This window comes from Moschus berezovskii, chromosome 21 (assembly GCF_049115385.1).
Source record: "Moschus berezovskii isolate FMDL1 chromosome 21, NW_MosBer_1.0, whole genome shotgun sequence".
NCBI lineage: Eukaryota > Metazoa > Chordata > Mammalia > Artiodactyla > Moschidae > Moschus > Moschus berezovskii.
The window spans coordinates 49,540,855-49,611,046 of record NC_142480.1 but is presented as its reverse complement, the minus strand read 5'-3'; the positions used below and the strand labels follow the sequence as shown (position 1 = coordinate 49,611,046).

Sequence of the window (70,192 nt, the reverse complement as noted above, 5' to 3'; positions counted from 1 at the left end):
TAAAGACTTAGCGACTACCTTCTGGGAACCAGGTCCACAACTCCCAGTGGCTTTCAAAGAGAAGCCTGACCCAAAAGGAGCTAAGTGAATGTTCTCTATGACGTCTTCCCAGTCCTAGAATTAGGTCATGCAAACTACAGTTAAGAGAATAAGGCTTGATTCCAGTGACCCATCCTCTTTCTTCCTCTTGACTAGACCCCAAGTCTAGACTAAACTCCAAGAACCTGGGTATCTGCCCCCGGAGTTTAAGGGGTTGGGCTAGTTGCCCCTTGTTTCCTTTCAGCTGCATCCTAGGCACCTGACCCTCTGCTTTGCTCAGGAATTCATCTGTAACCCCAAACGCCTGTGTCATTGCTGGCTAGGACCTTCAGCTGCCAGAAACCTTTACCAAACATCGTTTTGAAAACCTGGGCTCAGTTCCCACCAAGGGAGGCCCCTGAGGAGTCCTGCTGGGTACCCTAGCCCCTTCCCAAACTCCTACAGGAAGGAGCACTCTGTCCTGCCAGGTTGGTGGTCAGCGCCAACTGGAGGGAACTCAGTTCTTGGCCCCAGATTCCTGCCCCAGGAAAGGTTCTTGTGCCTGATGGAAAGTTTGGGCTGAAGGATACTTACTCTTTTCCAAACTCCCAGGTCTGATATTTACACAACGTCTGAAATTAATGCAGAGAAAACCTCCAAGAGCCCGGGTTGGAATGGAAGGCTAAGAACAGGAAGGGGCAGGTCCCAAGTACCAGGTTTTTTCCACACAGAGAACAGGGCAAAGCTCAGTGTCCCTGGGCGAGTGAATCAGGAGCCGTTAATGTACCATGTACCACTCTCCATTTTAAACTGGTTATACTGGGAATTTGCAGTCGAGGGTAAGGAGAGGTGGGAGTAATGCGGAAAGGCTTGTGATGTTGAGCTGAATTCATCCCTCTGGTGCCCACCCTGGTCTGGTCTTATGCTTTGGGGCCAGGTTTGGGTGCAGCCTCCCATCCTAAGAAGCACCATCATGGCTGGCCTTCCTTCCCAGTTCTGGACTTGACTCACTCCCAGCCCCTTAAATACACAGCCTTCATCAGGCTGCTAGATGACTCTGAGTTCTGTTCTGTCCCTGGGTGCTATCTCCTGGGTCATCCACCACTCCCTGCTTGGTGGTCCCCAGATTCGTGCTGACCAATCTTGGTCCTCTCCTAGCAGGAGAGGAGGGTGAATGGATGTTTCCAGGGGCCATGATATGCTCCAGGCTACCTCTGACCCACATTCAGAGTTAACACTTCTCCGAGGGCTTTTAATGTGTTCCAGGGTTGCGGAGGCAATAATGCTTTGAAATGGGTTGATTTGCAACAGTTATTATCAGTCTTAAGCTTAATGCTCCTTCCATTCCCAAACAATCCAGAAGGGACATTGCCCATTCATGAAGCACCATTCATTCATTCAGCAAATATGTGCTGAACACCTGCTATGTGCCAAGCCCTGTTGCAGACACCTGAAGTATGTATGAGTGTGTGCATGCTCAGTTGTGTCCGACTCTTTGTGACCCCATGAACTGTGGCCCGCCAGGCTCCTCTGTCCATGGAATATTCCAGGTAAGAATACTGAAGTGGGTTACCATTTCCAACTCCAGGGGATCTTCCTGACCCAGGGAGAGAACCCACATCTCCTCTGTCTCTTTTATTGGCAGGTGACTTCTTTACCACTGCACCACCTAGGAAGCCTAAGTAGGTATAGTGTTAGTCACACGGTTGTCTCCAACTCTTTGCAAACCCGTGTACTGTATGTAGCCTGCCAGGCTCCTCTATCCATGGAATCCTCCAGGCCAGAATATTGGAGTGGGTAGCCAGTCCCTTCTCCAGGGGATCTTCCCAACCCAGGGATCGAACCTGGGTCTCCCCTATTGTGGGCAGATTCTTTACCATCTGAGCCACCAGGGATAGTAGTGAGCAAAACAGACAAAAGTTCCTGCCCTCATGGAATGTATATTCTAGTAGAGGAAACAAACAATAAACAAGCAAATGGAAAAGTGCAGTAAGTTCTAGTAACAATAATGCTATAAATAAACAATAATAGGGTGATGTGATAGGGAGGCACTGGGTAGGGGTGAGGGAAGGGTGGTCAGGGAAGGGACATTTGAACCGAGGCTAGAATGATGAAAGTGGCCAGTGAGGGAAAGATCCAGAAATATGTACCAGGAAGAAGGAAGAGAAGGAACTAAAGCCATTGCAAGGAAACACATTTTTATGTTCAAGAAATAGCTAGAATGTGGCTGGGAATAGAAGTATGATGTGGTGTGAGCAGGAGTGAGGGCATAGAACGTAGGGACTTAAATAGAACATGAGAAGGGGCTGGACTTTACTCCAAGAGCGTTCCTCCTGTTCTGCCGTGAAATATGGGCCAAGATTCGTTTTAACGGTCCTTTCTGATCTGAGCTCTACATCCCTGGCTCACTTAAGATTCCAATGTGATATAAGCTTCCTTCCTCCCAACGCCTTTTACCACCCCACCCAACAGGATCAGACTGCCCAGGAACAAAAGAACTTCTGTTTGATGGTTTAGAGGAAATAAGACGTTTAGAGCAATTTGTCATCGGAGTCATCACTCCCTGTTCTCCTCCTAACTGGAAATTAGCAATTTCCAGAGTCATAATTCATGGATATTCTGGCCAGAGTTGTCAAGAACCTTTCTCAAGCTCATCTAAAATATAGCAAGTGATGAGTCAAAAGTATGAATTCAGGTTGTAGTTTTAACTTACCCACCTTCTCCCATACCATATGGTCTCCTAGGAAACTGAGGCTAGGCTATTTCAGGAAACTGCATGGTTCCTGGGTTCAAAGTGGACCCCAGAGAGAAGAATAGCATATCTCTCATCACAGTAGATCCAGGTCAAGCAGTTATTACTAGCAAGGACCTTTTTCAGGGAGTGAAGGAAATCAAGACAGAAAGGCCAGAGAGAGTAGAAATTGATGTTTTTTAAAAACATCTGTGGGCTTCCCTGGTGGCTCAGATGGTAAAGAATCTGCTTGCAATGCAGGCGACCCGGGTTCAATCCCTGAATCCGCTGAGAAGGAAATGGCAACCCACTCCAGTATTCTTACCTGGAAAACCCATGGACAGATGAGCCTGGCGGGCTACAGTCCATAGGATCACGAAAAGTCGGGCACCACTGAGCAACTAACACTTTCACTGTGCCCCGAACCAGAATCTACTCCTTTCAGGTTCCCACACTGCCTATCACCCACCTCCACAGGGAGGGCCTTTACCTGCAAACCCACTTACACCTTCAGCCAACCAAAGTCAGTGCTGTTGTTTATTTCTTTATTTGGCTGTGCTGGCAGCAAGTGAAAGCTACTCTTTGTGGCCGTGCACAGGCTTCTCACTGTGGCAGCTTCTCTTGCTGTGGAACTCGGGCTCTACAGCACGTGGGCTCAGTAGTTGCCGCTCCCGGGCTCTAGGGCACAGGCTCAGTAGTTGTGGGGCATGGGCTTAGTTGCACCTCGGTATGTGGGATCTTCCCTGACCAGGGATCGGACCCATGTCCCCTGCCTTGGCAGGAGGATTCCCATCCACTGTGCCACCAAGGAAGTCCAGTAAAGGCAGTCTTTAGATTGTCTGTGAAACCACTGTATAAGCCGATTTTGGCTGTAAGGTGCTCACTGTTGCCTAAGGGTGGAACAGGAATGGCTGCCCTCATTCAGTGAACATGGGGCAGCTCTGAGAGTGACAAGTCTTGGGTCACTGGAGAGGACACCAGCAGCATCAGGATCTCACTTAAACAATCCAGAATTTTATTTGAACTCTCATCCTATACCCAGGCTTGGGGTGAATATAATCATGAGCCCTAAGTTAACCAAATTGTAGGGGATCCCACTGTTTGCTGTCACTGCAAATCAAATGACCATCCACACATGGAACATCATCTCGTTAGATCTAGGCATGAACTGTATTGGGTATAACTTCTATCAAGTCAGTTCATGTTGGTTGAGGGACTACGATGTGCAGAGCCCTGTGCCTGGTGCCCACAGGAGGTGCTCAGCGCATCCACAATGGATTGAAGACCATGATGTGTGTACACAGTGCAGTTGCTCTCCCTCCTCAATCAGGGAGGATCCGGTTGGATAAGACTTAGGAAAGGAGACAGAATTTGCTGAAAGCCACACAGTGCGTGCATGCTAAGTCACTTCAGTCATGTCCAACTCTTTTGTGACCCCATGGACTGTAGCCCGCCAGGCTCCTCTGTTTAGGAAGAATATTGGAGTGGGTTGCCATGCCCTTCTCCAGGGAATTACAAAAATCCTATATGATAGATTCTATTTGATCAGCACTTTAGAAGTAAAGAAATCGATCCTTCAGGAGGTTAAATAATTGGGCCAAGGTTTTATGTTCATCTGTAAGTATCACAGCTGCAATTCAACAGAATCTATGTGACTCCAAGGGCTTCCCAGGTGGCTCAGTGGTAAAAGAATTCACCTGCCAATACAGAAGACACAGAAGACACGGGTTCAATCCCTAGGTCAGGAAGATCCCCTGGAGGAGGAAATGGCAATCCACTCCAGTATTTCTTGCCTGGAGAATCCCGTGGACAGAGGAGCCAGTCCATGGGGTCACAAAGAGTCAGACATGACTCAGCACACATGAGCACATGCATGTGACTCCAAAGCCATCTTCTTCTCACTGCACAGCCCCCTCCCCACGCATACACTGCCCCCCCATAAGTGCTTAGCCTGGTAGTTTAAAACAACGATGGGAAAGAAATCACAAGCTGGCATGTGTTTGTTAATTAGTTGGTGGTAACCACAAGGAACGGAGAAGGCAATGGCAAGCCACTCCAGTACTCTTGCCTAGAAAATCCCATGGATGGAGGAGCCTGGTAGGCTGCAGTCCGTGGGGTCGCTATGGGTCAGACATGACTGAGCGACTTCACTTTCACTTTTCACTTTCACACATTGGAGAAGGAAATGGCAACCCACTCCAGTGTTCTTGCCTGGAGAATCCCAGGGACGGGGGAACCTGGTGGGCTGCTGTCTATGGGTCATACAGAGTCGGACACGACTGAAGCGACTTAGCAGCAGCAGAGCTATTCTACAGATATAAAGTCTTATGGAAGGAACAAACTGTGTGAGCAAAAGGAAGGAAGGGAAAGAGGAGGGCCAGACCCAAGCCACAGGCACTACTCGAAGGCAAGCCCACGTTAGTGGAGAGTGCCTGGTGGGCTGCGGTCCGTGGGGTCACAGGGAGTTGCACACAACTAACTGAGAGCACACACACGTGCACCAGACGTGAGCCTTCTGGACACATGTCTTTCTGTTTTACTTTTCATTAACTAATTTATTGTTTTATTTATTTATTTAGCTGCTCTGGCTCTTAACTGTAACACACAGGATCTTTCATCTTCATTGCAGCATGGGGGATCTAGTTCCCCGACCAGGGATCAAACCCAGGTCCCCTGCTTTGGAAATGTGGATTTTAGCCCCTGGACCACCAGGGAAGTCCCTGGACCTGTGTCATTTCTTGATTTCTTTTCTTTTTTCTTCTAATTCCTCCACTTGAACCTTGCTTCTCCCTTGTGAGCCTGAGGCTCCCCTGAAAGCTGAATTCCTCTGAACTTGGGCATGACACTGATAACCTCACAGCTCCCCTCTTTGCATCCTTCTGCCGCTCCCCCCACACATCTTCCCCAGCATGTGGAGGGCACGGGGGGCATCTTTCCAAGTGGTTTTGAACCTTCCCAGGGAATGCTGATCTGGGTGCAGGATCAGAACAAGAAGTGAGCTCATTTCTAACCCGGGGGCAGGCAGTGACAGGTGAGATGTGACCGACTCTGATCCTGTGTCAAATGTCTCTTTTCCGCACTGTGTGGAGCTGGCATTTAGAGTCTCAGAGAACTCCAGGGCCAATTCTCGCACTCTGCCCTGTGTCAAAGATGCAAAAACTACACTTGGGGTCATACAGCAATTCTAGACAGCATCAAGGACCTGGCGCCCATTCACACGCCTGCTATTTTCTAGGTACAGATGTCTCCATCTGCAAGAATATAAGCAACTCAGAGGAAAACCCTCCCTACCCACCTCACCGTGCCCTTTGTCTTAGCACAGGGCTGCTTGAGGCCAATCCTAGACAAAACTATGGGTTTGAAAGGTCGATCTGCAGCACCCCCAACCTGCTGCCACAGCTTTTTCCAATGGACCCACTTCATTGCCCAGAAAGCAGGCAAACATTTGCAGAATTTAGTTTGCAGTGATAACCAAGAAATTAATACAATGCACTGTCTTAATCACTCAGTCGTGTCCAACTCTTTGTAACCCCAAGGACTGTACCCACAAGGCTTCTCTGTCCATGGGGATTTTCCAGGCAAGAATATTGGAGTGAGTTGCCATGCCCTCCTCCAGGGGATCTTCCCAACCCAGGGATCGAACCCAGGTCTCCTGCATTGCAGGCAGAATCTTTACCATCTGAGCCATGAAGGAAGCCCAAGTAATACAATAGGAATAAGGAGAGTCGGACACGACTGAGCGACTGAACTGAACTGAATTGAACTGAAATCAACTCTATTTTTTTAGAAAAAGATACAGGTAGAGAGAGAATAAGCAAAAGAGAGAGAAGAGAAAGAGGAGAAAATATAAAATGAGCATTAGCATCCATGAAAATGATCTTCACCATGTCCCATTCTGATTCCAGTGTGCGGATGAGAAAACTGAGGGCTTGTGTGAGTTCACCTGGAGTCAGCTTCCCAACTCCCCTTTTCCATGCCTTCCCACCATGTCTATTTATAATATGTGGGAAATTAGCAGCTGCAGTTGGAGTCAGTCTGGCCAGATGTGTCCTTGATGTGGGATCCCTGCCACTTTCCCTATTCTGGGTTTGAAATCTCTCTTTCCGGTATTCTTGCCTGGAGAATTCCACGGACAGAGGAGCCTGGGAGGCTACAGTCCACGTGGTCGCAAAGAGTCAGAAACAACTGTGTGACTAACACACTAACCATGGCATGGGTCACCCCGTGAAGAATGAATGAGCACTTCCTGTTCAATTAGAGACTGAAGACCACCTGCCTCGGCCATGTAGACAGGATTCCCAGCAGCGAGGTCGTGATTGTACAGCCCCAAAGCCACCCATCAGTTCTGAAGGAACCAAAAACAAGTCATTTGATCCACCATGCTGTGTGGAAAAAGCAAACAGGATGCAAAAAGATTACAACTCCACGAAATGCAAGTGGATGCCTAAGGAAAAAAACCAGAAGGAAAACTATCAAAACATGAACAATGGTTGGATTAGGATGGAGGATGATGGTGACTTATTTTCTCTAGTTCCTTATTTTCCAAATGTGTGGTAGGGTGATGATGTTGGGAAAGGCAGTTTTATCCTTTATGGAAAGTCATCTCATCCAACCCTCATCCCAGGGCAAGAAGCCTCCCTGTAACCACTAGGCGCTCTTCCAGTCCCCACATTCTGAGAGGCTCACCCAGGCCTGACACTAGGGAGGAGGGAGGAGAGTGCTGCTGACGGACGCCTGCTGAATGCCAGACCCTGGGCTGGCCGCCGAGCCAGAGACACAGCCCCCGCCCTCCAGAAGCCAGGTCTGCCTGGCACATTCTCTCGTTCAGTCTCTGAAATAGCCATGGAGATGGATCTTGGGTTATTGAAGCAGGAGGTGCCAAGGAGGACTGGGACCCAGGGCTAGGGGTCTCCACTGCATGTTGCTAGAATAAGAATTCAGGGCAAGCAGGTGAGCCCCTCCCATTCGGCCCCATAATCTGATGGAATAAAGGTCAAAGCCCTGATGGGGTTGGCAGCTATGGGATGGGGTCTAGCTGATCAGGCAGTGGAGGGTTTCCATACGTTCAGCTATGGGTCTGTGTGTGTGTCTGTCTGTGTCTCTCTCACACATACACACACATGGCCTGAGCTCAGGTTCAAAGCACTAGCATGCTTTCTTTCCCCCATCAAACTTCCTAATAATTCTGTCCTGAAAAAGCCAGTTCCTTGGTAATGAGCCCAACCTCACTCACATGGATCCCACAGAAGCTCTGCACAGACCCTCCAGCTTTTACCCACTCCTCAAGCCCCTCTTTCCCTCCATTTTAGACAGCCCCTCCCACTGTCCTCAGCCCCAGCCTCCCAATCCCTTCACCACCACCCAGCTCCTCTTCCCCTGCAGAAAGGCCGTCCTGTTGTGGGGACAGGCAGAGTCCATCTCACATAAAGGCTCAGTGAGGCCCGGACACACTGGAATCCAGACAGAATGGAATTTCTCCCTATTTTCTTTACAGCTGAGAAAACACACACAAACACAAGAGCATATTTATTACGATATTTCTATCCCAAAGTTTGTCTTGAAAAAAAAAAAGAAGAAGAAGAAATAAAATTAATTTCTCTGCCCACAACCCGTCCACCCCCGCCCACCACCACCACCACCAATGCCCACTCCCTGCCCTTTTCATTCCTGGCTGAAACCAGGGAGAAAAACAGAGCAGACCCAAGCCCCACAGAGAATCACTGCTTCCCGGACAATGTCAGGCTTGTTCAGAGAGCGAGGGAAGAAACACAACTCTGAAAACATACAGAGAACTTCCCAGTGAAGGGTGTTCTGAGGGAAGAAGAACAGGTGGCCTAGTGTCTGCACACAGTTTCCCTGAGGCTCTAGGAAGAAAGGATCCTGCAAGTCTAGCCCCCTCCTCAGAGAGGAGGAGACACCTGACCCTTTTAGCCTCTGGAGGAATAGTTCTTGGCCATGACAGATCACACTGGGCCTGAGGAAATAGTCCTCATGAGCCAGAACCTGGAGTCCCAGAGATTTCTTTTTTTTTTTTTAAGGCAGCTTCTAAGGAGAAAAATCCCTCAGGAGAAGCTAGGGGCTGCTTCTTATGTCTTTGGAATTTTCCAGACTTCCTACTCATCCTATGTCTCACACCTTCATCTCTGAGCCCCCGGCAGCACCCACATAGACAACCCTTTCATCCCTCAGGTGCCCACTGTATGTGGAATGAATGAAGGATAGCTGTGGAAAGATCACTCAAACGACACACTAAGGGACTTCCCTGGTGGTCCATTGGCTAAGACTCCACACTCCCAATGCAGAGGGTCTGGGTTCAATCCCTGGTTGGGAAACTAGATTGCACATGCCACAAATAAAGATCCTGTATGCTGCAACTGAGACCCAGTACAGCCAAATTAAATATATATATATACATCTAAAAAGAAAAAAAAAACTTTTTTAAAAGAATGACAGACTGGGGTCACCCACGAGGGTCCCCAGAGTCCTGGCCCTACCCACTCCCTTCCCCACATTCTATGGGTGGGAACCTCAGAGCCTCTCATCCTCAAATCCATCCAGCCACAGCTGATGATGTCTGAGCCAATAGAGACTCCTACTGGGTCATCAGACGCTGACAGAGTCCAGGTCAGGGACATTGGCTGCAGCCTCATTTGGGCATTGCGCTCAGCCTGTGAAAGCTCCCTTCCTGTCTTTAGGGCACGTGTCATGGGGTGCAAGTCACAAGTGTCCGCAGTGTGACTGCATACCCTCTAGCCAGCGGTGCCCTGGCTACATGTTAGAACCTTCTAGGGAGCTTTTAAAATGAATGAGGACCAGGCTGAAGCCCAGGTGGTTTCAGTGTGTAGCCCAAGTTGAGAACCATCCTTCTGGTTGATCTCTTGTAAGTTCAGATGGGTCTTCTTGAGGTCTGAGTACTCTGGCCCACTCAGAGTCAGGGTTCCAGTTATGCAGGGGGTTCCCTTTACATTTTGTCATCACAGATTAGTAAACTTTGTGGGACAGTTTTCCAACAGATGACAGTAAGGAAAGTTTGTTTCTCGTCACTGTTTGGGCCAACAGGGGTTGCTTCAGGGGTCCTGGGCTGTCATTTCTCTAATGGTGCTAATGATAAAGAACTCGCCTGCTAATACAGAAGATGTAAGAGAGGCAGGTTCAAGCCCTTGGTTAAGAAGACCCCCTGGGGGAGAGAATGGCAACACACAGTATTCTTGCCTGGAGAATCCATAGGGTCACAGAGTCAGACATGACAAAGCGACTTAGCACATATCCCACAGAGCAATCTGGGTGAGCATCCTTCCCCTGACTTGAATGAGGCCCCTGAATTGTGCCCCAAATCTTGGTACATTCTCCATCCTAAAACACACAGATTCCTGAATTTGGAGTGGATGGCAGGTTCAGATTTCATCGGGGAGATGGAGTAACTCGTGTCACTTTTCTGGGTCTGGGGAACTGCATTAGTCAGGGTTCTCCAGAGAAACAGAACTATTTGATTGCGCATATGCATATAGCAAGAGATTTATTCTAAGCAATTGGCTCACATGATTATGAAGGTTCTTGGCAAGCTAACAAATTGGCTCAGATGGTAAAGAATCTGCCTGCAATGTAGGAAACCCAGGTTCAGTCCCTGGGGCAGGAAGATCCCCTAGAGAAGGAAATGGCAACCCATTCCAGTATCCTCACCTGGAGAATTCCATGGACAGAGGAGCCTGGTGAGCTACAGAGCATAAGGTTGCAAAGAGTTGGATACAACTCAGTGACTAACACTTTCACTTGGCAAACTAGGGAGCCAAGAGAGCCAGGGTATGAAGCCTTGAAACCAAGAAGAAGCAATGTTTCAGTTTAAGTCTGAAGGCAGTTTGGTAAGCATCAGGCAAGAAATATTATCTCTTATTTAGGGGACGTTCAGCCATTTGGTGGAGAAGGCAATGGCAAGCCACTCCAGTACTCTTGCCTAGAAACTCCCATGAATGGAGGAGCCTGGTAGGCTGCAGTCCATGGGGTTGCTAAGGGTCGGACACGAATGAGCGACTTCACTTTCACTTTTCACTTTCACACATTGGAGAAGGAAATGGCAACCCACTCCAGTGTTCTTGCCTGGAGAATCCCAGGGACGGGGGAGCCTGGTGGGCTGCCGTCTATGGGGTCACACAGAGTCAGACACGACTGAGGTGACTTAGCAGCAGCAGCAGCCATTTGGGACAATGCAGGCCTTCAACTGATTAGGTGAGGTCCACCCACATTGGCAGGGCAATCTGCTCCACTCAATCTGCTAATTTAAATGTTCATCTCCTCCCAAGACACCCTCACAAACACACCCAGAATAATAGTTGACCAAATATTTGAGCACCTCATGGACCAGTCAAGTTGACACATAAAATCAACCATCACAGGGATCCTTTAGGATGAAACTTAGAAAATGAGAGGTTCCCTAGAAAAAGCAGGAGGAGATAAATTTAATTACAGCCTCACACCAGTAATTAAACTAAGGAATCCATGAAGGTTTTGTGAGGACAGGATTCTTGGAGAAGATATCTCTCAGATCACAATGCAGCCTCCTTATTGTTTTTATTCCAATAAAAGCTCTTTATTTTTCTTTGCAGTCACATAGGTGAAATAAACAGTAGATCAGTTGAGGATATTTTATAATCCTTAATGTGTGTGTGTGTATATACACTAAGTCACTCATTCATGTCCAACTCTTTATAGCCTTTTAGATAAATATCCGTTTTTATTTAATCACAAAATGTGTGCTTATCATAGACACTTTATAAAACATGAAAAAAAATCCCAAGTGCAAAATAAAATTATCCATAAAGCCATTGTTCAAGTATAATCATTATCACTTTTTTAAAGTTAGCCTCCTCATTTGATGTTATCTCAGACCCATGGATGAGGGGTGTGCCACACTTGTCGTGTGACACACGACCCTCAGCCTCACTGTATCGGAAGCTCCGAGTAACATCTCTGTCCCCTCTCTTCCAGGTGAACTATGACCACTTTACTGGTGGTGTTTGTGACTCTGAGGGTCATCGCAGCAGCCACCTCAGTAGAAGTTTCAGGTGAGGACATCCCCATGCGCGTCTCGCTCACCCAGCAGGCACTGAGGACTGTACTCGGGGGGTGGAGACCGAGCCTGGCACTGAGAGTCCTGGTGCTTGATCTGGGCCATCACTTTAGAGGCCCCCCTCTCTGACTCTCCTGCAGCCCCAACATTCCCTAAAAATGAGGAATTGGAGGGCCAGTGATATGTGTCCACCCCTATGCTCCCTCTGGGTACCCAGGGTGCCCAGAATTCCCTTTCCAGCTGGACCCAAGTCATTTTCAGGACTGCATAGTTTGCTCTTCTGGGTCCATCCTTCCATGAAAGGACCACCCACCACCACCAGTCTGAGCCACCAGAAGGCCAGAGGGAGAGGTGAAGGGGAGGCTGTTCGGGTGTGGACAGAGCTGGCTTGTGAGGGCCTGGATAAATACAGACCCTTCACAGTGCAGAGCCGTGGAGGGAAGAAAAGGGGGCCTGATTCCCTCTCCTCCAGCATGGTCACCACATCCCAGTGCAAAACTCTAAGGGATCCAAGAATTCTAAATTTGAATCTGGTTTTTCATTTTGAAAGGTATCATTGTCAAATAAGAAGGTAGAACATTTTTTAAACAATTTATTGGTCTATTGGCTTGATTTATAGCTGTTAAATATTTAGACATATGATCCACAAGTCTCCACTTGTACTCTTGCCCTGAGACCCTTGAATACCCAACTGCCTATACCCTGGGGTGATTTGCCCACACAGGCCAACCATTTCATGAGGGTTGGTTGAGAGCTTTACAAACTGCAGAGCTGGGTGCTTCTGTCACTTCCAGTTGTCCCTGGAGAACTGTGCGTGCGTAATCAGTCACTGCAGTATTGTCTGACTCTTTGTGACCCCATGGACTGTAGCCCACCAGGTTCCTCTGTCCATAGGATTCTCTAGACAAGAATACTGGAGTGGATTGCCACACCCGCCTTCAGAGGATCTTCCTGACCCAGGGATTGAACCTGAGTCTCTTATGTCTCCTGCATCGGCAGGTGGGTTCTTTACCACTAGTGCCACCTGGGAAGAACCTGCCCCGGAGAGCTACCACCACTAAAACCATGCTGTGTCCTGTGCTAGGGCGGCACCTCAGAGGGATATTTCTGTGAAGGACCTGCTAGTGACCCCCCAGGATATCAAAAGGTTAGGGCTTGACCCCAGACATTCCTGGCTCCCTCTTTCCTGCCTTGCTATGTATCTGCCACCCACAAATATCTGAAATATTTTTATGATCAACCTGCAGGCTCTACTGGAAGAAAAGTTCGGCAAGTATATGACAGTTCATAAAAGTGATGTTTTTTCAAAGACTCTTTCTTTTCAATACCAGGAAGATTTTTTTACTTCTAACAGAATTTGCGAACTCTCTGCATCTTCCCTATCAATTCTATCTAGGTTTGTGTGTTTTTTTTTTTTTATGCAGTCTAATCATGTCCCAACCCCACCCCAGGCTGACTCTTTGCAGACCTAAACGTCTGATCTTCTCTGATGCCTCTCCAACTAGGCCCCTGATCCCCCAACAACAGAAGAGAATGACTAGTCCTTCTGCAAGGTCAGGATGGAGCCCAAGACAGACCTCCTTAAGTGTTTGATATTTTTATATCTTAACTTTACAAGCTGAATCAATTTTTTCTTCCCCATAGTAATTTTTTCTTGATGTTGTTCAATCACTAAGTCATGTCCGACTCTTCGCGACCCCATGGACTGCAGCATGCCAGGCTTCTCTGTTCTTCACCATCTCCTGGAGTTTGCTCAGACTCATGTCCATTGAGTCAGTGATGCCATCCAACCATCTCATCCTCTGTCATCTCCTTCTCCTCCTGCCTTCAGTCTTTCCCAGCATCAGGGTCTTTTCCAATGAGTCAGCTCTTCACATCAGGTGGCCAAAGTATTGGAGCTTTTCCCCCAAAGTAACTTTTTACCAATTTTTGAGTCAAGCTGTCGCTCCAGAAAGATGGGTTCTGTTTATCCCATGGCTTGGCATTACCTAGGGTACCCCAGTTTGAGAAACAAAGAGGTACACCTCTGAATTTCCCAACAGCCCCCTCTGCAACCCTTTCTGGCTCCATAATTCCCGTCTTGAGACACAGAGACCAGGAGGTCTTGAGGAAACTGCTCTAGAAAGGGAATTCCGTATGACACAGGAGCCTTCCCCAGCACCAGCACAGACATTGTCATTTCCAGAAGGACTGACAGAGAGGTTGGGTGGTCCTCTCTGGGCACTAACAGGTCTGTCTCCCGCCCCCATGTCTCCCTGCACAGAACCTGACAACTCGCTGAGTGTCAGCATCCCTGAGCCGTCCCCGCTGCGGGTCCTCCTGGGGAGCTCCCTCACCATCCCCTGCTACTTCATCGACCCCACGCACCCCGTGACCACCGCCCCCTCCACTGCCCCCCTCGCCCCGAGAATCAAGTGGAGCCGAATTTCCAAGGAGAAGGAGGTGGTGCTGCTGGTGGCCACTGAAGGGCGGGTGCGGGCCAACAGTGCCTACCAAGACAGGGTCACGCTGCCCAACTATCCCGCCATCCCCAGCGACGCCACCCTGGAGATCCAGAGCCTGCGCTCCAATGACTCCGGGATCTATCGCTGCGAGGTGATGCACGGCATCGAGGACAGCCAGGCCACCCTGGAGGTCGTGGTGAAAGGTGAGAGCCTGCCCGAGGGGACCCTGCTTCACCTACAGAAAGAACCAGAATGCCATCCTCACTGGTGGGCACCCAGGCTGGCTGGCTTGCAAACCCCAGCTCCTCCTCCTGCCAGTTTGCACCTCGGTTGAGTTACTTAACTTCAGTTGCTTCCTCTGTAACACGAAGCTAGGAACATCACTCTCGCTGGACTTTGAGTGAATTAAATACTCCGTGGTCACAGTCACGTGTAATGAATGACAATCGGGGCTTCCCAACAATCCTGTGATTCGACTGCTTTGTGATCATCCCCATTTTACAGACAAGCAAACTGAGGTTAAGTGACTTGCCTGAAGTTTCCCAGGAAGGGAGCCAGAGCATCTCCTGACTCTCCACCCAGGTGTCTTTTCCTTCCTCCACCTCCAGTTCCAGAAGCCAAAGAAAAGGATGAGGACTTTCTGGTCCCCTGCCCTCGATGGACTAAGGAATATGGTTGTGTTCTTGGTAGGCTTCAGGACTTCGGTCAGCACCAAGTTTTTCCTGTTGGGTTGTTGTAGTTCATTTGCTCAGTTCTGTCCAACTCTTCCCAACCCCATGGACTGCAGCATGCCAGGCTTCCCTGTCCTTCACTATCTCCTGGAGTTTGCTCAAACTCATGTCCATTGAGTTGATGATGCCACCCTGTTTCCCCCTTCTCCTGTCTTCAATCTTTCCCAGCATCAGTGTCTTTTCCAGTGAGTTGACTTTTCACATCAGGTGGCCAGAGTACTGGAGCTTCAGCTCCAGCATCAGCCCTTCCAATGAATATTCAGGGTTGATTTCCTTTAGGATTGACTGGTTTAATCTCCTTTCTGTCTAAGGGATTCTCAAGAGTCTTCTCCAGCACCACAATTCGAAAGCATTAATTCTTTGGTGCTCAGCACTCTCTGGAAGGTGGTCTGCTCCTACCTGTGCCTTAAACAAGACTCTCACTGGGATGGCCCTGGGCTGAAGGAGCATCTTTCTGCAAAGCAAATATGGGGTCCTGGAATGACATGAAAAATTATGAGGAAGGCATATTTTGATCCAAGTCAAATAACCTGATTATCAGAATTATCACAGGTTTCCAAAAAGATGCCTTGTAAGGTAATGAGCTCCCTGTTAATAGAAATGTTCTAGCAAAGGCAGAAGGACCCCATGCAGATATGGAGCAGGGATCCACCCATCAGCTGAAGGCCCAGCCCAGATGTCTCTATGCCCCCTTGATCTCCCTGATTCTATGAGGGCCTGGATAAGGGGAGGCTGTGCTGACCTGCCCTCTCGCTCTCTTGTGTCTTGCAGGCATCGTGTTCCATTACAGAGCCATCTCCACACGCTACACCCTGGACTTTGACAGGGCGCAGCGGGCCTGCCTGCAGAACAGCGCCATCATCGCCACACCTGAGCAGCTGCAGGCCGCCTATGAGGATGGCTTCCACCAGTGCGATGCTGGCTGGCTGGCAGATCAGACTGTCAGGTGAGTCCCGGGGCCACCATCGGAGTGGAGTGGAAGATGGACTGGAACACTGACCAGCACTGAGCTGGTGCCAGCCTGCCACCAAGGCCAACCTGGGCTGGGGCAAGACAGATGCCTTGGCCAGTTCAAGGTCAGGTCCCAAATCTTTGGTGCTCTGTCCTGTGGTGGATGAGTGATCACTAGCAGCATAGCTCTACGTGAGCATTTTCTCCATGCAAATTATACATCATTATTCTTCCTACTCTTTTTTCCCTTTACATCTTTTTTAAATTTTGGTGTTCATATATTTTTGTGAACCACTTTCTATTCTGTTTTTAATAGGGCAAGACACATGTAAATTAAGCTTTTTGGCTCATTTTTCCCTGAGCACAGCTGCTAAGGGGTGGGTTGCCCAGCAAGACAGACAGAGCCTTACCTTCAAGGGAGGGCAATCATGTAAGTAAGCCTGTAAAAGCAAGATGGGACAATTCATTCAAGGTGGATCAAAGCTCCAAATGCAAAAGCCAGAACCACAAAGCCACAAGAAGAAAACAAAGGGAAATAGCTCTGTAATCTTGGGATAGGCAAAAGATCTCAGGATAAAAAAAGCCATTAACCATTAAAAAAAAAAAAGGCAAGGTGATTCAACAGCCTAGCATAGTGCAAGAGACCACACCTCAGATACAGGAGGTATTTATATACCTGATACCCCAGTTTTGATACTTAGAGGTTGTGTGACCTTGAACAAGTTGCTTAACATCTCTGGGCCCCACTTTCTTATGGTTTAGAGTGGTTATAGCACCTTCCTTCTTAGGTTGATGTGAGACTCCAATGATACAGAGCAGTGTTCAGCAAACTATGGCTCACGGGTCAAGTCCAACCCACTCCTTGATTCTGTAAACAAAGTTTTATGGGAACACAGCCACGCTTGTTCTTTTGTCTGTGGTTGCTTCGTTTGCATTAGGATGGCAAGGTTGAGTGGTTGGTCACAGTGGAGACCCTCTGGCCTGCAAGACCTGAAATATTTACTATCCATCCTTTTACGAAAAAGGTTTGCAAGCCCCTGATAGAACATGTTTGGTACCAATAAATATTTAGTAAAAGGCGCCGCCTTCTGTCACCAATAGCCATAAAAACATCTATCTCAATAAAGCTGGGCAAAAACTGTAGAAACAAGTAGCCCACAAGTCTCAGCAGATCCCGGCAAACACATCAGTAAGTCACCGCTTCCTCCCCCAAGGGAGGAGGGTACAAGGGCATGGGTCATGGGCCCCCTCCGACCCCCGAGTGTCACATCCCCGCTTTGGGCTCCCGGCAGGTACCCCATCCACACGCCGAGGGAAGGTTGCTATGGAGACAAGGACGAGTTTCCGGGTGTGCGAACCTACGGCATCCGGGACACCAACGAAACCTATGACGTGTACTGCTTCGCGGAGGAGATGGAGGGTGAGGCAGCCCCGCCCTCCCGAGCCCCGGCCCATCCCCTTCCTCCTGCTGGAGGGCCTCCTCCTGGGCAGGGCGCTGATCCAGGATACCATACCCTACCTCGACACCCCTCCTCACCCCCCCCAGCCTACCCCTGAAATACAGACATGTGGGACCAGGGCTTTGGCCAGTTAAAGACCAAACCCAGAGGAACCTGGGGATCTCCCTGGGGACTTAGGGCAGAAGTGGGAAGGAGATCCTTACCCTGCCGGCTGTGTCTTTTGCAGGCGAGGTCTTCTATGCAACATCCCCGGAGAAGTTCACCTTCCAGGAGGCGGCCAACGAGTGCCGGCGGCTGGGCGCCCGGCTGGCCACCACGGGCCAACTCTACCTGGCCTGGCAGAGCGGCATGGACATGTGCAGCGCCGGCTGGCTGGCTGACCGCAGCGTGCGCTACCCCATCTCCAAGGCCCGGCCAAACTGCGGGGGCAACCTCCTGGGTGTGAGGACCGTCTACCTGCACGCCAACCAGACAGGCTACCCTGACCCTTCATCCCGCTATGACGCCATCTGCTACACAGGTGGGTTTGGGCTGGAGGCATTTCGGTGGGGGAGCACGCTACCGAAATGGGATGAAATCTTAGAATGGGGAGTTGGGTTTTACCTCCTTCAAGGGTCCACTGGGTACCTGAACCCCATGTCTTGCTGCTGCTGCTGCTAAGTCACTGCAGTCGTGTCCGACTCTGTGTGACCCCACAGACGGCAGCCCACCAGGCTCCCCCGTCCCTGGGATTCTCCAGGCAAGAACACTGGAGTGGGTTGCCATTTCCTTCCCCGAACCCCATGTCTTAGCACCCCCTATTTTCATGGGTTCCTGAGGAAGCTAGAATCACTGCAGCCTGCACTGTACCCAGTCCTATCTCATCAGCCCAGAATTGGGGGGAAACGTGAGATTCAGAGACTGTTTCTAAAGTTTGAATCACGTCTCTGCCACTCACTCCTAGGCAGCCCTGGCAAAGTCAAGGCCCTGAGCCTCACTTTCCTCATCTGTCTAATGGGAAGATGTGGGGCCTGACTTGAAACCATGCACCACGGGAGAGCGCTGTGATCTGCCCTTTTTAAAATTTTAAATGTATTTTTTTAATTGAAGGATAATTGCTCTACAGAATTGTGTTGCTTTCTGTCAAACAATCAGCCATAGGTATATGTATGTCCCCTCCCTCTTGAGCCTCCCTCCCACCTTCTGCCCCGCAGTTGCCCTTTTTGATTGAATTCACTTCAAAAGGAGGGCCATAGTGTTACTTAAGAGTGGAAAAAAGCTTTTGACAAGGACTTTATTTTGAAAATTTAGACTAAAACTTTTTAAAATGTTTTTATCCTGTATTTTACACTGTCTAGGTTTATTTGTGTAAAAGTAATTAAAATTACCCCAAAAAACTTCTCTTCACTTTTCAATATTCCCACCACCCTGTTTGCAGTTGTACCATCCTCATGGATGCTCTCTTTATTAATTATGAGGTGGCTCATTTGTTCATGACTGAGGCAGGCAGTTCTCTCACAGCACTTTCATCAATTTCATGAGCTCCTGCATCTTTGGGAAGATTTTTTCATTTCTCTTTCTAATTGATTTACATTGTCCCATTGGCTAGTTCTAACATCAGAGGCTCAGCAGGTGCTCACAAGATAGGTAAGGAAGCAACTGGCTGGCATTACCCAGGAAGGGATGTTGGAACAAGATGGTTTTAATAAACAGTGAGCTGATTGGTCAGGGTCTTGTGCTATGGTGACTGCAGATTCTTGCAATCTAGGGCACCCGTATAATAAATACTCAAGCTATTAACGTCTCCAGCAATGGGCCCGGCCAGGTGCCTGGCACACAGTAGGTACTTTCTTTTCTTAGCAGAGGAGGGGAGTATCTGATATTCATCTCCATCAAGTCAACCCCAGGCCAAGCACTAATGCCTGTCTCTGCCCCCTGCCCCAGGTGAAGACTTTGTGGACATCCCAGAAAACTTTTTCGGGGTGGGTGGCGAGGAGGACATCACCATCCAGACGGTGACCTGGCCTGACGTGGAGCTGCCCCTGCCCCGAAACATCACCGAGGGTGAAGCCCGAGGCAACGTGATCCTCACGGCGAAGCCCGACTTTGAAGTCTCCCCCACCGCCCCGGAACCTGAGGAGCCTTTCACATTTGTCCCGGAAGTAAGGGCCACTGCATTCCCCACAGTGGAGAACAGGACTGGAGAGGCAACCCGGCCCTGGGCCTTTCCCAGAGAGTCCACACCCGGCCTGGGTGCCCCCACGGCCTTCACCAGCGAGGACCTCGTCGTGCAGGTGACCTTAGCCCCAGGTGCAGCTGAGGTCCCTGGGCAGCCACGACTGCCAGGGGGTAAGTGTCCGCCCCTCAAGGGGCTGCATCCAGGGCTGGGGGAAAGGGCTTGGTCTGGGGTCTTCTATGTGCAGTGCAGGAAGTGCTCAGTCAGTCATGTCCGACTCTTTGCGACCCCACGGACTGTGCCCGCCAGGCTCCTCTGTCCGTGGAATTCTCCAGGCAAGGATCCTGGAGTGGGTTGCCATTTCCCTTTGCTGGGGGGGTCTTCCCGACCCAGGGAATCGAACCTGCGTCTCCTGCACTGACAGGCAGATTCTTTACCACTGAGCCACCTGGGTGGAGGTTCTTCTGTACTTTCAACTTCACCTGGGACGTGAGACAAGCCTCCCTCCTCTCAGACTCAGCTCTCCTCACTTGTGAATCAAAGAACAAGGGGGATGGGCCACACCAGTGGTGCTCACGCTCTTTTATGTGTGTGTGGCTCTCTGTCACAAAGCATTTCCTTCAAATGAAGTCAGAGGTAAAAACCAGTGAATGTATCAACAGGTAGAAGTGAAGGGCAAAGAAAAACCCGGGGCCCTTCTGTCCATGGGCCCTCCTCGCCCCAGCAGGCACTTCCGCAGAACAGAGCCACTGAACTCGGCTGCACTGGGTACCCTCAGGGCTTCTCACAGCACTGGCCCTCCAGAACAGGGGTCTGCAAACTGGTCCTTGGACCAAACCTAGCCCTAGCCCATGTTCAGTTCTTCTGTGGCCCATGAACTAAGAAATAAGCTTTTTAAGTAGTTGAGGGGAAAAGTCTAAAGAAGAATAACATTTTGTGACATATTGTGAAAATTACATAAAATTCAAATTTTAATGTCCACAAATAAAGTTTGACTCTAACAAAGTCACACCCATTTGGTAACATGTTGTCTGTGGCCATATAGGGCCGTTTAGGGCTATCAGGGTAGGATCAAGGAGATGTACAAAACCCGTTTAGCCCACAAAGTCTGAAATGTGTTCTATCAGGCTTTTTCCACCTCGGTTCTGGGATGGTTTTGTTTCAGGTGCTTAATAAATGTCTGGATGGGGACTTCCCTGGAATTCCAATGGTTAAGACTCGGCACTTCCAATGCATGAAGCGTGGCTTCAATCCTTGGTCAGGGAACTAAAATCCCACATGCCAGCCGACCAAAAAATAAATAAATATTTGAATAATTGGGATGTCACATCACATGGAACTTGGCTGGTTCCAAAACCCAAGTCCATGAATAGGAAAGACGTACTGATGTGGCCTCCATCAGGACCTTGGTGGTGTCTCCACCTGGGGGTGGGGCAGATGGCCACCGCCATCCGCCTTCACTCCCATGATGCCACCAAGTGAAATGTCAGCCTGAATCAACGCAGTACATTGAGAAGGAAGAATTGCTTAGAAGTTTGGGGGTAAGGCTAACAATAACTGTGTCCCAGGGTAGGCTCAGGGCTGGAGAGACCCTCACTCCCACCACGTGGCCGCCACCCATAAAGGTGCCAATGGATAGGTGAGCATCTGACACAGGACAGGACAAGAATGTGGGGAGACTCAGATTAGGGATCCCTCCGCAACTGGACATAAACTGGCCAGTCATCCAGGGAAGTGTCAAAAACCAATGTGTGTCCAGTTAAATGCAACGGGGGAGGCAGAGTGAGTGGGGGTTCATGGACAGGCTGTGCCCTGTGCTCATCCCCAGACGTATACCCAGTGCACCCGCACAAACTCTTGCAGCTAATTTCAGGAGGACCACCTACCCCCTGAACCCGGGAATTTGGGCCAAGTGGAAGAAAGGCAGTGGTTTGATTGATTTGTTTGATTTTTTCTTTGTCCTTCTCTGTATTTTCCAAATGCTCTGCAGTGATCACTTATTCTTTTTATACTAAGAGCAAACGCCTTTGTTTTCAAGAGTCCGGGGACAAATGAGCAGCCTTGGAGTGAGGAGGCCAGAATGAAGGGTTGGGGACACCCATGGCAGAAGGTTCCTAGAAGGCTTTCTCAGGAAGGTGAATTTCAGGAGCAGTTTGAACAAGCAGAGATTACCAGCTTGACAAGGAGTCCGATGGGGAGTAGGAAAGGAAGGAGGGGATGAAAAGAGGTCATTCCTCAAGGAGCCAGGGCTCCTTCCACACCTGCAAAGCCTTGAGAACCAGGTACCACGGACACTGGCATTGTGGCCCTTGGCCCGTGCCCTGATCCTGACCTGTCTCACCGTCTCTCCCTCTCCTCCCCACCCAGGAGTCGTGTTCCACTACCGCCCGGGCTCCTCCCGCTACTCGCTGACCTTTGAGGAGGCCAAGCAGGCCTGCCTGCGCACCGGGGCCATCATTGCCTCGCCCGAGCAGCTCCAGGCCGCCTATGAAGCAGGCTACGAGCAGTGTGACGCCGGCTGGCTGCAGGACCAGACAGTCAGGTGACAGACGAGCTGGGCTCCCCTACCCGTCCAAACCCAACAGTGCGTGGTCAGGCCTGGGGAGCCTGAGTCTGCAGCACCCACCACCAAGAGGGCACCCACCACACCGTTAATTAGAGGCTCCTGGCTGACCCCTTAATTTTTCCCCCAAAACCAAGACATATTCCAAGAGAGTGGGAATGGGCCCCAGGAGACATTAGCTCCTTGATCATTTCTGCTCAAAAACCATATGAGAGCTCCTTGTCAAGGCCCCCAGTCCTCCCCAGGCTGACCCTTCCTTGCCGTGGGCTTTCTTCTGAAGCCAGGAATCCCTCAATGGCCCCCAGGCAGCCCCGTCCCCAGCTACACAGGGAACATGTTGCATGAGAGAGTCCTTCCTGTTTTATTTTTATTTTTTTGGCTGCACTGGGTCTTCACTGCTGCTTGTGGACTTCCTCTAGTTGTGGCAAGTGGGGTCTACTCTCTAGTTACTGTGTGCAGTCTTCTCATTGTGGTGGCTTCTCTTGTTGCATAGCATGGGCTTTAGGGTATGTGGCTTCAGTAGTTGCAGTGCATGGGCTCAGTAGTTGTGGCACATGGGCTTAGTTGCCCCACAGCATGTGGGAATCTTCCCAGACCAGGGATTGAACCCGTGTCCCCTGCACTGGCAGGTAGATTCTTAACCACTGGCGCACCAGGGAAGTCCGCCTTCCTGGTTTGAATCCTTCAGGAGACCTGCCGGCCTCACCCTGGGGCCCTGCATCCCCAGCTTTCCAGAGCAAGCTCTCATCCGCCCCTCCCACCCTCGCCTGCAGATACCCCATTGTGAGCCCGCGGACCCCCTGTGTGGGTGACAAGGACAGCAGCCCAGGGGTCCGGACCTACGGCGTGCGGCCACCATCGGAAACCTACGACGTCTACTGCTATGTGGACAGACTCGAGGGTACAGGCCCTGTTCTCACGTTTCGGGCTGTGGAAGGGTGAGGGGACTGATGCGGAGATACAGAGGAGGGGGAATCACCATCCACCTAGTCCCGTTCTCACCTGAGCAGGCAGCCAGGAAAGGATCCTACTTAAGAAAGAAGGCCTTCCCAGTCCCTCTCTCAGGCCAGGCCCCTTGTCTGCCTCCCAGATGGTTCATGTGGATTCCCCAGCATTGCAGGGGAGCACTGGTTTCTTGAAAAGGCAATAAGTTCTATGGATAAATGAATTAATTTACTTGTACCAGAAAATGTTATATGAACCTTCTGCCTCATTGAGAATCTCAATTCCCATGAACAAATCAAAGACTCTGAGAAGTCCTGCATTAAAAAAAAAAAAACACCTCTTCAACTCTGCTTAACCAGGCATCACCCAAGCTTAACGAAACACAGACCCTTTCTTTGGTCTTATTATCATTTCAATTAAAATCACCAAATTACTGTCCCACTGAATGCAATCTTGGAAATGCTGATATTCTGGAGAGATTTCAACACTGCCACTCACTTGTTTGGGGACCTGGGCAAGTTACTTAACCTCTCTAGGCCTCAGTTTCCTCATCTATAAAATGGAGCTGATTTATGCTTATATCAGAGACTTCACTGAATATTAAATGAGATGTGCATGAAAAGTGCCTGGTATAAGCAGGTATTCAATAAATGTGAACTTCCTCCCCCCAGATCAGACACAGACCCCAGTATTGTTCTGGATGTTGGGACTCCAACCCCTCAGAGTGGCCACAGGCCCCACTCCCTGAGTTCACAGGATGCGGGTAGGGCCACAGGTCCATAGCATTCAGTGCTCCGTGATTAAGTGCTGAGGTTTAAGGGAGCACGGGGTGCCCAGGAGTGCCTCTCTTAGACAGAAGAGGGGGTGCCTACATGTGACTGGAGAATCCAGAGAGAAGGAGGGGAGGTTGTTCGCATGGAGAGTGACTAACTCGTCTTAGTGCAGCTGCCCTGCCCTGGATGAGCAGCGGCTGCTCTGGCCGTGGGCATGGAGGCTCACACCTGCCACCTGCCTCTACTCCCAGGGGAGGTGTTCTTCGCCACACGCCTGGAGCAGTTCACCTTCCGGGAAGCCCAGGAGTTCTGTGAATCTCAAAACGCCACGCTGGCCACCACGGGCCAGCTCTACGCTGCCTGGAGCCGCGGTCTGGACAAGTGCTACGCTGGTTGGCTGTCTGACGGCAGCCTCCGCTACCCCATCGTCACCCCGAGGCCCGCGTGTGGCGGGGACAAACCAGGCGTGAGAACCGTCTACCTCTACCCCAACCAGACGGGCCTCTTGGATCCGCTGTCTCGGCACCACGCCTTCTGCTTCCGAGGTTTGTGTCCTCACCTCCCCTCCAACTCCCCTCTGCCTTGGGGGTGACCCCCCCAACCAGGCTCATCCCTCCTGATCTCTGCCCATCCATCACAGCAAAGAGGAAAAAGTCAATCCCTCTGGACGGGATGACCTTAGGCTTTGACTCTGTGGCAAGTACATCCTTCTAATGTGCCCCCAGAGACTCATAAAGAGAAACAAGTAAGAACTTGGGTTCTAAAATCAGGCAGATCTGAATTTTAATTATGACTCTGCTGCTTTGTAGCTGTGCGACCTTGGGTGAGTCTCTTAGTTTCTCTCTCTTCTGCTGCTGCTGCTGCTAAGTCACTTCAGTCATGTCCGACTCTATGCAACCCCATAAACGGCAGCCCAGCAGGCTCCGCTGTCCCTGGGATTCTCCAGGCAAGAACACTGCTTTCTCTATAAAATAATGATATAATATTTCCTACCTCGAATTGTTGCTAGAAGGATTAACTGGGGTAGTGCATACAGAATACTTAGCATAGTACCTGGGAAATAGTAAATGCTCAATAAATGTTAGCTTTGCAAAGAAATAACACACGTATATGTTGTGTGTATGTGTGTATATATACAGTATATATATATAAGTGTATATACAGTTTTGATTTGTACAGCCTAGTCAAACTTCCATCTGCTTCTAAATATTTCTGTGATGAGTTTAGTCAAATTATTATTCACTAAGCACCAAAAATTCACTTTTCTAACTGACCCATGCTGAGGACCCTAGGCCATGTTATCAGAGTTCTGAGAGGGACTAAGTGGGCATGGCCAGGGCATGGCCAAGGCCTGGCTGGGCTCTGATTGGATAAGTTCTTACAGGGTCCATGGGTCCAGATACACTGCCCAGAATGTAGATTGTAGTACTGGCTTGTGCCATATTTTACATATGATACATCAAAACTCAGTATATTTATAACTTCCTGTGAATATGTAATTATTTCAAAATAAAGTTAATTTTTTAGAAAAGCCCAAGGGGCAGTCCAGTAGATAAGACTTAGCCTTCCAATGCAGGGAGTGTGAGTTCAATCCCTGGTCAAGGAGCTAGGATCCCATATGCCTTGTGGCCAAAAAAACAAAACATAAAACAGAAACAGTATTGTAATAGATTCAATAGAGACTTTAAAAATAGTCTAAATTTTAAAAAAGGGGGGGATCTTTAAAAAAAAAACCTTGAACATCCCAAAGTTTCCAAGACTTTCAGTGCTAAGTCGCTTCAGCCATGTCTGACTCTTTGCGACCCTATGGACCATAGCCAACCAAGATCCTGTGTATGGGATTCTCCAGACAAGAGTACTGGAGTGGTGCCATGCCCTCCTCCAGGGGATCTTCCTGACCCAGGAATCAAACCCATATCTCTTATGTCTCCTGCATTAGCAGACCGGGTTCTTTACCATTAGCCCCACCTGGGAAGCCCCAGGGTCACCTTTAAAACCTAATTCAAAGACAGTTCAGTCTCACTCTGCCAGTCAAGAAAGCCAATCCCTTCCCAGAGGATTTGATGAGGCCCTTGCCCCAGCACCCCTTTCCTTGCTCTGGACATCAGAAGTCAAGCCAATTAGCCCCCAAGTAAATTCTCAGCCAAGTATCTCTACCATCCATCCCTGACCCTCTGTAGACTCAGCCTTTTATACACCTGCTGAGAAACCTGGCTTCCTTCCTGATCAAGCGCACAAAACCAGAACAGTTACTCCCCGTCAATGAATCGTGCCTTCACCATCCAGTGCTAGGGTAGCTTCATGCATGATAAATAGCACTCTTCTGATTTTGATCCAGACACACTTGGAGCATAATTTCTGTCCCCAGAAAAGCAGCATCACTGCAGTACTTAAGAGCAGAGAGTCTGACATCAGATCGTGCTGTGTGCTCAGTCACTCAGTCGTCTCCGACTCTTCTGCAACCCCATGGACTGTAGCCTGTCTATGGAATTCTGCAGGCAAGAATACTGGAACAGGTTGCCATTTCCTCCTCCAGGGAATCTTCCTGACCCAGGGATCAAGCCCACATCTCTTGCATCTCCTGCATTCGCAGGTGGATTCTTTACCACTGCACCACCTGGGAAGCCCCCGGCACCAGATACTTGGGCCCATGGACTAGATCTGTCACTTAGAAGCCACTGACACTGGAAAAGTCACTTAACCTTAGTTTCCCTGTCTGTAAGTGAGATAATGTATCTCTCTCACGTGGCTGTTGTGGAATAAAATGATTTTCTCTTATTTTTAAATATTTGTTTATTTGGCTGTGACAGGAGGGATCTTTAGTTGCTCCACACGAACTCTTAGTTGCAGTGTATGGGATCTGGTTTCCTGACCTGGAATTGAACCCAGGCTCCTGCACTGGGAGCACTGAGTCTCAGCCACTGGATCACCAGAGAAGTCCCCTAAGATGATCTTATACATTGATGCATCACACCTTTAAACAATGCCTGGCATGTACAATAGATTCTGCAAAAGAGTTGCCCCAGACCACCCTGAAATAAAGTGCTGATGGTATGTGCATATTGATATAGTTGAACCGAACAGCTCTTATTAATTAAGGACAAACGTCATCTCACTGAACTGGGTGGGGATTGGAAGGCCAAGGACCAGTAAGATTTGTGCACAAGCCTGGCCCACCTCATGGTCCCCTGGGTCCCCTGAAGAAGGGCCAGCCTGGGGTGGGTCACTGGTAAGAAGGAGCCCCCAGCCCTCACCACCCATATCCCCTTTAGGTGTTTCAGCAGCGCCCTCTCCAGGAGAAGAGGAGGGTAGCACACCCACAGCAGGCCCTGATGTGGAGGAGTGGATCATGACCCAAGTGGGGCCTGGCGTGGCTGCTGTCCCCATCGGGAAAGAAACGACTGCAATCCCAGGCTTCACCGTTGAGCCAGAAAACAAGACGGAATGGGAACTTGCCTACACCCCAGTGGGCACTTTCCCACTCCCAGGTCCGTCCAGGCTCTCCTGCATGTCCTGCTGCCCTCCTGGGCTAGGGTGTGGCCTGGATGGGGGGAGGAGAGGGTGTTCTCTCCCTGGGACCCGTGCTCTGTTTCTGCAGCCCTGACCCCCAACCCTGATGTTATCTAAGTGGGCTGCCATGGGCAACTTCAGCCACCTCACCAGGCATCTAGGACCAACTCCTAAGGGAGAAAAAGAGCAGCTTTGTCCATGCAACACACCTCCTCTCTCTCTCTTTCACTGTCTGCACTCAATTATCTTCCAGCTACATGCCCCAGATGCCCAGCGCTGTATCAACTGGAGGACCCTCACTTATTCTGTGCTCCTGCACTCACACCTCTGCTCCCTAACCTCTTAAAACTCTTGTGGGAGGAACTCCAACAGAGGGGAAAGGACCTGGGAGGGGGCGGCTGTTGGCAATCCCATTGTGACCTGTCTTATTCTCTTGTTTCTCCTTCTGGGTCCTTTGTTTGGGCCAGGTGTCCCCAGTCAGAACTTCCTGAGCAACAGCTGACATGATTAAATCACATGGGACTTGCTGGGATGAAATCCACAGACTCCAAACCCTATTGGAAAAAAGCATTTAGTAGGCATCAGGTTTAGGAAATCCTGGCTTACAGAAACATTAATAGCACCCACCCCACAACCCCTGCCTTTGCAGACCTTCTCAGAGCCTTGGATGTGCTAATATGCTCTGTAAAGCAGAGAGGACGGTGTATTCAGTGGGTCCCAAATGAATGTGACCACAGGGTCTTTGTTTTTTTCATGGAACATTTTTAACATGGCCCACTTTGGGTAAGGCTGATTTATAGTGAGGCTCAGTAACCTGTGTGTACCTGGCAGAGTCAGTTTGCCCAGGGTCACATGCATTTGAAGATAAGAATATATCAAAGCTTCCCACTAATTCATCCAGTCTTTCACTCAGTGCACAGTTCCCAAGCAATCTGGCCACATCAAGTGCTCCTCTGGGCCTGGAAATGCAAACCCAGAAGGTAAAGTTGCATCAGTGGAGTAAGTAGAATTTTCACTCAGAGGCCTCACCCAGTAGTCACACCTGCTCCAGGCCCTTTCCGCACCCTTCACCAGGACAGGAGGAACTGAGACCTCTTAGGCTTGAGTGTGTGGCTTGGCACAGGACTCGGGCAGCCAGTAACAGAAGTTATTCATGGGAGGGGACTCCAGTGGCCCCACAGAAATATTTCCCAATATTTTGTCAGTTCCCTACCACCTCACTGATTTGAGCTGTATGAGAACCATCTCTACTGCTGTTAACTCTGGACCTTTTCTTTTTTTTTTTTTTTCTGGACCTTTTCTTTAAATTGACTTACTTTTGACAAGAAACCAAAAATGTAATGTCCATAAGTGGCTATTTTCTGATATGTGGTGTGTGTATATATTTACGTATATGTGTATGCGTGTGGGGGACTTCCCTGGTGGCTCAGTGGTAAAGAAACTGCCTGCAGTATGGGAGACCTGGGTTTGAGTCCTAGGTTGGGAAGATTCCCTGGAGGAGGGCATGGCAGCCCACTCCAGTATCCATGCCTGGAGAATCCCATGGACAGGGGAGTCTGGCGGGTTACAGTCTATGGGGTCACAAAGAGTCAGATACGACTGAAGTGACAGAGCATGCACACGTACATGTGTATGTGTGCTTAAATAGATAGATAAATATCCACCTAAAATCCTCTTGCATGCATGCCACCACAGTTCCTGAGCTCCCCACTCTTATCCAGGATTCTCCTTTAAGTGAGAGTAGGCTGTGAACCTGACCACTGGGACCCAGCACCCTCTGTGCTCAGGTTCTCTGCCTGGGAAATTAGCCCAAAAATACATGTAAGGTACAATCCCAGCTAGTTATTTTTCAATGCCAAAGGACAGAAAGGAAATAATGTAACCATAATTATTTAGAGTTATGGGGTTTCTTTCTTTTTTTCTCTCTCTCTCTCTTTTCTAAGTCCTCTCTATTAGCCCTATTAGGGTTCTCGGAATGGAAAAAGTTGATGTAATTTTGCCAACATCCCTCTTGGCCTCAGAGGGATAAGTTCTGGTGCACAATTCTCACTTACAAGGATTATCAGCGTGGTCAGGATATTAAAATCATTATGCCATGTCTGCCCCAAACATAAGGGCATAAATGTTAAAACACATTGTGCCATGTCCTGCCCCAGAATTCCTAATTCAGTGGAGCTGGGGAGGGACCTGAGAATCTTCTTTTCTGTCCTTCTCCCAGCTGATGCAATGCTGATGGTCCAAAGACCACACTTTAAAAATCATAGTTCTGATAAATGAGGTGACAGTGTAAAAGCACTTGAAAGAAGGTGACCTTCAGCGGCAGCCAGGCTCTCACATACCGTGACTTGTGTGGGTGGTGCCCCCTAGAGTCTCACAAAGCAGAGCCTGAGGGTGGTAGGGAGTTTCCTGGTCCCCATTCTCCCAAATGTCTGTGTGAGGGTCCATTAGAAAATGGCTAGACACATCTCTGAGCACTTGAGGAAAAAGTCTTACTGTGGAAGGAATGGGATTCAGCTTCTCTGCATGAGCTTAAAATGGGGCAGAATTACTAAATTCACACCTCGTCTTTCTTCTTCCTTTCTTCCAGGGATCCCTCCTACATGGCCTCCCACTGGCGCAGCAACAGAGGAGCACACAGAAGGCCCTTCTGCAACAGAAGTTCCCTCAGCCTCAGAGAAGCCGTTCCCCTCAGAGGAACCATTCCGCCCAGAAGAACCATTCCCCTCAGAGAAACCATTCCCCCCAGAGGAACTGTTCCCCTCAGAGAAGCCGTTCCCCTCAGAGAAGCCATTCCCCTCAGAGAAGCCGTTCCCCTCAGAGGAACCGTTCCCCTCAGAAAAACCATTCACCCCAGAGGAACTGTTCCCCTCAGAAAAACCATTCACTCCAGAGGAACTGTTCCCCTCAGAGAAGCCAGTCCCCTCAGAGGAGCCATTCCCCTCAGAGAAGCCATTCCCCCCAGAGGAACTGTTCCCCTCAGAGAAGCCAGTCCCCTCAGAGGAGCCATTCCCCTCAGAGAAGCCATTTCCCCCAGAGGAACCATTCCCCTCAGAGAAACCAATCCCCTCAGAGGAGCCTTTCCCCTCAGAGAAACCATTCCCCTCAGAGGAGCCATTCCCCTCAGAGAAGCCATTCCCTTCCGAGGAGCCATCCACACTTTCAGCCCCAGTACCCAGCAGGACTGAGCTGCCAAGCTCTGGGGAGGTATCTGGGGTGCCCGAAGTCAGTGGTGACTTCACAGGCAGTGGGGAAATTTCAGGACACCTAGACTTAAGTGGGCAGCCCTCAGGGGAAAGTGCAAGTGGACTGCCCTCGGAAGACCTTGACTCCAGTGGGCTCACCTCTACAGTGAGCTCAGGCCTGCCTGTGGAAAGTGGACTACCTTCAGGGGAAGAAGAGAGAATTACATGGACCAGTGCTCCTAAAGTTGACAGGTTGCCCTCTGGGGGTGAGGGCCCAGAAGTTTCTGCTTCTGGAGTAGAGGACACAAGTGGACTTCCTTCTGGAGGAGAGGGTCATCTAGAGATCTCTGCCTCTGGAGTAGAAGACATCAGTGGACTTCCTTCTGGAGGAGAGGGTCATCTAGAGATCTCTGCCTCTGGAGTAGAAGACATCAGTGGACTTCCTTCTGGAGGAGAGGGTCATCTAGAGATCTCTGCCTCTGGAGTAGAGGACCTAAGTAGACTTCCTTCTGGAGAAGGTCCAGAAATCTCTGCCTCTGGAGTAGAGGACCTCAGTGGACTTCCTTCTGGAGAAGAAGGTCATCTAGAGATCTCTGCCTCTGGAGTAGAAGACCTCAGTGGAATTCCTTCTGGAGAAGGTCCAGAAATCTCTGCCTCTGGAGTAGAGGACCTTAGTAGACTTCCTTCTGGAGAAGGTCCAGAAGTCTCTGCTTCTGGAGTAGAGGACCTTAGTGGACTTCCTTCTGGAGAAGGTCCAGAAGTCTCTGCTTCTGGAGTAGAGGATCTCAGCAGACTTCCTTCTGGAGAAGGTCCAGAAGTCTCTGCTTCTGGAGTAGAGGACCTTAGTGGACTTCCTTCTGGAGAAGGTCCAGAAGTCTCTGCTTCTGGAGTAGAGGATCTCAGCAGACTTCCTTCTGGAGAAGGTCCAGAAATCTCTGCCTCTGGAGTAGAGGACCTCAGTGTTCTTCCTTCTGGAGAAGGTCATGTAGAGATCTCTGCCTCTGGAGTAGAGGACCTCGGTGTTCTTCCTTCTGGAGAAGGTCATCTAGAGATCTCTGCCTCTGGAGTAGAGGACCTCAGTAGACTTCCTTCTGGAGAAGTTTCAGAAGTCTCTGCCTCTGGAGTAGAGGACCTTGGTGTTCTTCCTTCTGGAGAAGGTCATCTAGAGATCTCTGCCTCTGGAGTAGAGGACCTCAGTAGACTTCCTTCTGGAGAAGGTCCAGAAGTTTCTGCCTCTGGAGTAGAGGACCTCAGTGTTCTTCCTTCTGGAGAAGGTCATCTAGAGATCTCTGCCTCTGGAGTAGAGGACCTTAGTAGACTTCCTTCTGGAGGAGAGGATCATCTAGAGACTTCTGCTTCTGGAATAGGGGACCTTGGTGGACTTCCTTCTGGAAGGGAAGGTCTGGAGATTTCTGCTTCTGGAGCTGGGGATCTTAGTGGGTTGACTTCTGGAAAAGAAGACTTGACTGGGTCAGCTTCTGGAGCCTTGGACCTTGGCAGAATACCTTCTGTAACTCTAAGAAGTGGGCAAGCTCCAGAAGCAAGTGGTCTTCCTTCTGGATTTAGTGGTGAGTATTCTGGGGTGGACCTTGGAAGTGGCCCATCCTCTGGCCTTCCTGACTTCAGTGGACTTCCATCTGGGTTCCCAACTGTCTCCCTAGTGGATACTACATTGGTGGAAGTCGTCACAGCCACCACAGCAGGTGAACTGGAAGGAAGGGGAACCATTGACATCAGCGGTGCTGGAGAAACATCTGGGCTGCCCTTCAGTGAGTTGGACATTAGTGGAGGAGCAAGCGGACTCTCTTCAGGAGCTGAACTCAGTGGCCAAGCATCTGGGTCTCCTGACATCAGTGGGGAAACCTCTGGACTCTTTGGTGTCAGTGGACAGCCCTCAGGGTTTCCTGACATTAGTGGGGAAACTTCCGGGCTTCTTGAAGTCAGTGGGCAGCCATCAGGGTTTTCTGGAGAAATATCTGGCGTGACTGAGCTTAGTGGACTGCCCTCTGGACAGCCAGAAATCAGTGGAGAAGCTTCTGGAATTCTTTCTGGCCTTGGTCCACCATTTGGCATAACCGACCTGAGTGGAGAAGCACCCGGGATCCCTGATCTCAGTGGGCAACCATCGGGTTTGCCAGAGTTCAGTGGGACAACATCCGGGATCCCTGACCTGGTTTCCAGTGCTGTGAGTGGCAGTGGTGAATCTTCTGGCATTACGTTCGTGGACACCAGTTTGGTTGAAGTGACCCCAACGACATTTAAAGAAGAAGAAGGCTTAGGATCTGTGGAACTCAGTGGCCTCCCTTCAGGAGAAGCGGGTCTCTCAGGCACATCTGGGCTAGTGGATGTCAGTGGACTGTCTTCTGGAGCAACTGACTCCAGTGGGTTTACGTCCCAGCCTCCAGAATACAGTGGCCTGCCAAGCGGAGTAACTGAGGTCAGTGGAGAAGCCTCCGGAGCTGAGAGTGGGAGCAGCCTGCCCTCTGGAGCATATGACAGCAGTGGACTTCCGTCTGGTTTCCCCACTGTCTCTTTTGTAGACAGGACTTTGGTGGAATCTGTAACCCAGGCTCCAACTGCCCAAGAAGCAGGAGAAGGGCCTTCAGGCATTCTGGAACTTAGTGGTGCCCCTTCTGGAGCACCAGACATGTCTGGAGACCATTTGGGATCTTTGGACCAAAGTGGGCTTCAGTCTGGGCTAATGGAGCCCAGTGGGGAGCCCACAAGTACTCCATATTTTAGTGGGGACTTTTCTGGCCCCACTGATGTAAGTGGGGAATCCTCTGCAGCCACAAGCACCATTGGGGAGGCCTCCGGACTTCCAGAAGTTACGTTAATCACATCTGAGTTGGTGGAGGGTGTTACTGAACCAACCGTTTCCCAGGAACTGGGCCAGAGACCCCCTGTAACATACACCCCCCAGATTTTTGAATCCAGTGGTGAAGGCTCTGCGTCTGGGGATGTGCCAAGGTTCCCTGGATCGGGGGTAGAAGCGTCATCAGTCCCAGAATCCAGCGGTGAGACATCGGCCTATCCTGAGGCTGAGGTGGGAGCGTCTGCTGCCCCCGCGGCAAGCGGAGGAGCTTCTGGGTCCCCTAACCTGAGTGAAACCACCTCCGCCTTCCATGAAGCTGATCTGGAGGGAACCTCAGGCCTGGGAGTGAGCGGCAGCCCCTCAGCCTTTCCAGAAGGCCCCACAGAGGGCTTGGCCACCCCAGAAGTGAGTGGAGAGTCAACCACCACCTTTGACATGAGCGTAGAGGCATCGGGCTCACCTGCCACTCCCCTGGCTTCTGGAGACAGGACTGACACCAGTGGAGACCTGTCTGGCCACACCTCGGGGCTGGATATTGTCATCAGCACCACCACCCCAGAATCCGAGTGGACTCAGCAGACCCAGCACCCTGCAGAGGCGCGTCTAGAAATCGAATCATCAAGCCCCGTGCACTCAGGAGAAGAGAGCCAAACAACCGACACAGCCACCTCCCCAACTGATGCTTCTATCCCAGCCTCCGCAGGAGGGACAGATGATTCAGAGGCAACCACAACAGGTACAGTTGGGATTATTTTCCTTTAAGTGGGTCGGAGTGATTCAGACTGTAGCATGGTAGGAAGCAGTGTAGACTCAAGGTTCTGAGCTGTGCAGGCTTAGGCAAGTTTCTTAACCTCTCTGAGCCTCATCTGTAAAACAGCAGTAGTACCAGGGGAGAGTAAATGAGATATAAATATGTCGAGAACAAGGCTATATCTTTTGCACACAGTACACACTTGTAGGTTCAAAATTGTTATGGTCACAGTAGAGTTACATCATGCAAACATTTATATGTGAACTCAACTATCTGTACTCAGCACGAGGAGTACTGTTTAGATAGTGCTGGAAATTCTTCTGCCCCTGGCCCATGGAATGAGTGTGAGAGGAGAGAATGAATCTGCTGATGACATCTATGTGCCAATATTTACTTTGTGCAGGGTTAAAATCTGCACAGTTCAAGTTAATATGATGCATCACTTCAGCTGTGTCCTGCCTTTGGACCCTGGGTCCTCACCCTGACCCTGTGCAAGTAAACCCTCCTCTGCACTGTATTAATGGTCTCGCCTTGACACAAACCCAGCAGCTGCTGGTTTTCCTTTATTTTCTGGGACCCCTTGCATCCCCCTGTGTACTGAGAGTCCAATCAGAGAATTCAGCCCCACCAGAAGCAGGGGCTCAGGAGGGAGAGAATCCCCAGAAATCATGTTGACCCAAAACCAGCCTTGTGGGTTTCTGTGGCCTGGGGCCCCACCCCGCAGGTCTTGGAGGCTGCACTGTACCCCAGGCAGCTACATTCTTGATGCCCAGCCTCTCCCTGGGGGTTGCAGCCTCTACCAGTTCCTGTGCCGAGAAGCCCTGTAGCACTGGGACCTGCCAGGAGACGGAGGGACACGTCATATGCTTGTGCCCCCTCAGCCACACTGGCAAGCACTGCAATGTAGGTAAGACCCTCAGCAGCCATGGGGGTGCAGACAGAAGGGTTGGGAGGAGGCATCCAAGGTCACCTGAGGTGCAGGCTTCTTGTCACACTGGTGTAGGAGAGTACATAGTGACATGTTGGGGTAGCAGCCACAGGATAAACATGGCATGTCTTTCTAGAGGGTCTGTTCTGCATGATAGTTTAGGAGAAAAAAGTCATTAAACTGAGAAGTAGCTCTTTTTTTTTGTCAAGCCAGTGATTGTTTCATGAGCAAAATCTAAAAGGTGCTTGAATTTTGAAGATAAAGCTGGAGACTTCAAAAAAATGTTGAGCTAGGGGAGTGTATTGAAGAGCCAGTCACGCCCCAAAGTCCCTGGGAGGGTAAGTCCGAGGGCAGACTGTCCTGCATCATGCAGCGTGGACCCCTCTGGGAAAGCCCCTATTGTCCCCTCTGTGCTTAGGCCTCGGTGGGGTTTGAGTACCTTTCTTGCCTTAAATGAGATGACACAGAGAGAACTCATCACTCCCAGCTCCAGGATTCATGGCTGCAGGTCAGCTATGACCCAGCAGAGTCCCACCCTTGAGCACCCACCATGCTGGGGCCTCTGTTTTTCCAAACAGCTTGTGAGATAAGTGAGGAGTCTGGGGAATCCTCTGACTGGAGGTGGCTCCCAAAATGAGATGATAGAATCTATGTGTCGCTCCCTGAGCACCTGGAGGCCTGTGGCCATGAGGACGTTTCAGCTCATCAACATCACCACCCTTGAGGGAAGAAATGGCCAGTTCCCTCCAAGCTCAGATTCTTGGGTTAGCTCTCTGCACTGCCTCCATATCCTTGCCCCTACTTGTGTCTGGATTTAGAAATCTGAGACCCAAGGCCTTCCATTAAAGGGCTTCATTCCTAAGACACATGCAAAATGCCTTTACATCCTACACAAAGGTACATTAATATAGATACCAATATATATGCAAAATAATACAGCAAGTCCCCTCCATGTAAATGAGTTCTGTACGAAGACCACATTTGTAAGTGCAGTTTGTTCTAGGTCTGACAAAATTAGCCCAGGTACCCAACTAATACAATTGGCTAGAGTGCTGTACTGTAATAGGTTTATAATACTTTTCACACAAATAACACATACAAAACAAACACAGAAACAAAGAAAACATCTTTAATCATACAGGACAGTACCTTGAGAAGTGCTGGAGGACAGTACCTTGAGAAGTCTAACACTGGCCTACAGGCGCTGGCCTCGAGTGAACAGGCAAGAAGAGCTGCTGATGGAGGAGGGACAGGAGCTGGGAGATGGTGGAGATGAAGGGTCGTCAGCAACAGGAGACGAGGGCACGCTGCCACGTCACGCATGCCTGATGCTGACGGCACGGGTTCTGGTTCCTTGCTTCAACCACACGCACGTTCGCATCTTTGAAAGTTTGCAACTTGAAGGCTCACATGTAGGGAAATTACTGTGAATGAGTTATATACTCTTAATATATACACACTCCTAATATAAACCTGCTGTATACTTGGCACTTACATAGGAAATGTATACATACAAACAGGCTCTAGGACGTATACTATTCACTCTCTTCCCCTTTGGGATCAGCCTCTGCCCACACGTAGGGGCCATGACTGAGAACTCTATAGACCTCTGTGGCCAGAGAAGGTTGGTTCTCCTAGGAAGGTCCTGGCCTTTCTACCAAGGGAACAGTGCTTCCACTGAGCCACAGTGACCCCAGGGGCTGTAGACACACCCCTCTGTCTTCCACCCCCACGGGGAGGTCAGAGCCCTACCTCTGTCCTGGGAGAGACCACCGCTGATGAACACTTGGGGAGACCTGGTGTGCTTTGCAGCACAGAGAGTCCTCGGTCGGCAGCAGAAGTGACTCTGTCTTTCTGGTGGATGTCTTGCCAGGTGTGCAGACACGTCCCCTCCCAGGTCTGGGTGTGCAGGTGGAGAGCAGCAGGGCGCCCGTCTTGGGTGAAGTGCTGTGGAGCTCAGCTCTGTCAGCCAGCCCAGCCTGGGTCCTCGAGGAACAGACTCAGGGCCCAGCAGGGCTTCTGGGATGGGGGCAGCCACCAGGATCAGATCCCCCTTGCCCTCTTTTAGTATCTTCTGACACCTCCATTCTTAGCAACTCCTTCTCCAACCTGATACTTGAAACAAAAATGGAACACTGGTATCAGAAGTCATGCAGCAAGGCTCACGTCCTGGCACCTCTGAAATTAGCAGTAGGTGACAATGGGCCTTAGTTAATCTGCTCTAAAGACAGCTTTTCTTTAATCATGTATATTTCCAATGGGCGTTCCTTCCCACAGTTTCTTTCCAGGCAGCTCTGAGAGCCTAGTAATCATGTCCATTTGAAAGTGCAGCCCCTAGAGGTTAAGCAATTTGCCTAACTCCACTGAGTGAGTCCAATCAAGAACTGAGGTCTTCAAAACTATTCTGTTCTGTGCATGTGGTGGCAGATAAGAGTGCAAAATACTCTGCAATTAATGCATATCCCAACCAACTGGCTCAGACGGTAAAGAATCTGCCTGCAGTGCGGGAGACGTGGATTTGATCCCTGGGTCAGGAAGATCCCCTGGAGAAGGAAATGGCAACCCACTCCAGCATCCTTGCCTGGAAAGTTCCATGGACTGAGAAGCCTGGCAGGCTACATACAGTCCATGGGGTCACAAAGAGTCAGACACACTGAGTGACTTAACTAACCAACTGGGTTAAAAGATGATTACAGTGACCAGTTCAGGAAACACTTTTATTATTTCAATTAACAATTAGATCTGTTCAGTAATTACCTAATCAATTGGCCATTTAGTTTGAATTATATTAATAGGCATTATTTTAATAGCATATTATTAGTTCTTTTTCTGGGATATAATTTCCTGGTATCAAAGATGGTACAGAATATGCCTGCAATGCAGGAGACCCAGGTTCAACCCCTGGGTCAAGAAGATCCCCTAGAGAAGAAAATGACTACCTACTCCACTACTCCGGGAGTTGGTGATGGACAGGGAGGATTCATGGGGTCGCGGAGAGTCGGACACGACTGAGCGACTGAACTGAACTGAACTGAACTCCACTATTCTTGCCTGGAGAAATTTTTGGACAGAGGAGCCTGGCAGGCTAGAGTCCATAGGATCACAAAAAGTTGGACATGACTGAGCAACTAACAATTTCTAACACTTTTTTTATCTAAAACATTTGTGTGCTAATATCCAAGAAATGAATTTGTGATTTAAAAAAAAAAAATTGAGGTCTTCACTGCTTAACACATCCAGCTGAATAAGAAACCTTCTCTTGAACATAACAACCAGTTGTTGGTCTTAAAAAGCTAGAAGCTAAATTTCAGGGGAACGAGAATGAAGAGTGGCTATAGTATCACATTGGTTCAACTAGACACAGACGAGCCCTCGCTACCTCATTTGTAAACAGTGTCAAAGATAGTGGTTCTCTGCTTTAAGACCTGGTGCTTCGGTCCCACCCCTACAGACTCTGATTCGAATAGTCCTGTGGCCTTGGCACTGGGGTTTTTTAAACTCCCAGGTGACTCCAGCATTCAGGCAGAGCTGAGAAACACTGCTGTGAGGATAAAGATCATCCATGTACATCTTACAGGTTCCCTTTTCTGTCTCTCATGCCACTGATTATGAAAAGCTTTGTCATCTCTAAAGAGCCAGTAGTAAGAGTAATCCACGTGCAAAATCTGGCATCTCAATGCCCACCACGATACCCCTGGGGTCCCAAGTCACTCCTGTTCCATTTAACTCAAGACTTGGTGCTTCCAAAAGGACTGCAGATGGTGTCCAGCATCCATAGATCACCCATCTGTGATGTGGCCCTAGAACCAGGAATTACAGGTTGTTAAAAGGCCTTATAGATCTGTGTCATCTTGTTTAGTCAGCGTTCTGTAAACAAGTTCCTGACAAATTATTAATCTGTACTCTTTACAGCAAAATAAATGCTTAATGAATACTCAGATTATTTAGCAAGGCTTCCCAGGTGGCACAGTGGTAAAAAATCTGCCTGCTAACTCAGGAGACGCAAGAGATGAAGGTTCAATCCTTGGGTTGGGAAAATCCCCTGGAGTAGGAGATGGCAACCAGTATTGCCATACTGGAGATGGCACCCGCTCCAGTATTCTTATCTGATAAATCCCATGGACAGAGGAGCTGGGAGGGCTACAGTCCATGAGATCGCGAAGAGTCAGACACAACTAGCCGCTGAGCACTACTACTACTACAGATTCTTTGGCAGTTAAGCGCTGAACCGGAGAGTTCCCTGGCAGTCCAGTGGATAAGACTCTTCGCTTCCACTGCAGGAGGTGCAGGTTTGATCCCTGGTGGGGGAACTAAGGTCTCACAGGCCATGAGATGTGGCCAAAAAAAGCGAGACTATCCTATTCCTATCAACTTAAAAAGCAGAAGCACCCTCCTCACTTCCATTGTTAACACAGTCTTTTCCATAGTAATTAGATTCCTGATCCTGAGGTTTCAATCCTGGCAGCTCCTTAGAATCACCTGGGATACTTTTATTTCTTTATTTTTGGTTACCCTGGGTCTTTGTTGCTGTGCATGGACTTTCTCAAGTTGGGGCAAGTGGGGGCTACTCTCAAGTGCTTGGGCTTCTCATTGCAGTGGTTTCTCTTGTTGCAGAGCACAGGCTTTAGACTTACAGGCCTCAGTAGTTACAGTACATGGGTTTAGTAGTGGCACACCAGCTTAGTTGCCCTGTGGCATGTGGAATCTTCCCAGACCAGGGATCGAACCCACATCTCCTGCACTGGCCGGTGGATTCTTATCTACTGTACCACCAGGGAAATGCTGGAATCCTTTTTAAAAGTGCCATACCTGGGCCCCACCCTGAGCCATTCTGATTCACTTGGTCTGGAGAGGGACTCTGTTGGTATTGGTAAATTTTTTTTAATCTAAAAATTAACTATCACAATGATTCTAATGGGCAACTAAGTTTAAGAAATCAGATCTCACATTCAGTTTCCCAGCAATCACTGGCATTGCCTGGATTTCTCTAAACTCCATGGTTAGAAGGGCATGAACTTAAATTTTAATCAGACTCTTTTCTGTTTTATTGACATTTTTCACTTTGTGGATTTGAGATTCTGATCTATGATCCGACACTGTCTCTTCCTCCAGTGGGGTGATGCTTGAATTCCAGTGAAACCTTATCCCTGGGGATTGGGGGAAATGTTTTCAAAGCAAGTAAAAATACAGGGTTACAAGTGAAAATACAAATTATGTCTTGACTTGACATATCCAAGAAGTCCACAGGCAGATTTTAACAGGCAACTAATTGAATTTAAGAAGTAGGATATTACAAGATCAACCTTTAAACTATAAAAGACTTGACAGTATAAATAACTATAACGTTAGTCATGCTTGTTTTTAAAGCTAATTGGAACTGATAAATATGGTGTTATAGTCCTTCTCCTGGAGTAGGAAATGGCAACCTGCTCTAGCATTCTTTCCTGGAGCATTCCCTGGACAGAGGAGCCTAGCAGGCTGCAATCCATGGGGTGGCAAAGAGTCAGACACAATTGAGCACACACACATAGTCCTACTATCAATTGTGATATACCAGAAAGCAAGTATATATGTTCAATTCTGTTCATCCTGATTGATCCTAGGTCTTTGCAGGGTGTGGAGCATCTGTTGAGCTAAGAAACTGCCTCTGTGCTTCTTGAGGGGATTTCCCCCCATCCTTGTTCAGTAAAGTCATGTCCAGGGTCATCACATATAGCCTGAACCACTTGAGGGGTAGCACTCATACCATGGTATTTATGAGTGCAACCCCTTTGGTTGGATATCACATGAGTAAAAGCACCTGCTGTCACTTCACTCAACTTTTTCTGTAAACAAACTCTAAGTTGGATGTCTTGAGTTCTGACCCAGGCAACAGCTGGACAAGATCTATTCAGGGTAGAGGCCTGAGTTCTCCAGTTCAGAGGCCAAGGTGATTATTTGCAAGTATCTTTATTCCCATCACCTTTACCAGGGGTTCTTAGCTAGCAACATCACTAGAAAGCCTTGTTCAGGAACAAAAAATCCCTTTTGGTTAGAGTAGTGGAAAGCGGACTCAGAGTCCCTACTCAGTGATGACCTGTGAGCCCTTGGCCGGAGAGACACAAATGGTAATGAGATGCTGAGATCCAGGACTCCAGTGTCTCTCTCTCTCCACGTATAACAGAGGCCTGGCTTTCATCCTCATGGTCTAATTCTCTCCTCCATCTCCTCCAATCTGTCTCCCCTTCTTACCAGAATGGGCAGGTCACTTCATTTGTTTTATTATCTATAATATGACACAATGACATCCATGCTCTAGGGACACTTGGAGGATAAGTGGTTGTGAGATATGGTGTCTGGCTCAGAGAAGATTCTTGGGAGATAATGGCTCCCTCTCTTTCCTCTATTCCTTCACATAGTTATGCTATGTGAAGAACTATAAGTTCCTTCACATTCTCCATCTACTGTCACCTTGTCTGGGGTCCCCAAAGTACAGCAGGGCCCAACCCAACTGTTCTCATGGTTCCAAAAGACAAGCAGTGTTCTAACTGCCTTCACTGAAAGAGGTGGGCGAATCAGGACCAGAATGGCTCTTCTAATCAGAGGAAGAGGAGAGGAGGCACCACAGGCCTGAGTGACTAAAGAGAAGGCCTCCCCCAGGATGTCTCACCCTCTCCATACTGCTGACTGCCTAAGTTGCCCCAGTGCCACTCTCAGGTCTTCAGGATTATGGCCCCTCCTTCCCTCCTCGTCTGTGAATCTTGGGTGCTGCATGAAACAGCTTCTGAGCCCAGGAAACTAGTTGCTTGAGTTTCAGTCCCAGCAGCCTTCTCAGATTCTGTGCCCTGGCCAAACACAACAAAGGAAAATGCACTGTCCCAGGGCTCAGACCACCTGGGGAGGGCAAGTGATGTAAAACAAGCCTCTGGGACCACTGGAGGCCACCGGGCCTGACCTCCCTTGGGCCTCTGCCCTCCCACCCTCTCCCCCGTGGGTTGGCCAGAGGCCCCAGGGTTGATGTCTAGCTCTTCTTCCCAAGGGTCACCCCCGCCCCTGCTCTGTACAACTGCTTTAGCGCCTACATTTGCTTAATACCCCTTTGCCCAGTGCTTCCCATCTCCCATAATGACGCTAATGGACCAAAAGACAACAGTAGAAGCCAAAGAGCCTCCCCCAGCTTCTGCCCAGCCCACCGGCCTGACCTATTGCTGCTACTGCTGCTGCTGAGAATCCTGGTGCATGCTGGGAATCCAAGTGCATGCTGGGATTTCAGCCCGTTCCTCCATGCATTTTGGTTTTGCTTGGAACAATTTCAAACTTGGAACTTGTGGTTTCTAGCCCATGGTGTACAACTCCCTGAAATGAAGTCAAGAACTTCATGGGAAGAGAGACCTCCCTGAGGACTTGAGATTTCCAGGGCCTCTAATAGCACAAACCCAACTCAGGTCTAGATGACATCCGTGACACACTAGTGTAAAGGATCCAGAAGAAAGTGCTTTTCTCTTCTTCTCAGAGGATTGACTTTAACAGTCTAGTCTATTCTTAAGAAGTAAGAACTAAGTCCTGGAAAGTATTTAGGAAGGTGCCTACGAGGAGACCACCCATCAGCACATCAGGTCCTGAAGTTTGTATGAACATAGCTGTACGCATCGTGCTGACTTATAAGACAGTGGAATCTATTCATTCCAGAATTGTATGAATCCCCTGGGAAGAGGAGCTTCCAGTACCTTTTGTCGTGTTTTCAGAGGAAGGAACCAAGCAGGTAACTTTGAAGAACAAATACAGAAACCATAGAAGGATCTTCTAGGTCTCTGGCTTCTCTGAAAGATACAGAAAGACTAGTTTAGGAGTTTCAGTTCTCATCTTGGCTAATGGATGAAAATGAGGCAAAGGCCAATGACTTACCAGTATAAGTCCCACAAAGATGGATCACAAAGAACATCTTGGACCAGAAGAACAGAAGGAGAGAAGAGTCTTCTGGGGAATGAGGCAGATGGAGACCTGCCAGTATCCCAGGCTGGTGCTGGTGGCTGGCCACTTACTAAGTGCCTCGCCATCTTCCAACACTGGTCTCCCACTGGCCAGGATGCAGCTCTTCTAGAAATCATGATTCACTGGAGATGTCCCTGTTTTGAGGCCTTTGGCTGGAAGAGAAGATTACATGGGGAGATATTAGACTGGGTTTCTGTTCCATCCCCCCATGATAACAAAGTTGGCTTCATCTTTATAAGATAGTCTAGACTTTTATTCACTGAAGACAAAGAAGGTTCTGCAACCAAAAAAAAAAAAAAATCTCATGTGAATATTCCACGCTGCCATTTTCTCATGAACCTGTACTCTGCAAACCACTTCTAGCTTGTTTGTTCTAGTACTGCATGGCCTGTCCTCTTCCTTTGGTTCAAAATGACAGAAGAAGTTGGGGAAAGAACAAGCTCTCACTGAGCTTCCAGTGTTTGAATTCCAGCGTCCTTGCTCACCGCCGTGTTGAGTCTCTTCACCCGCTGGGAAGCCTGGCTCCAGTACCCCAAGCTTGCCAGTCAAGAATCACACACATGCGAGAAAACCCTTGTTGGATCTTTGGCTCAGTGCTCCAAGATGGCGGCGGCAGCAGCAGCAGCAACAGTTCTTAGGAGATCCAGGGCTGTGGAGAACCGCAGGGCTGGCCACCCATAAAGAAGCTGCAGTGCAATTGAGAAGCTGGAGTTGCCGGCAGGAGTCCTAACGGTGGCCCTTGGTTTCTTGCAGACATTGACGAGTGCCTCTCAAGCCCTTGTCTGAATGGAGCCACCTGCGTGGACGCCATCGACTCTTTCACATGCTTATGCCTTCCCAGCTACCAAGGGGACGTGTGTGAGATTGGTACGGCCGTCTCGGCTTCAGCTAATGTTACTAACTGCTGCACTCTTCCTCCCTCACCCTTCCCTGCTAACCACAGGTTCGAGGCCCTGGCTGGATTCCCCCCCAACCCAAGATCCATCCAGGCAGCCACTTCCGGGGCCACAACAGAGAAATCAGCCTCCCTCATTCTCACTCCTTCTCTTGCTGTTCCCTGCGGAAACCTTCCCCTGGTCCACTGGCTGACCTGACCGCAGAAGAGCCAGGCAGGCCAGGCCAGTCTGTGTTTTGGAAGGTGGGACTCTGGGGGAAACTTTCAAATACTAACCTTCTCCAGGGCTGCCAGATGCCACCAGCAAAGTTGGTGCCTGTGTCAGACTAAGAAGACAGAGCCTATCCCATGCGTTTGTCTCAAAGGAAGCTATAGGTGGGAGTCATTGGCCCTTGCTCTGGATGATGGCCATGGATCCTCCCAGCATGCCCATGGGCTTGTGTCTACCTGCCGTATTGCCCATGAGACCTTAGTGGCCCCTCCATGGCCCAGGGAGCCACTGCACCACACTGGCCAAGCTAACTACTTCTCTGGCAAGAGCTATGATCAGTCTGTCTGAGATCTCCCATGTCACCAGTATGCTCAGGTCACACATGCACAGGGACTGCTCCGTGTCACCTTGTCATCATTGCCACCATGACAGCTGCCGTGTCAACACCACTCCAGTCTGTGCTTCCTTTCTCGCTTCCATGTGCAAGGCAAAAGGCTAGCCAGAGAGAACAGAGCCTCGTTGCATAGGACAGGAGCTGAGCTTCCTGTTGCTTCTTAAACAAAAAAAATTTTGGGGGCCACACCATGCGGCATGTGGAATCTTAGTTCCCAACCAGGGATCAAACCCGTGCCCCCTACACTGGATGAGCTTCCTCTTGCCAACCCCTCTGCTGCTGCATCTGGGCCAGAACCTGCCAAGGGGAGGGGCCAGGAACTTCCTGAGGCCAGACTGTGCCTGAAGCTCTCTCACCTTTGGTGTTTCCTAGTCTCCTCATCCTCCTGGGTCTCAGGGCCACCCCATCTCAGAAAAGCTTGCTGTTGTTAGTAGCAATGATCCAGGCAGAACTGGAAGTGTTTAGGGGCTCAAAGCCATTTACAATGAACCCTCAAGTTTACATCCCAGAAGCTTCCAGACAGCAGCTGAAACTCCTAATCAACGTGGGAAGATAGTTTTGGAAGGTTTCAAGCTGATGGAGGAAATTCTGGACAAAAAGGCTTGGCCTGGACCCTCCTTCTCTGCAGCCTCCCATCCTCCACCTTCACCCCAAGGCTCCAAGTAATTGGTACAACGGGTCTTTCCTGGGATGGGAGTGGGGAGTTACAAGGATTTTCTCCCCAAAATGCCAGAATATTTGCCACAGAGAGAAGAGTTTGGAATGTCCACCCAGATCACAGCTCTTGGGTGCCAGGCCTGGTGAGGAGGTGCCTGCACAGGGCTCTGCCTTCTGATACAGCAAAGAGAGCGTACTGCCAGAGCCCCAGAACTGGGCCCTGGGCCTGGGCACCCAGCTGAGCAGGGCTGCCTCTCTCCTCCCATCCAATCCTGAGCACTCACCACCCCCAGCGGGTGCTTCCAGCCTTGACTGTGGCCCTGTGCCTTCTTGTAGCCTTCCTGGAAGTCTGTTGCTTATTTCCCCAGAGCCTCCATTTTGCAGGACCCTGGTTCCTCCTGGCTCAGCTATTCCCTCCAGCTTTGCCAGCTCAGCTCAGCCCTCAGACCCTGAGGGGGTCCAAGAATTGACCCCCCAAGTCAGCCCTGGGATGATGTCTGTGGCTTCCTCAGGTGCTCAGTTATCTCTGAAGCCTCTCTGCCTTTCTTTCCAAACCGTTTGGGGAAGGTGTTGGTGGCAGGGGGACCAGCAACCTCCTCCTAAGCACTTCCTGCTGCTCTGCCTCCTTCTTCAAAAACTGCCAACCACGAACTCTTCTCTCTGTGTCTGTCTTCCAACCCTGCCAAGCAGTAGTGATCCTTGCTTCCTAGAACTGCCCAGCCAGAAGGCTGCCACACAGCCTGAGAGGTTCATGGCCCCACACTCAGCCGCAGGGCCCTAGGGACAGTCCTTCACCTGTGAGACACCAGGGGAAGAAAGAAGCACTTGGACTCCCTTCATCCAGTGCTGTACTGGTAGATGTTTAACAACTGGCTCGCGAAGAGGATGTATAGCACCCGCCAGTTTCTAAGATTCCACACTCCCACAAGGGCCAGGGAAGCTACCAATGTCATACCACTAAAGGCTGAGCTGAGGGACTTCCATAACAGTCCAGTGGTTAAGACTCCCTGCTTCTACTGCAAGGGGCATGGGTTTGATCCCTAGTTGGGGAACTAAGATCCCTCATGCCTCACGGAGGGCAATAAATAAGCAAATAAAGTTCAAGGGCAAATTGGGAAGACACGTACCAGCTCTGGCACACGCCTGCCTCTGTCTGTCCCTCTAGACTCTTCTAAGACTCTTCCGAGACACTTCCACCTCAGGACTTTCTCCTGAACTCAGAACCCATTATCAATATAGATTCAGGGGGAGAGAAGTCCCTCTTCTCATCCGCCACCAAGAAATAACGTGAGAAACCATGGGTCGTGGACCCCAAGTCAATACTGTGTGCTCTGCTAGAGCCAACTCTGATCAAAAGACTTAGAGGTCCGTGTCTTCTCTGGACCAAAGTGGACTTGGTTCTCCTCCTCTGTCCCCACCCAAGCTTCCATTCCACGCCCCCAGCACTGCCTGCTCCTGCTGCCTGCACATACTCCCCAGTCACCCCATCTCTCCCTGGAGCCCCTCAGCGTCTCCTTAAGTTGTCCTTAATCCTCAACACCTCCAACCTTCCCACTTCTTTTTACCTGGCCTGCTGAGCTCTGCCAGTCCTGCCAAGCAGGCATCAACAGGAGAAAAGCTTCGGGGATGGGAAGCGATATCAGAAAAAGAGAGGGTCCCTGGTATTTTCCAGAGGCCTCTGTGGGATGAGGGGTCCTCTCCCTGCCTTTTGGGGTGTGACGCAGAAGGCAGGGTGAACACAGGAATCCACCACCCCTAGTCAGCCCCCCGGCCCTCTCCTCAAGTCCCTGCCCTGTATTGCAGACCAGAAGCTGTGCGAGGAGGGCTGGACTAAGTTCCAGGGCCACTGTTACCGCCACTTCCCTGACCGGGCAACCTGGGTGGACGCCGAGAGCCAGTGCCGGAAGCAGCAGTCACACCTGAGCAGCATCGTCACCCCCGAGGAGCAGGAGTTTGTCAACAGTGAGTGCGGTGGGGCCTCAAGGGCCCACGAGGGGAATGGCCACACAAGCCAAGGGCCTCCCTGGCCAGCAGTCAGTGGACTTGGGCCCAGTGGGGGCAGCGAGGGAGGGAAAGGGGGCATTTCCACAGGCTGAGGGCCCAGTGGCTCTGCTGTACCCAGGACAGCCCACAGTCTGTCAGAGTCAGCCTCAGACTAGCCCTGTCATCAGTCTACATCACCTCAGGGAGGTGGGCCCAAGTGCACTGCAAACATGCATGTATCGAGACCCTTGTCAGGACCCCGGAGGCAGGGGGCGCGCTCCTAAGCACGCACCCAGCTCCTGCCACCCCTCCATCCCCTCTGTCTCGATGAACTCAAGCTTCTCCCAGATACCTTCAGGTGCCCAATACACATGTCCTTTCTCCAGACAATGCCCAGGACTACCAGTGGATTGGCCTGAACGACAAGACCATCGAAGGGGACTTCCGCTGGTCAGATGGACACTCCTTGGTGAGTTCTGCTGGGGGCACCCAGGATAGTTGGTGGCCCAGAGAGGATGAAGGAAGACCCCCCCCAGAGACAGACACGTTCAAATCACATGCAAACATTCACTGAGCAGGTGCTAGACCGGGAGCCCTGAGGTCGGGATTATGTCTTGTCCGTCTCACCTTTAGAGACTAGCCCAAGGCTGGACACCTGAATAGTAACATGAAGGGAAGGGTGGGGAGGAGGAAGGCAACGAACGAATGAGGGCAAATCACCAAGAGGGCAGGTGTGCATGCATGCACGCTCACTCGCTTCAATTGTCTCTGACTCCTGGTGGCCCTATGGACTGCAGCCTGCCAGACTCCTCTGTCCGTGGGACTCTCTAGGCAAGAATGCTGGAATGGATTGCCATGCCCTCCTCCAGGAGATCTTCCCAACCCAGGAATCAAACCCATGTCTCCTGCATTGGCAGGCAGATTCTCTACCCACTGAGCCACCTGGGAAGCCCCCAAGAGGAAGGTTTAGAGAGGTTTCTTGTCCACAGAGCACTGGAGGCCACACAAGGAGGTAGACAGACAGATAGAAAGCAACATAGATGCCAGCTGAACAGTATACGTAGTAAATAATGAAGATCAGCAAAGGACTTCAGGGAAGACTTCCTAGAAGAGGCAGATGTCAACAGGGCCATGGCTCTGTTATGGTCGTGGGGAAGAGGAGCAGCTACATCAGAGGAAAGGGGCCTCGTCTGTCTGCAGTCAGGCTAGAGGGAGAAGCCTGGAAAGGCAGAGTCTGGACATGGGAACAGTAGCTCTACCACCCAGTCCTGCCCAAGCCTGGCAGCCTGTGACCAGCCTCGCTGGCCCATATGGAAGAGGAGGTTGGCATCAGCTCATTAACAGGGACAGTGAACCCGGGGTCTTCTGAGTTCCTGACAATGACCGCAGCCCGGCAGTGTGACCAAGTTCTTTGGAGGGCCCATGAGTCCCATGGCACCACCAGACTCCCGGCAGTCTTTGCGCCACGGCCAGGAAGGGGCTGGACAGGGAGTGAAAGCTGTCCCACTCCTGCCCTCTGCTTACCCCTTCCCCAATCCCACCCACAGCAATTTGAGAACTGGCGCCCCAACCAGCCTGACAACTTCTTTGCCACTGGGGAGGACTGCGTGGTGATGATCTGGCATGAGAAGGGCGAGTGGAACGATGTCCCATGCAATTACCAGCTGCCCTTCACCTGTAAAAAGGGCACAGGTGAGTGACAGCATGGGAGGGGTCCCACGAGGACAGACTCAAGACCCCAGGCTCCTGCTGTGTGACCTGGGCCACGTCACGTGGACTCCTGGCTGCCGGCATCACTCACCAGCCCAGCTAGCAGATTGGAGCTGACCTGGGGGGCAGGGGCTACACCCCATGCCAGCATCCCAGAGCCAAGGGAAAGGCTCAGCCCACTAGGGACAGGGAGAGGGTGAAGGTCACAGGCTAGAGGAAGAGCCCCCTGCACACACAGCGCCCTGGGTGTCAGCACAGAAAGTCACCCACAGTTGCACTTGAGTTGGGAGCCTCCCTCTCAAGGGTCCCAAGTCCATCAGTTGATCCTTGGCTTTGAGTCTGCAGACTTCGAGGTGTGGCTAGGACACTCGCCAGCTGTTCCTGCTCCTGGCCTCATGCCCCTCCCTCCCCCACCCCCCAGCCTTCTTTGGTTCCTCCTTCCCCTGCACCACCGTTTACATAACCCGTTATCATAGCGAAATCACAGCCAGTCTGCCTGGCCCTCACCCTCTTTTCCAACCCTTCATCCTTTAATTCCCTTCCTGATTCTCTAAATCATTGAGGAGCCCAGATGTCAGAACCAGTGGCTTCCAGATTCTCAGTGCAGAGTGAAAGCGCCCCTCCCCCACAGGCAGGGCTCATGGCCGGGTGTCCATGCTCCCCCCACAGCCAGGGGGACCACACCAGCTCATCACAGGGCATCAGGGGAGACCCTCCAAGAGCGCTTTCTGAAGGATGTTTGCCCCTCAGTGGCCTGCGGAGAGCCCCCTATGGTGGAGCATGCCAGAATCTTCGGACAGAAGAAGGACCGATATGAGATCAACGCCCTGGTGCGGTACCAGTGCACCGAGGGCTTCATCCAGCGCCACGTGCCCACCATCCGGTGCCAGCCCAGCGGGCACTGGGAGGAGCCTCGGATCACCTGCACGGACCGTGAGCATCACCCCACACAGCGTTAGATCCGGCCAACGCATCCTCCTCCCTATCCCCCACTGCCAATACCATCGAGGGCTCTGTCACAGATGTCCCCTGTCCCCTGGGAGGTTCACTTTCACTGAGAGGAGGAAGGTGAAGGCGAGTGCCCTACTGTCCTTTTCACCACCCGCCCGAAGCCCCCTGTTATCAGTCGCTCAGTCGTGTCCAACTCTGCGACCCCATGGACTGTAGCCCTCCAGGCTCCTCTGTCCATAGGATTTTCCAAGCAAGAATACTGGAGTGGGTTGCCATTTCCTACTCCAGTGTTCTAGCCTGAAGCCCCTTAGCCCAAGGTGGTCCCAAGAAAAATCAAAACCAAGAAGCAGGTAAAACCTCAGGCTGCCTTCATGAGCCCATGGTTTCTACAGGGAGGGGATCGGCGGAAAAGGATTGGGGGAAGCTGGGCTGGCCCGCTTTCTTCCCAGGGTTCACCCAGATTTTTCCATTTCCCTTGCACCCCAGCCGCCACCTACAAGCGCAGACTACAGAAGCGGAGCTCACGGCCCCTGAGGAGGAGCCTCCCCAGCACGGCCCACTGAGAGGAGCTTCCCGGACGTGCCCAGGACGCTGAGCCCAGAAGCCTGGCCAGGCTGACACCCCATCCGGATGGTGTCCTCTCCTTGTCGCTTTCTGTCATTTAAGGAATTCCATTAAAGAAGGAAAAAAATAAACCCCACATTGTGTATGCACCCGCCCACCCCCCCAAATCGCCAAATCTGCATCTAATTTTCCCCCAAACGCCAAAGCAAAGCGAACGTATGGTAACCCGTGGACTGGAGTTTAGAGACGTTCCTTCAATCTCCCATTGTGCCTTTCCAGGGACCAGCACAGGGACAGGGGGAGAAGGGAAGGGGTTAAGTTAAATAAAGAAGATTATTTTTTGTTTCCTGACTTTATCCAAGAGCAGTGCAATCGTTGGTTCTTTCACCTCCAGGGAGAGCTAGGGAGGAGGGAGGAGGGGCAGAGAGACCCGAGGGCTGAAGAACTCTGGAACCGCAGCTGAATGTATTGGATAAGATGGAGTTCATCTGTGTCTGGGAGAAGCCCAGGGGAGAGGGGGCGGCTTCCAGCCCACTGAGAGAGCGAGCCATCAAGGGATCTTCGAAGCATGGGGGTCGGGTTCCCTCCGAGGGTCCCTCCTCCAGAGTCCTCTCACCTGGGTCTGCCACCCGAGCAGGTGTCCATCTCGGCAGGGCTGGGTCGGGGGGCACTTCCTTCCCAATGGGAGTGTCACCCACCCCTCCCCCTACCTTTCCCCACCCCCCCGGGACCGTGCAGGCACCAGGGTTCCGTGCACCTATTTATATTTTTGAAAAGTAAAGATTATGATAATTATAATAATAAAGACATTGGAAGAGATCTATTTCTTTTCTTTTCCCTTCTTTTCTCTTAATTTAAAGAGAAGGCAACCATGGTCCAGGATCTACTGAGAAGTTTCTTAGGAATGGGGGCTGTAGGGACACACTTTGATCAAATGACTCTAAATTTGTGCGAATCCTGTTTGATCAGAAGGCCTGGGACAGTCACACCTGTGCTGCTCTATTCCGACATGAGTTCCTCTGTGTGTGTGTGTGCGTGCGCGTGTGTGTGTGCATGTATGCGTGCATGTGTGTGTGACAGCCAAGAGGTGCTGTGTATGGATCTGTGAGTTGGCATGCTGTCAGAGAGTAACTCAAGGCAGACTCCTGGCCACATTCCATAGTTTGGTCCTTTGATTTACACTGTTTGCTCACACAAGAGGAGTCGATTTATAGAGTGAGTCCAAGAACAGGCAAAATCAGGATTTATAAGAGGGAAGAAAAAGACTGCAGACAGTCTGGGAATGGTGAATCTTTTTATACATTTTTGGGGTCAAATGGGTTAGCTAGCCACTAGCACAAAGGTCTGGGCATCCTGCCCGTAAGTAGGCTGTAGGTTATCAATGAAAACGCTTTCAATTGTTTATGGATTTCCCCCAACAGACCTTGAGTGGAGCTGGGCTGTGTGTGCCAGACTGTTACCATCTGCCAACCTCCTCCCTGGAAGGTTAGGTTAGTGCCACTCCCTCATCACACTTGCTCAACAGACGCTGATTGTGTGTGAAAGTGTCTGATGTTGGTTGTAGACAGTAAAGAATCCCCCTGCAATGTGGGAGACCCGGGTTCAATACCTGGGTTGGGAAGATCCCCTGGAGAAGGGAATGGCAACCCACTCCAGTATTCTTGCCTGGAGAATTCCATGGACAGAGGAGCCTGGCGGACTACAGTCCATGGGGTCACAAAGAGTCGGACACGACTAAGGGACTAACACTGGTGTTGGTTAGCACGCGCCAGTGTGAATCTGCTGATGTCTCTTCGGGTGTGTACTTGTGTGGTTGAGTGTTTGCTGGTATTTTTGTGTGCCCAGGTTACCTGCAGCTCTGGAAAGGATCCGTGGACAAAAGCAGAAGATGCAGCGATGGTCACAGAGTAGGAACTCAAAAATTGTGCCATTTTATTAAGTAATTGATTCATTGGGAACACAGCTATGACACTGGTTTTCAACCTTGAGTCTGCATCAGGAGGGCTTGTGAGAGACCCCACTCCAGGGTTTTCAACTCAGCGGGTCTGGGGTCAGGTGCAGAAAGTTGTATCTCAAACACATTCCCAGGTAAAGCTGGTGGTGCCGGGCACACTTGGAGAAGCACCTTGCTAAGTAAAGGATCGACTGTGGGTGGCAGAGGTGTGCCTGGGCAGAAGCAGGAGATCTGGTTTCTTGAGGCTGACATGGGGGTGGGGACCAGGGTGAGGAACAGCCTCCTCCGGCCTCCCACTCTTATGCTGGGTCCACACAGACACACAGCCCGGAGTGGGATGGTGGGAGAACACGCCAGGGCCTCCAGACGCTAGGTCAGTCCCTGAGGCAGGATACACACAGGCAGGCCAGGCCAGAGCAAGGCAGCCTGAAGGTGCAGCCCATGGCGTTCCCTGCCCACCCCAGTGGACAGACCCAGGAGACCTCTTCAGTCTAGGACAGAACCGTCCCCCATGCAGGGAGCTGGACCCTAAGACTGAATGAGATAAAGACTGAGATTTAGGGACTTCCCTGGTGGTTCAGTGGCTAAGACTCCGCACTCGCATTGCAGGGAGCCTGGGTTCGATCCCTGGTCAGGGAACTAGATCCCACATGCCGCAACTAAAGGTCTGCCTGCTGCAATGCAGACCGAAAATCCCGCATGTCACAACTAAGACCTGCCTGGTGCAGCCAAATAAGTAAAGAAGCAAACATTACAAAAAAAAAAAAAAAAAAACAAGAGCAAGACACAGAGGAGGGCTCAGGATGGAGGAAGGGGTCACAGCACCATTTATTGTCCAAAATAGTACACAGACCTGAGGGCCACTCGCCAAACAGGGGAAAATGAGAACAAAACACAGACTCTTTGGAGCCACGAGCGAAGGAAAACATGGGGTGGGAACTCTCTCCCTTCCCTGGGACATCACATGGAAGCCCAGGGACCCTCTTCCCACCCAGGCTCCTCCACCATGCTGACACGGGCCAGCTGCTCCCCAAAGAAGTACGAGGGGCAGGAGACCACCAGGCCCGAACCCCAGTTCCAGAGCCACCTGGCTGCCCTCTCGTCCCCAGGCGGAGACAGAGGACGGGTCGCAGCCCTGGCTCCTCGGGCCACCGCCGGCTCTGGGAACAGCCTCCCCAGGGCCGGGAGAGGGGATGGACTCAGCGATGGCGTAGAGCTCTCATGAGCCCAAGGACCTCAAACGTCCCAGAGAAGAGAGGCAGGAGGAATCGGGGAGGGTGAGAGCCTTGGTAAAGGGACCCGAGTAAAGGGACGATTTGGGATCTGTGGGATTTACCTAAAAAATAATATTTAAAAATAATTTTAAGTTGGAAATTATAAAAACAAGATGAACATTGCCCCAACCCGCGAGGGAAAATAAACTACTCAATAAATACAGCCCGCGAGGGGAGAGCGGGTGCGGCGGGGACCCAGCGCTAGCGCGGCCGGTAGCAGTAGACACCGTACTTGCGGCTCTGTGGGTCTGGGAAGCCGAAGCTTCGGACCCCAGGCTCCAGGGTCCCACAGTTGGAACGTGGGTGAGCCACAGGGTAGCGGGCACTGCCGTCTGCCAGCCAGCCAGCATCGCAGCGGTCCAGGCCACGGAACTTCCAGGCTGCAAAGAGCTGGCCCACCTTCGCGATCTGGGCACCGTCTTCCCGGCAGGCCTCCCTCGCCTCTGCCAGCGTCAGCTTCTCGGGGGTCTCCAGGTAGTACACTCGCCCTGTGGGATGCGGGGCGTGAGCATTGGAGGGGCGGAGCGGGCAGCCTGAGAGGGCCTGGGGCAAGGCCAGCCCATGCAGACCCAGCCCCCAAAAGACCTGCTAACTCTGTGCTTAGGGAGCTGCCACCTATGGAGCATCTGCAGTGGAGACTGTCGGGGGCACCTTCCCAAGTCTCAGCCCCTTTCCAAAAGCATCACCCCACCTGCCATGCTGCTGGCAGTCAGATCTGTACTCTGCCCCAGCCTTTCCTAATTTTACTCCAGGTGGGCACCCCACCTCTGCTGGACCGATCAAGAGTCTCTCATCTGCTCAGCCATTTACTGAACACCTACTAAGTGCCAAGCTGGGATACGGCACTGAACTGACTTGTTTTTATACATGTATCTTCCCATGAAATGAGCTCCTTTGTGAGGGCAGACTGTGTTTTATCTATGATGACCCAGCACCTCGTAGGCACTCAGGGAATGTTGGATGGTTGACTAAACCGATGATCGGTGTGAAGCAGCAGCATCAGGGCACTCAGTTGGACAGGGCTTCAGCTGGAAGTGCCAGCAGGGTGGACAGAGAGGACTGAAGGCCCCCCAGAGGCTGCCCTCCCACCCGCAGGCCCGTGCTTAGCCAGCCCACTCACCCCTGAGGGCAACAGTGAAGCAGAACACATCATAGCGGTGCAGGCGGCGGTGGCGCGGGCCGTAGCTGCGCACGCCGGGGGCCAGGCCCAGGCCTCCGCAGGGGTGCCGGGCCTGCGTGATGGGGTACTGCACCGAGGCGTCCTGCAGCCAGCCCGCATTGCACCAGTCCAGGCCCTCCTCCCAGGCCCGGAACAGCTGCTCAAAGGAGGCCACCACCGCGTCCTGCTCCTCGCAGGCCTGCTGGGCTTCGTGGAAGTTGAACTTGTAGCGCCCTTGGGGGTGCTGGTAAGGAAAGACCACACCTGGGGAGGGCGGAAAAGGGGGCTTGAATGGGTGGGCAGGGCCTGGTGATGGGAGACCCACCTCCACTGAGACAGAGGCTTCCCTCAACACACACACACACACAGTTCCTTAGAAAAGGTCTACAAACCTGTCATCTCCTGTCCACTGTCCAAGTCCAACACAAGACCAGTATCTGCTTTGCATCTCCCTCCCAGAGCTAGACAGACACATCGCAGCACTCAGAAAACTACTAACTTGTTAAAGGAATGAATGAATCAGTCAAATAATATCCCCAATTACAGAACAGGGTTAATACCTAATCCACAGGGCTGTTCCAAGAACCCCTATGGGTTCAGTACGCCTGCCGAGTCACTCAGTTGACTCTTTGTGACCCCACGGGCTGGAGCCCACTGGGCTCCTGTCTATTTTTCCAGGCAAGAATCCCGGAGTGAGCTGCCGTTTCCATCTCCAGGGGAATCTTCCCGACCCAGGGATTGAACCTTCATCCTCTACGTCTCCTAATTGCAGGAGGATTCTTGACCGCTGAGCCACCGAGGAAGCCCATGGTCCCAATTCAGATGTTTAAATCCTAATGCCCAGGGATTTCCCCTGGTGGTCCAGTGGTTAGGAAATGGTGCTTTCACTGCCAGGGCCCAGGATCGATCCCTGGTCAGGGGACTAAGATCCCTCAAGCCGCACAACACAACTAAATAAATAAATCCTAATACCCAATACAATGGTATTAGGAGATGGCGCCTTTGGGAGGTAATTAGGTCATGAGGGTGGAGTCCTCGTGAATGGGGACTTAAAAAAGATACCCCAGAGAGTTCCCCCCAAGCCCCTTCCACCGTTGTGAGGACACAGAAGTCTGCGACCTGGCACCCTGGTCTGAGACTTCCAGCCTCTAGAACTGTGGGAAATGAATCTCTGCTGTTCAGAGGTCACCGAGGCTGCTTTGTTACTGCACCCTGAACTAAGACACCAGTGAGGAGGTGCTGCCACCTACAGGAGACAGGCATTGCTGGGCTCTGAGTCGGTAGCTGAGACCTCATCGTCTGTGTTAACATTAATACGGAAGCTTCAGAGGAGGAGGCAAGAAACTTCCCAGATGTGACAGACGACTTTCAGGGAAAGAGGAAAGAAGACAGTGAAGTCATGAGTGGCTCAGTCGCGTCTGACTGCGACCCCGTGGACTGTATGGAGCCCGCCAGGCTCCTCCCTCCATGGACTCTCCAGTCAAGAGTACTGGAGCGGCGTGCCATTTCCTTCTCCAGGGGATCTTCCCCACCCAGGGATCGAACCCGGGCCTCCCGCACTGCAGGCAAATTCTTTACCGTCTGAGCCACCCGGGAAGCTCCAGGGGAAGAGGAGGGTTGGGAAAAGGTCTTACTAAAGGAGGCTCGAGGTCAGGGAGGTCCTGGGCAGGGAGCTTCCCTTTCTGGTGCCACGGTCTGGGAGGCGCCACAGGCTCCCTCAAAATTTCATGTTTGAAATTTTACTGGAATAAAAATTTTTAAACACCCTGGGCTCAGTCTCTATCAAGTCAGATGAAACCTTAAGGAGAAGGGGTGTCCCTAGGGCCTGGGACTGGCGCTGTTCAAAGGCAGGGTCTAGAGTAAGGGCTCCCTGGATTGGGACTGACTTATACACACTGTGTGATATATACACTCCTATGTATTAAACAGAAAACTAATGAGACCCTGCTGTACAGCATAGGGAACTCTACTCAGTGCTCTGTGGTGACCTAAAAGGGAAGGAAATCTAAAACAGAGGGGACACATGAATGCGTATGGCTGATTACCACTTCTGTGCAGCAAAAAACAGCATGACGTTGTAAAGACACTATACTCCAATTAAAATCAATTAAAAAATAAATAAAAAGTGTACCCCCAAAAAAGTGAGGACTCCCTGCTTCTCTAGGCTGCCCCGGCGGTCCCCAGACAACTGGCTCTGACCAGCTCACCCACATCCCACACCATCAGGGACAAGGAACATGGCCCCTCTGGGTCACCATCTAAGCCCCGTGGACTGGGCAGGTGGCTGCTGGTGGCAAAGTTCGCCTCTGATTGACAAGCCCTTGAGTCACATTCTATCCTCATCTCTTCGAAGGAGATAAAGGAAGAACTACCCTTATCCTTCATTTTACATGTGACAGGACTGGAGCTCTGGGGGGAAGGCACTGATCTGGAGTGCCACAGCTAGGACGGGGCAGACATGGAGTCAGGTCAGCCTTCCCTCTATACCCTCCCAGCAGCCTCCCTAACAGGTAGGAGAGGTCTGAGGACACACAGCCCCAGCCTAGGGTCAGAGAAGGCAGAAGTCATGTGGAGATCACAGCTGGCAGCTTTGGACAGCACTGGTTGTTTTTGTTTTTAATTAGTTAATTTCTACACAAAAATTCAGAGGTTTCACATACGAATATAAGTGTCTCTTGTCAAATCAGAAGATCTGGCTGCAGGGACTTCCCTGGTGGTCCAAGGGGTAAAGAATCCGCCTTCCAATGCAGGAGACGCAGGTTCGATCCCTGGTTGGGAAACTACGATCCCACACGCCTTGGTGCAACTAAGCCAAATTGATCTAGAGCCCGTGCACCACAACAAACTCCCCTAGCATTGCAACTGAGACCCAACGCAGCCAAACAAGTAAATATTTGAAAGAAAGAAAATCGGGCTGCACTGGGCTTGCTTCTGGTGTAGCACCATCAGCTGGGCCTGAGTAGGAGGGCTCAGGAGTGGCCCCGTCCCCACCACTCCCGATCACCCACCCCAGGCTGCCTCATTTGTCTGTGTCTCCTGCCAACCCTGTGTGACTCTCAGCTCTGACTCAATGAGCTCTGTCATCAGCTCCTGTCTCCCTCTCTCTGAACAGGACGTGAGCAAGAGGGAGCAGAGAGCAGTGGATTCTGGAGTCTGGCTGCCTGGGGTCAAACCCCTACTCGGCCATGTATGAGCTGTGTGCCCTTAGGTAAGTGACTTGACCTCTCTGTGACTCAGTTTTCTCATCCACACATTGCACGTGTGAATAACAGGAGCTTCCTCATAGGGTTGTTCTGAGGACTAGATGTTTTATCTGGCAGAAGCACAGAGGTCTAGATGCTTTCTCGGGGCCTTCTCCCCGCAGACCCCAGGACCTAGCCACCGTCAGGGTCTCACCCCGCAGCTCCAGCTCCACGAGGCCGCTCTCATCCTCCAGCCCGTCGATGACCTCGCAGCGGTAGCGCCCGTAGTCCTCCAGCCGCAGGTCCCGGATCTCCAGCGACACTTCCCGTGCCCCGGCCTGCCGCAGGCGCACCCGGCCTCGGTAATCCCCAAAGGTGCGCTGCCTCAGCCCCACGGCCACCAGCACGTCCTGCTCTGGGACCCCGTTCTCCGACAGCTTCCACCATTTGATGCGCACGGGCCGTGGAGAGGCCAGGGCCGGCTCGTAGTGGTAGCGGCAGGGCAGGGTCACGTTGGCCCCTCGGTGGGAGAACAGGGTCTCCTCCGGCGTCTCTACCACCAGTTTCACTCCATTGAAGATGCCTGAGGGGAGAGGCGGGGTGCAGATGGGGACCTCCGGCGGCACCTCGGCAGTGCTGCGGGGGCACCCTCTCCCTCACCCTCACCCCCAGCTCCCACCAGGCTCAGGAGTTCTAGATTGCACCGCCCCTACACCCACACATTCTGCAAGGTGACTTCACAACTCCTTCCTTCAGGAGGTAACTCTCTGAACCACCTCCAGTCCCTGAAATCCTCGCTGACCCTGCCACTTGCTTTGACCAAATGAACGCAGGGGAAGTGAGTATTCTGAGGTGCTTGTTTGGAGCCGAGGCTCCGGGGGTCCTGCTGAGGCCTCTCTTTCTCTCAGAACCTTGCCAACCACCATCAGAACAAGGCCTGGGCTCCCCTGTGGGGTGAGATCACGCAGAGAGCAGAGACAAGCCCTCCTAGCTGAGGCCCAGAAGTAAACCCACCAGCCCCCAGCTGACCTGCCCGCCCACCGCAGGCACAATCAATTAAGTGAGCACAGCCAAGACACGAGAGACAGAGCCCAGTCCAAAACGCCGGCCCATGAAACCATGAGCAAAGTACATGGCTGTTGTCTTAAACCACCAGGTTTGTTAGCAGAAGATGCAAACTGGTGGACTTCCCTGATGGTCCATGGATGGCAGATGAGAAGTTGCTGTGTAGCACACGGAGGCTACCTCTGGTGCTCTGTGATGACCTGGAGGGATGGGATGCGGAGAGGGGAGGGAGGCTGGAGACAGAGGGGATGTGTGGATAATTATGGCTGATTTGTGTTGCACAGCAGAAACCAATATAACACTGTAAAAATGCTTTGTTGTTACTGAGTCGCTCAGTCATGTCCAACTCTTCATGACCCCATGAACAGCAGCACACCACACCAGACTTCCCTGTCCTTCACTTTTCAAATATATTTAAATTTTTTTAAATGGGGGAAAAAAAGAATCCACACTTTCACTGTGGTGGCAGTGGGGGGAGGCGGGTTTGATCCCTGGTTGGGGAACTAAGATGCCACATGGTTCAGCTTGAAAAAAAGAAAAGTAAATTGGTGTAGCTGGCAGCAAGAGCACCTCAGATGGGAAGGCGGGGGGACTCAGATCATCTGAGTCTCCTTCTTTAACACACTGGTCACAAGCGAGCACAGCCTGCCCTTCAGTCTGGCCAGCTGACCACCAGGACTCTTCCCAAACACCTAGAGACACAGGTGAGATGAGGCCAGGACTTATAGAGGAGACTGCAGTCAGGCTCAGGGGGACAAATAAACTCCAAGCCTAACATGCGCCACAGGAACCAGATTTATGGGCTAAGATTGGCCCATCTCTCACTTGAGTCTTCCTATTGGGGCCTCATGGTCTCACAGCCTTAGGTCTGGACTTGAGACCTTAGAGGTACACAGGGAAAGGGCAGGGGGTAACCTCAGGAGCAAGCAAGTGATAGACAGGGAGGCTCCCTGCAGAGAATCTCATGCTGAAAAACAGTCATACTTAACGACTCCTGGCCTGTGTCCGAGTTTCTATGAGGCTCATATGACCTAACAGATGATGCATAGTAGGTGCATAAAGCTGCTGATAAAAAGTCACCTGGCTTTTTCAGTAACTGGCCTGAAGTGACCTCTAAAAATGGTTTGCTATTCACTTAACCCAGAAAATTGCACAAAATCAAGAGGTTCAAATTTTCATGTTCCACTTTAAGAACACTGCTTCCCTGGTGGCTCAGCTGGTAAAGAATCTGCCTGCAATGCAGGAGACCCCAGTTCGATTCCTGGGTCAGGAAGATCCCCTGGAGAAGGGATAGGCTACCCACTCCAGTATTCTTGGGCTTCCCTTGTGGCTCAGCTGGTAAAGAATCCGCCTGCAATGGAGGAGACCTGGGTTCGATCCTTGGGTTGGGAAGATTCCCTGGAGTAAGGGAAAGGCTACCCACTCCATTATTCTGGCCTGGAGAATTCCATGGACTGTATAGTCCATGAGGTCGCAAAAGTTGGTCGGACATGACTAAGCGACTTTCACTTTCTTTTAAGAACACTCATGAAACCACCCAGCCCATGAAGGGTATGCATATCCAGAAAGCCACCAAGTATCTAAAAGATGTCACTTTAAAGATATTGTGTGCCATTCCGTCATTACAATGGTGTTGATAGGTGTTCCCAGGCCAAACAGTGGGGCTGGATGCAGGGTTGGTGCTGAATTTTTATTGCACATGCTCAGAAATGCAGAGTGATTCCAGATTTCAGAGCTTAGATGTAGATTCTCTGGTCATTGAGCACGTCCAGGTGAACAAAGCCTCTAAAGATGCGGGACAGGACTTAAACAGAGCTCAGGGTTGGATCAACCCATACCTAAGCTCCCCTGACACATGTAGATGATCCTTATTGAAAAAAGTCAGATTATTCCTAAACCAGAAGAGAAGGCTGCACAGAAGAAAAAGTTTTCCCAAAAGAAGCCAAAGAAACAATAATTTATGGCCCTGGGACTTCCTGATGGTCCAATGGCTAAGACTTCACACTCCCAATGCAGGGGGCCTGGGTTCGATCCCTGGTCAGGGAACTAGATCCCACATGCCTTAACTAAAGATCCCAAAGTGTCACAACTAAGACCCAGCACAGCCAAATAAATAAATAAATATTAAAAAAGAAATGTACGGCCTGGGAAGAAACGCTGCAAAAAAAAAAAAGCAAATAAAAGTTTAAAAAAAGTCACCTGCCCAAAGCCACATAGCTAGTAAGTGGCAAAATGGAGAGTCAAACACATCTCCTTAACTCCAAACCCCTTTTCCACTGGGAAGACCTGGGGAAGTCACGTTTAAGTGGAATTCTGAAAGACTGGCAGGACTCTGGGGAAAGTATAAAAAGCAAACTTGACCATGCTACAGTGCATTCGGCTCCACACCCATGGGTTGCTGTTGGTTTAGTTGCTCAGTCGTGTCTGACTCTTGCAACCCCATGGGCTGTAGCCTACCAGGCTCCTCTTTCCATGGGATTCTCCAGGCAAGAATGCTGGAATGGGTTGCCATTTCGTCCTCCAGGGGATCTTCCCAACCCAGGGATCAAACCCGGGTCTCCTGCATTGAGGGCGGATTCTTTACTGACTGAGCCACCAGGGAAGCCCTCCATATCTGAGAGGCCAGTAGACATGGAGTAACAGAACAACCCTTCTGCTCATCTTAGCAACAAGGCTGGACCACTGCAAGGGCCCAGATGGGAGCAGGGCGGCTGGCTTCATGCCCTGAGCCCTCACCCAACTCAGAACTTGCAGGGGCCAGGAGAGGCCTTCGTCACCTCACCGAACCAAGAGCCGAGCTAAGAGCAGAGCCAAGAGGCCACCCACCTTCGCTGTAGCCGTTGCCCAGGTTCCGGTCATTGGGACGGTTGGAGTAGTAGAAGCCATTGTAGAAAGGCAGGCCGGAGACACAGCACAGCAGGAGCAGCAGGATTGGGAGCCTCAGGCCCATGGCGTCATGCACCGGGCAGCGCCAGGGTGTCCAGGCAAGGCTGGGGCCCAGGGCAAACTGGGAGGAGGAGAAAAGCAAGCCAATGAGAGAAGTCTGCAGCAGGGGCCCAGGGACCCACTCACTCATTCATTCAATCAACAGGAAATTAGCAGCTTCCCTGGTGGCTCAATGGTAAAGAATTTGCCTGCCAAGCAGGAGACAAGGGTTCAAACCCTGGGTCGGGAAAATCCCCTGAAGGAGGAAATAGCAACCCTCTCCAGTATTCTTGCCTGGAGAATCCCATGCACAGAGGAGCCTGGCGGGCTACTGTCCCCAGGGTTGCAAAGTCAAACACGACAGAAGTGACTTAGCATGCATACATATACGTGTGTGTGTGTGTGTGGTTCAGATGCTGAAGAATCTGCCTGCAATGCAGGAGACCGGAGTTCAGTCCCTGGGTTGGGAAGATCCCTTGGAGAGGGAACGGCTACCCACTCCAGTATTCTTGCCTGGAGAATTCCATGGACAGAGGAGCCTGGCAGGCTGCAGTCCATGGGGTCGCGGAGTTGGTCACAACTGAACAACTTTCACTTTCCAACCTTTTTGGCACCAAGGACCTGTTTCAAGGAAGACGATTTTTCCATGGACTGGGGCAGGGTGGAGGTAGGGGTGGTGATGGTTTCAGAATGATTCAAGCACGTTATGTTTATTGTGCACTTCATTTCTATTATTATTACATCAGCTCCACCTCAGATGACCAGGCATTAGATCCTGGAGGTTGGGGACCCCTGTGATAGAGCAGCTTCGGCATGCCAGGCACCGTTCTCGCAGCCGGACAACAGCAGTGTTGAGCAAGATGAGGTCCCTGCTCTAAGGGGACTGCACCCTGCAGGCAAGATGGGCAGCAGGCAAGCCAGCAAATCCTAAGCGGGAGTTTATTGTTGTCATTTTTTAGTCCCTAAGTCGTGTCAGACTCTTTTGTGACCCCATGTACTGCAGGCTCCTTTCTCCGTGGGTTTCTCCAGGCAAGAATACTGGAGCTGATTGCCATGCCCTCCGCCAGGGAATCTTCCTGGATCAGGGATCAAACCCGTGTCTTCTGCACTGGCAGGCAGATTCTTTACCACTGAGCCACCAGTGAAGCCCAAGCAGGAATTAGGAGGCAGTGCAACGAGTTGAGTCACTGGAAAAGACTCTGATGCTGGGAAAGGTTGGGGGCGGGAGGAGAAGGGGACGACGGAGAATGAGATGGCTGGATGGCATCACCAACTCTGTGGACATGAGTTTGGGTGAACTCCGGGAGTTAGTGATGGACAGGGAGGCCTGGCGTGCTGTGATTCATGGGGTCGCGGAGAGTCAGACACGACTGAGCGACTGAACTGAACTGAAAAGACTGCAGAAAAAATTAAGCAGGAGCATATGACAGTATCACCATTTTTCAAACTGCAGGGTTGAATTGGAAAATTGTGAGTAGTATTTTAAAATGACATTGAAGAGACCAGACTAGACTAGAAAATATCAGGTGCATTCATGGTTAGTGAGGATGAGTCCTGCACTGCAAAGCTTTTATTTCAGTCCAGAAACGTCTGTGGAGGTAGAGGTTAAAAAAACATTTTTTTATGCCATGCTAGAATACTTCTGGGGGGCTATTACAGTTTAAGTGGACACTCAAACAAAATAGGCAGCTGGCCAAGGGCTATAGATTGTTGATTCAATTCTTTTTGTATTGCATCAAAATATTATGTCTTGATTATTGACATTTTTGGCATGCACACTCCCCTCCCTTAAATTTTCACATGAGGGGACTTCCCTGATGGTCCAATGGTTAAGACTTTACCTTCCAGCGTAGCGGATGTGGGCTTGATCCCTGGTCGGGAAGTTGAGACCCCATATGTCTGGTCGTCAAGAAAACCAAGACATAAAATAGAAGCAATGTTGTAACAAGTTCAGCAGAGACTTTAGAAATGGTCCACATTGGAAAAAAAAAAAAAAAATTGCACACAAGCCTAGTGCCCCACATACCTGCCCCTCATTCCTGCCCTGCTTGTCCATTTACTGAAAGTGGCGTGTGTGTACTCAGTTACTTCAACTGGGTCCAAATCTTTGCAACCCCATGGACTGTAGTCTGTCAGGTTCCTCTATCCATGGATTCTCCAGACAAGAATACTGGAGTGGGTTGCCATTTCCTTCTCCAAGGGATCTTCCCAACCCAGGGATTGAGCCCACCATCTCCCATGGATCCCGCACTGGCAGGTAGTTTCTTTACCATTGAGCCGCCATTAGAGTGTCTTTATTGGAAACATCCAGGGTGAATTCTGCTTCCTGCCAAGGCTCTGGCTGAAACCTGGGAGAGGAGAACAGAAGGATCAGTGTCTAGATGCCCTTGGGTGTCAGACTCAGCAGCCTGTCCTTTGTCCCCAAGGCCCTGGGGTGCTAGTAGTGGCTTTAGCCAGAGGAGCCACAGGATCAGACCTACATGTTAAAAATATCCCTCCAGCGGCTGAGTGGAAAGCAGACTCTGGGGCAGCGAGACCAGAGTTGACAGCAGGCATTTGGAAGTATGAGTGTGATCATCAGGCAGCAACGTGGAAAGTGCACAGCGTAAAATTTAGGGTAGACAAAGCAGAACACAGACTTGCCACTCTGCTATGATTGTAAGTGTGTGACCCTAAGAATGCCTGTGTACAGGAACTAGAAGGGGAGGGATACAGCAAAACCAGAGAAAGGGAGGGAAAAAAAGAAAAGCATTGGCCTGTAAGGGTGGTGGAATGCGGAGGAAGCATTCTTGTTTTCAGAACAGTTAGGAGCTCTTACTGGAGAAGAAGCAATGATGTGAAGGAAGTTGAGGGGTAGAATCCACTGTGCCCTCAGACCTCTTTGCAGGGAGCCCAAGGCCCAGACTTGCCCTGTGTGCTGTGCATGACTGGAGGACACTGTGAGCCTTGCTCCTTGTCCAAGAGGAATCCCTAGGTGACATCCACAAAGCCTCTTGGTGACTTCGATCTAAGCAGCCTAAGCACAAACAGGAGCTTCCCAGGTGGCTCAGTGGTAAAGAATTCACCTGCCAACTCAGGAGATGCCAGAGACACAGGTGCGATCCCTGGGTCTAGAGGGTCTAGAAGATCACCTAGAGGAGGGCATGGCAACCCACTCCAGTATTCTTGCCTGGGAAATCCCGTGGACAGAGGAGCCTGGTGGGCTACAGTCTATACAGTCGCAAAAGAGTCAGACAAGAATGAACAACTCAACAGCTCAAAACACGTGCAACTTTGTAACCAGAGCACTACATGCAATTTTGTAACCAGAGCTCTAACAGAAACAAGAGCAATCCTGAAAAAAAGAAAAAAACCAGCCAGCATGTCATTCTGCGCTTTGCAGCTTTCACCCACCACTGGAGAAAACACTTCTTCCTTCAGGATGTGGGTTCTTAGGGGCACTGGATTCCAAAAGATACTAGGTTTACCAAAATTAAAAGTCTGACCCAGGGTAAAGTCATCTTCTTAAATGTTTTGTTTTGGTTTTTAACACAGAGGAAATGTCTTTGCAACTTCTTCAGCTGTTTCCCACATTTTGGGGGCTGTGCTGGGTCTCTCTCCATTGGGCAGGCTTTTCTCTTCTTGTGGCACACAGGAGCTTCTCTAGTTGCAGTGGGTGGGCTCAACTAGTTGTGAAGCACAGGCTTCTCTAGTTGTGGGCTTCTCTAGTGGCTGTTCACAGGCTTAGTTGCCCTGAGGTAGTGCTAGTCGCTCAGTCATGTCCAACTCTTTGTGACCACATGGACTGTAGCCCACCAGGCTCCTCTGTCCACAGGATTTCCCAGGCAAGAATACTGGAGTGGGTTGCCATTTCCTTCTCCAGGGGATCTTCCAGACCCAGGGATCAACCCGGGTCACCTGCATTGCAGGCGGATTCTTTAACATCTGAGCAGTATTCTGGCCAGGAGAATTCCATGGCCCTGAGGTATGTGGGATATAATTCCTCAACCAGGGATCAAATGTGCGTCCTCTGCACTAGAAAGTGGATTCTTAACCACTGGATCACCAGGGAAGTCCCTGGTTTCTACTTTTACCAGAAAACGTTATGCTAAGTTCTGTTCAGCAGCTAAACCAGCAGTACAGCGCTCCTATTTCACCAAATTTCTCGCATCCTTCAGATGAGATGGCAAGAGTTTGGAGACTGAGAGTTTGGGGAGAGTTTGGGGAATCTGGACAGGGAAGGATGCTGTGTTATTCAAATCTACTTGGTTCTTGAGTGCTGGACAGTGAACAGCAAGCATTCAAATAGTTTGGGACATCAGTAAGAATGGCACTTTCTGCAGCACTGACAGCATTTATCTTAAGGAATTCACACATTGCTGAGGTCTGCTCTTTAATGGTGAAGAACTCTTGTTTTGGTCACTTTAGTACATTCAGTTCAGTTCAGTCGCTCAGTCGTCTCCGACTCTTTGCGACCCCGTGAATCACAGCACGCCAGGCCTCCCTGTCCATCACCAACTCCCGGAGTTCACTCAAACTCATGTCCACCGAGACAGTGATGCCATCCAGCCTTATCTCATTCTCTGTCGTCCCCGTCTCCTCCCACCCCCAATCCCTCCCAGCATCAGACTCTTTTCCAGTGAGTCAACTCGTCGCATGAGGTGGCCAAAGTATTGCAGTTTCAGCTTTAGCATCAGTCCTTCCAATGAACACCCAGGATTGATCTCCTTTAGAATGGACTGGTTGGATCTCCTTGCAGTCCAAGGGACTCTCAAGAGTCTTCTCCAGCACATTAGTGAGCTGGAGAAAAAAAAAATCACCATCAGACCAAAGAGATTCCATGTTATACCAACGTTGCACCCCTAGGGTTCTTACCAGTCATGCATGAAGTAATTCACGGTTCAGAAACTAAGCCCTGAGCCAGAACAGCTCTTAGTTTCCGGTCTGGGGTGATTTTTTTTCCCCCAGCTCACTAAAGTATTGGAGTGGCCAAAATAAGATGTGTGGATTCCCTGATTCCTGACGACCCATGCTTTGCTTTTCCCAGCCACCACTTTCCTTAGGATCCCTCCGCACATCAGAATAAGCTGATCCCTGACTTTTTGGGAAGATGAGCCACAGCCGAGCACCCCGACTGCACCACCGGGCAGCACACATCTCCCTGACACCAGCAGAGGGCAGCCTTGCCCTCCAGGTCTCCATCAGCCCGCTCCCGGAGAGGAATTTGACTTCGGTGCCCCAAGCCCTTTGAAACCTGCAGTTCCCGGAAAGTAGAAGTCCGGAGGTGTTTCCTACCAGCATTCCCAACCCGCTGGCCCGTGCAGGGCTGTGGGAGAGGGGCCAGGGCGCCTCTCGGTCACCTCCTCCTGCGGCAGAGGGCAAAAGGCCCTCCGGAGGTCAGCGCTGGGCGTCAGGGTCCAGACCGGGTCACAGGCTGCTGAAGGCCACCCAGCGAGTTGGTGACAGAGCTGGGTCCAAGTGTCCAGAGTTGTTTTTTGTTTTGTTTTTTTCCTGGCTGCTCAGGAGCCCTAAATTCCTCCCTAAAGGATCCCGTCTCCCACCCAGGACTTTACTCTCCGCGCGCTCCGGCTGTTGCCTAAGTTAGAAACCCCACTGAACCCAGGCCTGAAACCCACGAGCATCCATTGTGTTTGCCCTTAGAGGGCCAGAGCAGGCCGGCAGAGGACCACCCGCCCGCTGCCTCAGGAGGCGTCCCCAGCCCCTCGCAGTGTTCCCGACCCCCGCCCCCGCTCCCGCCCCCAACAGAGGAGCATCCAACAGATGCCCCGCGGCAGAGCCCGGCGCCTGGGGCGCTGTGCTGGAGGCTGCGGGATAAGCTGCGGAGAGACCCGGTGGGGGACAGAAGACCCGGGAGGAGGACTCGGAGGCCACTGGTTTCCCTCTGAATTGGCGCCCTCGCCGACCAGGGTCTATGCACAAGGGTCCCACGCAAGGCAGCCCACGCCGCGCGCTGCTCTGAACCCGCGGGCGCCCGGGGCGATCACAACCCGACTCGGCCCCGGCCCCGGCCCCGCGGGGTCCGGCTCACTCCTCCTGCCCACTTCCCCAACGCTGCCTGGGAAGCGTGGGGCTGAGGAAGCGGGAAGAGAGGAATCGGCCCATAGGGCGCCCCAGGAGCCCGACCACCCCTGAGCTACGTACCGTCCCCGGGCGGCTCCTCGACGGCTCGAGCGCTCCGGTCGGGGGAAGCAGGCGGCCTCGGCGATCTTGAATGGCCAGAAGGGAAGCGGCTGCGGACGAACCCCCGCGCTCCCGCCGGGCCAGCCCCTTAAAGGAACACACGCCCCTTTCCCTCCCTTGGGCTGGGCCCAAACGGAGGAGGTGCGACAGATTTGGGCGGCCTCCAGACTTGCCTGGAGACCACCCCAAACCGGCTGGAGACCACCCCAACCTGCGGAGCATCTGGGCAGGCCGCGCGGTGAAGGGAGTGCCCCGGAGTTGAGGCTGTCATATTCAGGGGAGTGGAAGAGGAGCGTTCCGAGAGAAAGGGTCTCATTAGAACGTTCCGGTTTACCGAAAGCAACGGGACTAAGCAGGGGGAAGCCCCCACCCCACCTCCATACTGCGGGTGGGCTATGGCCGACTCCCACCTTCAGGCGAGGGAGGGGTGACCGTTCTCACCTGCCTCTCGCGCACAGAAGGCAAAGGGGCGCTGACATCCCTCCTGCCCTAGAATTTGACCGTCAGGAAATCTAGTGCCGGTTGGCTAACTCTGCATCAGGCACAGGGAGGCTGCCCCTAGTAGGTGGGGCTTGAGTGAGTAGTCCTGGGGGCGGGCAGGGGGAACATAGGATGGGCAGGTGGTGCTCCCAGCAGCCTGCAGGGGCAGTCAGGCTTCCGACTGGTCCTCCAACAGGGGTGACTCAGCTTTAGAATCCTGACCTGTCAGCACAGCTATCAGGCAGCCAGCTCCCAGGATGCCTGTTTGGACTGGGTGTTTAATTTTCCCTCCAGGCCAACGGGAGGCCTGGCCTGGAAGCCCCATTGGTTCCGCAGCAGCCAAGCCTAAGGAGATCTTTCCGCCTTGGCCAAGTGGTCACTGAACCCGAACCCCTTCCTAAATACACCTTGACAGTATGTGTGTGTGTGTGTGTGTGTGTGTGTGTGTGATTTGACAGGAGCATCTCACAGCACAAAGAGCTGCAATACAAGTGTGTGTATGCTGTCGTGTCCGACTCCTGTGACCCCATGGACTGTAGCCCGCCAGGTTCCTCTGTCCATGGGATGCTCCAGGCAAGAATACTGGAGTAGGTACCCATTCTCTTCTCCACGGTGGACTAAACTGCACCCAAAGTGAATGCCAGCCTGATGGGCAAAAGGGAACCAGTGCAGTTTCCTCCCCAAGGGAGAGCTGTCAGAAGACTGGGTGCAAGATGGATGGGATGGGGAAACGAGCAGGATGCAAGTTCCAATTAGGAAACCCTTGCAAGCTTTGCTGACAATGATCCGAGTTTCTGAGGCCCCTGATGAGCCAGGCTTTGCATCAGTGCCCGTGTACATTCTCTCCATCCGACCCAAGGCCATGGAGTTGGTCCTCTTATTTCTGCTTTACAGGTGGGAAATGAGGCTCAGAGGGAACTAAGTAAATTGCCCAAGATCACTCAGAGCCAGGATTTGAACCCAGATTCTCCAACTTGGAGGCCTTCCTGGTAGCTCAGATGGTAAAGAATCCTCCTGAAATGCAGGTGACCCAGGTTCGAGTCCCACATCCGGAAGATCCCCTGGAGACAGAAATGGCAACCCACTCCAGTATTCTTGCCTGGGAAATCCCATGGACAGAGGAGCCTGGTGGGCTACAGCCCATGGATTCACTAAGAATTGGACACGACTAGGCAACTGATACTTTCACTTTTCTCCGACTTGAGGCCTTGTGCTTCTAATCACTCCACTATATTTAAACCAGGAATGAAAAGGTATCTAGACTCCTGGGAGAGGCAGGTCAACAGGTTCCAGTGCTGACAGCCACACACGTAGGGAGAGGGATGAATGAGCATCAGAGAAGATCAGTTTTGTTACAGCAAAGCAAGTTTAACATCCTGGCCAGTGGCAGGGCTAGCCAGCAGGAAAAATCTCAAGAGGTGGCTCTCAGGACTGTGGTCAGGAATAAAAAACATAAATTGGTGGAGGTGATGGTGAAAGCTTTGGAAGTGGAGGGGGCTGCCCAGGGAGAGGAGTCAAGGACAGAAGGGGTCAGGAGGGAAGGGACCCTCATCTGAAGGGTCCCAGGAGGGGGACTTTCAGAAGGCTATGGGCCAACACATCCGAGGCTGCAAAGA

General features: G+C 51.1%; 2 protein-coding genes across 4 annotated transcripts; one reads left to right on the top strand and one right to left on the bottom strand.

Moving 5' to 3' along the window:
• The first annotated feature begins 11,738 nt into the window (after nt 1-11,738).
• Nucleotides 11,739-50,488, top strand: ACAN (aggrecan). 3 transcript variants are annotated; one of them, XM_088829797.1, is made up of 18 exons: nt 11,739-11,808; nt 14,077-14,460; nt 15,760-15,934; nt 17,232-17,359; nt 17,626-17,919; nt 19,323-19,727; nt 21,922-22,096; nt 22,891-23,018; nt 24,087-24,380; nt 27,108-27,323; nt 29,933-30,003; nt 30,328-34,078; nt 43,746-43,859; nt 46,953-47,111; nt 47,519-47,601; nt 48,680-48,824; nt 49,593-49,775; nt 50,280-50,488. In XM_088829797.1, exons 1-18 carry the CDS (start codon nt 11,739-11,741, stop codon nt 50,354-50,356), a joined length of 6,852 nt encoding a protein of 2,283 aa, XP_088685923.1. In that variant the 3' UTR covers nt 50,357-50,488. The 3 variants fall into 3 exon arrangements, with proteins under 3 accessions (XP_088685923.1, XP_088685922.1, XP_088685924.1); XM_088829796.1 differs by adding an exon at nt 12,708-12,812 and having other exon boundaries at nt 29,933-34,078; XM_088829798.1 differs by lacking the exon at nt 43,746-43,859 and having other exon boundaries at nt 30,454-34,078.
• A 2,631-nt stretch (nt 50,489-53,119) lies between these two features.
• HAPLN3 (hyaluronan and proteoglycan link protein 3) lies at nt 53,120-69,007 on the bottom strand. The gene is made up of 5 exons (XM_055417794.2): nt 68,058-69,007; nt 61,818-61,998; nt 58,141-58,509; nt 54,706-55,008; nt 53,120-54,073 (listed from the first exon to the last, which is right to left on the bottom strand). The coding sequence occupies exons 1-5, from the start codon at nt 68,316-68,318 to the stop codon at nt 53,787-53,789; spliced, it is 1,401 nt and encodes a 466-aa protein (XP_055273769.2). The 5' UTR covers nt 68,319-69,007; the 3' UTR covers nt 53,120-53,786.
• Between the last annotated feature and the right edge of the window lie 1,185 nt (nt 69,008-70,192).

Excerpts from the sequence above, each read along its gene's own strand:
- ACAN (XM_088829796.1), top strand. The coding sequence starts at position 11,739 with ATGACCACTTTACTGGTGGTGTTTGTGACTCTGAGGGTCATCGCAGCA. Across the intron at positions 17,920-19,322 it reads TGACGCCATCTGCTACACAG|GTGAAGACTTTGTGGACATC; the intron begins GTGGGTTTGGGC and ends CCCCTGCCCCAG. Across the intron at positions 43,860-46,952 it reads AGGGGACGTGTGTGAGATTG|ACCAGAAGCTGTGCGAGGAG; the intron begins GTACGGCCGTCT and ends CCTGTATTGCAG.
- HAPLN3 (XM_055417794.2), bottom strand. The coding sequence starts at position 68,318 with ATGCTCCGCAGGTTGGGGTGGTCTCCAGCCGGTTTGGGGTGGTCTCCA. Across the intron at positions 61,999-68,057 it reads CGAGGAGCCGCCCGGGGACG|TTTGCCCTGGGCCCCAGCCT; the intron begins GTACGTAGCTCA and ends TCCTCCTCCCAG. Across the intron at positions 58,510-61,817 it reads GGGCAACGGCTACAGCGAAG|GCATCTTCAATGGAGTGAAA; the intron begins GTGGGTGGCCTC and ends CTCTCCCCTCAG.